Source organism: Myzus persicae, unplaced genomic scaffold, assembly GCF_001856785.1.
Source record: "Myzus persicae strain clone G006 unplaced genomic scaffold, MPER_G0061.0, whole genome shotgun sequence".
Taxonomy (NCBI): domain Eukaryota; kingdom Metazoa; phylum Arthropoda; class Insecta; order Hemiptera; family Aphididae; genus Myzus; species Myzus persicae.
Window position 1 is genome coordinate 1 of NW_019104404.1, and position 61,868 is coordinate 61,868.

General features: G+C 27.7%; 4 protein-coding genes across 5 annotated transcripts; 2 read left to right on the plus strand and 2 right to left on the minus strand.

Moving 5' to 3' along the window:
• Window positions 1-7,635: 7,635 nt before the first annotated feature.
• Window positions 7,636-19,222, plus strand: LOC111041924 (X-ray repair cross-complementing protein 5-like). The gene is made up of 16 exons (XM_022326380.1): window positions 7,636-7,844; window positions 8,002-8,154; window positions 9,519-9,632; window positions 9,727-9,962; window positions 10,934-11,056; window positions 12,183-12,246; window positions 13,821-13,955; window positions 14,065-14,248; window positions 14,331-14,461; window positions 15,496-15,633; window positions 15,758-15,897; window positions 15,962-16,183; window positions 16,261-16,400; window positions 16,621-16,830; window positions 18,019-18,149; window positions 18,580-19,222. The coding sequence occupies exons 2-16, from the start codon at window positions 8,137-8,139 to the stop codon at window positions 18,595-18,597; spliced, it is 2,004 nt and encodes a 667-aa protein (XP_022182072.1). The 5' UTR covers window positions 7,636-7,844; window positions 8,002-8,136; the 3' UTR covers window positions 18,598-19,222.
• A 7,336-nt stretch (window positions 19,223-26,558) lies between these two features.
• LOC111041922 (protein FAM200A-like) lies at window positions 26,559-27,144 on the plus strand. Its single transcript, XM_022326378.1, has 2 exons — window positions 26,559-26,604; window positions 26,825-27,144. Exons 1-2 carry the CDS (start codon window positions 26,559-26,561, stop codon window positions 27,142-27,144), a joined length of 366 nt encoding a protein of 121 aa, XP_022182070.1.
• A 16,361-nt stretch (window positions 27,145-43,505) lies between these two features.
• Window positions 43,506-46,681, minus strand: LOC111041925 (E3 SUMO-protein ligase KIAA1586-like). Of its 2 annotated transcripts, XM_022326381.1 has the most exons (3): window positions 46,239-46,681; window positions 45,970-46,056; window positions 43,506-45,744 (listed from the first exon to the last, which is right to left on the minus strand). In XM_022326381.1, exon 3 carries the CDS (start codon window positions 45,235-45,237, stop codon window positions 43,519-43,521), a length of 1,719 nt encoding a protein of 572 aa, XP_022182073.1. In that variant the 5' UTR covers window positions 45,238-45,744; window positions 45,970-46,056; window positions 46,239-46,681; the 3' UTR covers window positions 43,506-43,518. The 2 variants fall into 2 exon arrangements, with proteins under 2 accessions (XP_022182073.1, XP_022182074.1); XM_022326382.1 differs by lacking the exon at window positions 46,239-46,681 and having other exon boundaries at window positions 45,970-46,231.
• Window positions 46,682-54,909: 8,228 nt separating this feature from the next.
• LOC111041923 (E3 ubiquitin-protein ligase UHRF1-like) lies at window positions 54,910-59,873 on the minus strand (the record flags this gene model as incomplete). The annotated part of the gene is made up of 11 exons (XM_022326379.1): window positions 54,910-55,298; window positions 55,362-55,460; window positions 55,522-55,773; window positions 55,838-55,994; window positions 57,966-58,109; window positions 58,187-58,398; window positions 58,466-58,685; window positions 58,774-58,960; window positions 59,029-59,378; window positions 59,442-59,641; window positions 59,700-59,873. Coding segments are annotated over 11 exons (2,142 nt in total), but the record flags the coding sequence as incomplete, so codon positions are not given.
• Between the last annotated feature and the right edge of the window lie 1,995 nt (window positions 59,874-61,868).

The window sequence follows — 61,868 nt, forward strand, 5'->3', positions numbered from 1 at the left end:
ATACTATTAATTGATTAAAAAATAAACAAAATTGAAAGAAAAAAAATGATTTTTTTATTTATTTGGAAAATTCTATGAAAAAGATTAACAAACTGGTTAAACATTTAAATTTTGTTTTGAAATTACAGGGAGATTGGATGCACTGTAAGGGGAATTTGTTACCTTGTTTTTTTTTCATCTCCCTGTAAAAATGGAGCCAAACTCCCCAAACACATACTACTCTGGACTATTCTTGTTTGAATATTAATTAAGTCTAATGTTATTTTATTTTGTCCTGTGTGAGCTTTTATTTTTTCGTCAATTTCAGTTAAATCATCTTCGTTTATTATCTCAAAGGCCTATTTTTCAAAAGTACCTATTATATTTATTAAACCTCTTTTGGCTATTCTATGTGTTTTAAGAGTATTATAAGTGTTAAATCTTTTATTTAATCGGGCAACTGTATTCTTTATTAGACCGCCAAATTGTTGACAAATTTCCCAGACGTTCCCTATAGATTTTGCTTAAAGAAAACCAATGTTTTGATCAAATTCATTTATTTAATGTGTAAGACGCTGTTTTAAAATTAAAATTGTTTGTATTAATTATTAATGGCTCAGTACAGTAATATTACACGGTACTCTTCATACAAAATATTAGATAGGTAGCTTAAAATATTTAAATTTTAACAAGGAATCGTAGGTAAATTTGTATGATGTAAATTTTAATTTAATGGACACATTTCAAAGAGAAAATCAATTAATTATTAAATTAGATAACATAATAAATAATGAACAACATTCCACTAATACAGAATTAGAAGCATTTTGCTTAATAGGTCACATAACAAAAGCTAACTACCAACTTTCAAGACCTTTTAATATAAATCAATTGGAATTTTTTACAAATAATATAATCAACTACATAAATAATTATTTACAAGACAAAGCCAATAGATCATCTTTATGCACTGAATTAAGCATGGTTTTAGACTACGTACCAGACGTTTTAGAAATATTATATTGCCAAGAATAAAACAATTCACTATTTCATACGAATAACGTAATAATAGGTACAAATTAAATATGTTTTCCAACATTATGAGAATGTTTTTCATTTTTTTAATACTTGTCATAGTAAAAACAGTGACTAATAAATACTCTAACCTTAAAATAGAAAATTCAGAAATGTACTATGAGTACATTTTAATAATTAAGTTAACCACAGTCCACAGGTACATTTAAGTTAGTAACCTTTGTGAATACCACAAATTATAAAATTAAATATAACGATTTAATTGAAACACATAATAAAACAATAACATTATGTTAAACAGTCAAAAATAAAACACTCATGTATTGTAATATAATATAAACATTAATCCTTATCCAATAAATCGATTGATATATTTTTCCAAAGCCAAATAATTTACGTAGGACACATACATATAATATACATTATACATATATACATAAATATATAATAATATTGATAATTATAAACGTATTATTAGATAGTACCTAGGTACCCATTAAACCTGGTTTAAATTGCTAAAATTTCAGAGCCCCAGCTTGTCAAAGTTGTTAGGTAAATGAACTATTCAAAATGCCTAATTTAAAAAACCAATCATTCTGTAAAAGATTAATAGTTTCTACATTTCCTATAAAATTATATACAGTGGACGCCGCTTATAATACTCACATTGGGACCAGCACAAATTAGGTATGTATAAATGTATAATTGTATAGGTATATTTATACGATTGTGTGGCTATGTGGGTATGACATATATGCAGCCATCCAAGTATAACTATGAGTATATACATACCTAATATCAATATATTATATATATATATTTTCCAAAGATAAATTCTGAATGGTTTATTAATCACGATGTTTGTTAAAATCAATTTTGTAGTACCTATGTGAATGTGAGAAACAAAATAGAATTCACTTGAGACCAATAACCTACACAATATGTTTTGTGCATATTATGTTAACAATTTTGGTTTTCAAGGTTTTTAATTTCTTGTTTTATTTTTAAAGTATATTCAAAACGAAAAGTAGTTCTGTGTTTTAATTTTTGTTCATTCAGTTAAGTGTTGAAAAATATTTGTACAGTTCTAATCTGACAATTATTATTATAAGGGTTGTAATTGTATTTCAGCATAGAGAGAAAAACATTGTTTTTACTTATGAGTTATGTTAATATTATATTATTGACACCTAAGATTTAGTTAATCTGATTTATCTCGTCAAAAAAGCGTATACCTACAAATATTTTTAGTAATAAACCACTGATAATCAGGACTTGTTAGTTCATGCTCTAAAAAATGCTTAAATAATCATTCACTTGGGCATTAAAAATAAAAACTATACACTAAAAATACGTGGATTAAAAAAAAAATCATAAACAATTTTTGAAATAGCAAGAAATATCCATCCATTAAAAATGTATTTTTAATAATTTTATGTAGCGAGAATTCCATATATTTTATACTGTTGGCTGTACCAAAATTAATCCTAATAAAATAATATATCAATTTATAATATCCTTTTCTCAATTAGCATAATTTATCTTTAATATTGTTTTTATGACTTTATTATACCTTTTCTCTTGTACATATTAGTTTTCAAAATACTATAGTACAAAAAGTAACAACATAAATATCATAAATTGTGAACATTTAAATATTCTTAATAGTTGATTCAGATAGATACCTAGTAGTTATGAAAATCAACTAATAAAGGAGAAACGTTATATTAAACCTAGGTATTTTCCCCGATAAATTTAAACCTACTATATAGTTCATAATATAAACTCAATAGTAGATTCAAAACACATAGATATAGGTGCTTATAATTTATTTTTGGCTTGCCAACGAAAGCTTTAAATGAAAAAAAAAATGGTTTTAATGCACACCCGTTGAATCTAAATACTACAAACTTAAGATAAAATACAGGGCAACTTATTTTAATATTTACTCATATGGTACTCATCACCAAAAATAAATACAAATTTAATATTTTTTACATGTTGCATTAACATCTTTATAATCTTTGTAAATAGAGATTATTTTTTCATTTAAGGTAGTAAGAATTAGAATTAGTTCTTCAACCAAACTTTTTAGTACACATAGTGAAAGTTGTTGACGTTCATAATACATCTGCATTTGAAAATTAAAATAACGTGTTTAGAAAATTACTTTAAGAACAATAATTACAAGTTAACAAAAATTGATATGTTTAATAATAAAATGTTCATAATATAGCCATATTAGGTGTAACGTATAACATTACGTATTACACATCACTCATTAGTCATTACTCATTAGACCGCTTGAACTAATTTTGTAATTGATTTTAAAAAATTAATTTAATTATTGGTAATACATGAAACATCAGTTTTAATGGCTATGGTATTTCTGCATAAGCTGTACTCTTTGGGCTTCAGTATAAATGGTCTCTATTTCATTATCTTGGACCAGTTCGAGGGGTTTTGCAGGTGTTTTTCAGTGTGGTTGTGGAATGTAGTTGTTTTTGTCAAAAATGAAAATAGCTGTGGCTATTATTGCCCAATTTGTAAGGGGAACATTGCAATTAACCTGTAAATAAGGCAATAGGTTGAAAATTATATAAAATATGAACTACATTGTACTAAACTATTTCTAAGTGAGTCTAGTGATTTATTTAACAATTTTTGATGCTATTTGAACTACAGTTTATAAAATATTGTGTAAGGTTGAGATTATTTATCATGTGTCGACGTATGTTACTTTTTCTATCTTTCGCTATAGTTGATTTTATGAATTCCTAGAATAGCCCCAATACCTCCCCACAAAAAAACAAAGTTTAAATATTATAGTTTTACAATTGATTTGCACTTAGTTAATTTAATTATACATTTTTGGATATATGATGATTTATAGCATTCATTTACAATTTCCTTTTACTTACGTAATAATATAACTAATAAGTTATTACACACGTATGTTAACATATTTTACATAATATAGGTATAGAGTGATTCACCTAGCATGCTAACCCCTTTTTTTCTTCAATCATGCAGTTATTCAAAATCTGATTTTTTAATTTTTTAATATACTTTAAGACCATATTTTCCAAGTCTTGCGATTTGTTGTACTACTTAAAGAGTGTCTTGTAGAGAGACCAACTTCTGTTTTTCAAATGGGAACACCTCCATCAACTATAAACTATTCAGTAGATAATTTTTCTACATTATTTTATGTATCAAAATTAAAATTAGTACGAATAATTTTTGAGTAATTTAACTTTGAGTTTTATGGATAAAAGGTCCATAGTAATGAGTTTATATGATATGGGGGCTATGGTGATTTGAAAATTGTAGTAATTAATATGAATAATTTGTAAAAAGGGCTCTCGTATAATAAATATATTAGATCCAATTTTACATTTATTTTATAATTATGTAAAACCAGTTTTAAAGACTATTAGCCTCAATACAAACATTTTAATGACTAAGAATTACTCATTTTAATTTTAAATGTGGTGCATCACAATTTTATAAAAAATTATGCACTAATTAAACTACAGTTAAATAGTACAAAAAAATTCAAGAATTTGAAAATATGGTTTTCAAGTATTTTTAAAAATTCTAAGAATCAGAATTTATAAAAATTCATTGTTAAAGGGAAAAATGGGGGCTGAATATGTTTGGTGGATCACCATGAATATATATTTTTTAATTTCGGATAATTGAGTATGTAAATAGGATCTTGACATCTTGTGTTAGGTACCTATTTCATTAAAAACTTCTTACATTTTTTCTTGCAATGATGTCTAACTAATAAGTCAATACTTCTAGTTATTTTATTAAAATTTTTAAGCCCAAAAGGTTAGATTATTTTCTCATGATTTTTAAAATATGACAAGTATATCAGTATATTTCTCTCCCTTAAGTCTATAAATATGTACTTCGGTGCTCATTTTTTTTTCATTCTTCAAAAAAATAAAATATAAATTTCAATATAATAAATAATACCAGTCTAGTTTAAACTAGAGATTATCTAAACTTGGTCTTAAAATTAAACTGAGTTTAAAATTTGGTATGTTTTTCAATGGAAGTTTAAACTTCAGATAGTTAAACTAGGTTTATTAGAGTGGTTAGTAGATTCCATGAATGTTGGAACAACTGTACTACATTAATATTATAACTATCAGTGCATTATTGTTTAAAAACAATTGCATAATAACATTAATTCAGAATAATATAAGTCTTTTAAAGTTAAAAATTGTATTTGTTTATTTCATCTTTGCTTTGCCCCTAACGCCCACCATTTTTCTGAACAACAAAATATTATCTTAAACAATTAAATGATTTACAGCAAATAAATAAAATATAAAAAAGTACTACAATTTTAATTTAGCATTGCATTTTAGATTCTAAGCTAAGCAATTAATGTATTATATTTACAATGTGTTATTTTTTTCAATCTGTCATCAACATAGTAGAAATGCCCAGCATCTTTTCTGATAGAAAAGTGAATCAAATAGGTACTTTGGAGAGGTACATTTTAATTTAGTAAGTAGATTTAAAAATCGTCAGAAATTATTCATGTTATATAGGTAGGAATATTTTTTATATGCATTTTAAGTTAAAATGTTGATGAAATTATTTTTCAGTTAGAAATTCATAAAAGTTATTATTTCTATAGTTAGTATAGTTCTACATTAGACAATCAATTGATTTTTGATATTTCGTTATATTTTCAAAATGAAAATATTTTTACACTTGGATTTTTGCAAAATATTAATATTAGCATTTTCCCTACGTTGTAAAATGTTAATTTATAAATTCAAGAAAATCCTCATTCTCTGATATTTCGTTATTCATTTTTAAATAAAAATAAATGATTCTTCGCACAAGAAATTATTTTCCCACAAACTATCAGTATCATAACTGTCATGATTTTACTCATTCTCTAATTTTAAGTATATATTTAACTATAAATTATTATTGTTTTAGGACTTTACACACATCAACGTGTAACACAATGTTAATATTATTATGTTTTAGGACTGACGTCCGTGTATTAAATAAAATAAATAAATAAATAATGTATGGTACTCCCATATTATCTTGAATACCCAAATATTTCCAAGACTACCTAGGTTTTTTTTCGACTACTTCCATACAGGAATCTATTTATAAATCTATATTCCTAAGTTGTAATCTGTGTCATCGTCATATACAGTTTAATTTTGTTTTTAATGCTGACAGAAAAGCAGGAACTCTGCTTACAGCAATCAAAAAAAATGTTCAGGAAGGTACCACAATCTATTCAGATTGTCGGTGTGTCTATAACATTGAATTATTAAAATTTTTTAATAGGATTTTGGATCTTAAAACCTACTTTCCTCCGCAAAAAAAATTTTTTAACCTATTATTAGGTACCTAACTTATTATTTTTTTTATCTAATTATCTAATTATCTAGTTTTACTTGAAATTGTAAATTGTTTTATATAAGTATACATTATGGTCACGATCTACTAATTATTTAAATTTAGCTTAAAATGTTAATTAAATGTTAACTAAATGTTATTTAAACGTCAACAATATAATACAAATATATTGTACTTTTTTTATAAAGTAGTCGAGATAGTACAATTGTACACCTAAGGTAGTCGAGATAACACAGAAGTACCTAATGTATAGATAATGGATCTATGGCAAAAATACTGCTAAACCAAGTCCAAGCCATCAAGATCAGTGGTTTAACTTAACTTGCTTTTAAGCGTTAAACTAGTCTTGTACAACACATGATTTGGTCTTAAAAAAAGTTTGAGAAAAATCTAGTTTAAACTAGACTGGTACAACGGGCCTTTAATAACACTTTAATATGACCTATACCTATACTCAATTCTAGAGAGTCTAAATAATAATATTAAGGCTCTCTACTCAAATCCATTTAATAATTTCATTTTTTAAACTATACTTGTAACAAATTTAAACTAACTATCCAATTTCAATAATGTAGACATGACGACATGTTGATCATGATAGTGTTGCAACATTTATTGGTTTTGGTTCCTATTTAAAGAGTTGTTTATGAAGAATACTGCAGTATTCCTTATTGACAGTGTGCCTCTGACGCTTGCCTTCTTTTGAAAAATTCATTATCAACTACGCCAGTTATTGTAAGCAAACTGACAGAGATCAAGATGTTAGTGGTTTTTTAATTAACATTTGAAGACGACTTCAACAATAAATGTAATGATGGGTTTATTTCAAGTGAAAAACATAAAAGTGAACGAGTCAAATGAATGAGCTCAGGTCTCAACGACTATGGTGCATTTTCAGATTATTCTGTACTTGTGCTCCGATGCAGAATTAAATGCAACCATTTATAATTTGTCACTTGATAAATTGCTATGATCAGATGAATAAGTACCTAACATGTGTTAGGTTATAAATATTAATATAAAATATATAATAATTATACCAAAGCGTAAATAATAATTTTTCGAAATCCAAACATTTTAAGTCTTTACTTGTTTACGACTGATTCTGTAGTTCTATGATAACTGATAAAATATTGACTGCCGGGAATCTTGATAGCGTGGATGAGGTAAGTGCTGATAAATGATAATATTATGCGTTATCTCTATGAACACTTGTGTGATACCGATAAGAGGTGCCGTCCCTAGTCACTCGTGTCTTAACGTTTTCCTACATTTATATTTTTTGTTTAGTCGATTCGCACTTCGTAGTCCATACACTATCAGATTAACTTTTTAAAGTCGGTATTTGCATTTTGCCATCCATATCCAGTTACTAGGCTGTTAGACACTTGAAGTTTAGACGCATTTAGTATCAGTATCACGTTAGTATTGTTTTCTATGATCGCACTACTGTACCGCTGACTTAGTGTCTTCCATTAGCTCAAGGCACTTTATCCAAAATATTCTTATTCCTCTCTGCTATCTCAATCGCTAACTCTGTGTTTAAATTACATTTAATACATTATATATATATTTCAGGAGACCTTGAAAAAGCATCCTAGTAAATTGGTCGTTGACTCAATGACGGCATATGTTTTACTTAACTTGCGCACATCTAAAAGTTTATAAGTAATATCTAGTATATTATAGTCATCGACATCCAATACTTTCCTAATGGCGGCTAATAAAAAGGTAATTTTTCATATTTATTATTATATCTATTCATTACCTACTGATAAATTACTAAGTTTAAGAGGTTTATAATAATATATCGACAACCTGACTTTAGTACATTCCTTCAGTGGCTTTAAATACTTAACATATTTACTTGTTTGACTAAATGCCAGTATGTATATATATACATCAATTCGAATTTAAATCTTTTAAATACCTACCTACTTACCTAGTGATAAACATACTAACACTCACTGCGTCGGTTAAAATCTTGGCACACGGGCGCCAGGCAACTTTTTAGGCTGCGAGACTACCATCCCCCCAATCGGGCGTGGCAGAAATCTACTTAAAAACCCAATTAGAAATTCTGCCTTCGGGCCTACTTCCATACATTAGAAAAAAATAAAACTACCCAAAGTCAAAAATATAAGCAATCAAAACAATATATTATTAAATTAGATAACTTTTTGTTTTTATTCAAACTGTTAAAATAATATTTCTCTCAACAGTTATGTAAAGTATGAATAATTTTTACAAAAATATTGTATATTTGCTCTAAATTATAATACTTGTATGGTTCAACGTGAATGAAAGAATATTACATTTTTGTTGATACCTGTGTTTGTTCATTAAGTTCAATAATAAAATATTATTTATGTAGGTTATACATTAAGTAGTTAATTATTATTAGGTTTTTGAATTATATGCATGTTCATGTTATGTGCATATTCTAAATCTGATTCAATACAAAATTGTTTCGTGACACAATTCAAATACAAAAATTGATGTTACATATTATTTTTGCACATTTTACTAAATTTTAAGCATTTTATTGAGGATTATGTTTAAAAACCAAGAACAAACAAGTTTTCAACTGTCAAAAATTGTAATTTAAATAATTTACAAATAAAGAGCAACTGTTCATCATCACCTTGTTTATATTTTGAATTATACTATAGATACACCGAGTATTAACTAAAAATATTTGTTGTGATTGACCCGGTCTCATTTAACATTTTATCAATAATAAAAGATATTTTGTTTGAAATAAATATTATGACATGGTTTCATATTTGCTATATTTGATACATTTAACCTTTTTTAAATCTCTTTGAGACTGAGAATAATCATTCAAGATCTACAAATAAAAAATATACACAAAAACTTTGTAATGATAAGTACATTTTTTTTAAATAATTATGCTTTTTCCAAGTTTATTCTCTTATAAAAACATATTTAATTTAAATAAAATTCATGTACTGCATATTTGAGCTTTTTTAGTGCATAAACTTTTGAGCCGCGATTATTACGTTTAAATATAATATGTATTTGAGTGTTTCATTGTTATTATTTATTTATAAAAATAATATTTTGTATTATAGGAAGCAATAGTACTTGCGATTGATGTCGGAAAAAATTCTTTACAACTAGGTTCAGATGGAGAAACAAATTTTGAAAAAGCTAAATTTTGTGCTTCTATGATTTTAAAGAGAAAAGTAATTTATAACTTACATTTTTTTTAGGATAAATTATATTAAATGTATTAGGTACATATTTATCATAATGAAAATATTAATTATTATGTTTTAGATATTTGCTGAAAGTAAAGATTATTTGGCATTAATATTGTTCGGGTCATCTCAAACAAATAACCATCTTGCATCACAAGGATATTATTATAATAATATAGAAATTGTTACAAGTTTAGGTGTAGTGACTTGGGATTTAATTAAACATGTTAATAGTTTATCTCCTTCAGATATAACACATTCAGATTGGCTCAACACTCTTGTCGTTGCTGCAGATATGTTGAAAAGGGAAACTGAGTATGTGTATTAAACAGTCAAGTCTCGATAGTTCAAATTGTTTTCTTGCCTCATTGAAGTATTCTTAAGTTCTGTTTGAGGTATATAACTCAAATTTATTTAGTTTTATTCTCCTTGCAATTTGGGTTATCGAACCTCGACTATACAATTCTAAAACAATATAAAATTATAACTTGTGCTTTGATTTGAAATATAAATTAATAACAACTTACTATCAAGTATAATAAATATGAAATTGGGTTTTTGGAATTAATTCCTATTCAACTCTTTTCTCCATCAGTTTTAGATTGTAACATTATTATTTCTTTTAGTTTTAGAACAATTAAAACTTAAGGAATGAATACATTTTATTTGTTTCAACAAACAAAACAAAAATATTCTTATTCGGTCTGCATTTTTTTCAACAACGACTCAGTACGGAGTTAATTCGAAAGTTTAAATTTTTGACTTTTGCTTTAAATTAAATTAAAACATTACTAAATAAGAAATTGCAGGACATTGTTTGCATTATTTTTTTGTTATAGAATCTTTTCCACCTGGATTAATTTGGGGCTCAAGGTTGTCTGAATTAATGAAAGTCTGGATCAAATAATGAAAACACGTGCATTACCTATAATATACAAGATATAATAATAGGTCCTAAATTGTACTATTATATTCCAATAACAAATTAAACACAATTAAATGCATTTATATTTGTGGAACTCTTTTACATATTTATTTTAGTCTGCAGGACAAACTACGTAGTTTACGTGTTATTAAACGGCTGTCCAGATTAATGGGATTTTACTGAACCTAAAAATAAAAACAACTTCTATACTCGTACAATATACCAAATGACACTATGCTTATTTCTTTTTAAATTACAAAGCTAACAATTTGATTAATTTTATCTTTACATTTATTTTTTATCTACTTACTATTCTAACTTATAAAATGTCAATAATGCATAATAATTTTCAATTTTACAGAGACAAAATATTCAAAGACCTCCAGATCGTTTTGTTTTCAAATCTTGCAACTGATATCTCATTTGATAAAATTGATATAATTGCAAGCGGTATAAAAAAGCAATATATTAATTTGACTATAATGTAAGTTGATTATAAACACATAATATCTATATTAAACTGAAAATAATTATGGCTATTTTAACTTAAAATCTATACCTAGCTTTTTTTATTTTGTTGAAGTAATAAAATAATTTTCGTATTAAATCTCAGATATCATCATTATAATTTAAAATTCTATCTTTTTTAATTAATTATTATTTTCAATAGAAAAAAAAGCAGGGTATTTAAATTCTTTTTTATGTGTCTATCAATCCCTATTGAATCTAAAGAATGAATCGATTTTTGTATTCTAACTAGTTTCTAGTTGACAATTAGTTTGTACTTCCGGAAAAAAAATGGGTGTATTTAAGTAATCTTTTTTTTCTTATATAATGTAATTCAGTAAAGAATAATGACAGATATTTTAAATTTACAACAGATATTTATATTTTTATTTCTAGACTTGTTAAAATGTTCTAAATATTTTGATTGATTCTTTTTAAGCTATTTAATTAACTTTTAGAATAATTTTTAGTTTTTATTCTACTTATGTATTGTATGATGACTTTCTTTTACAAATGTGAAAATCTTATAAATGAGTAATATTCCTCTTAAGTATATCTTACAGCAACTTAAATTATTGATAAACCAGTCACACATTTTTAAAAGCATTTAAAAATATTCTTAAAATTACAAACTTGATAAATTATTTTATAGTTCAAATTTTATAACATATTTGATTTTAATGATTTTAATGTAAGTTTATTTCACAGTTATCTAAAAATATCAAAAATACTTGGTCACAAATTTCTTCTATCAATATTTTAAATTTTTAATAAAATTTAAACGAAAAATAACATTTTTTCCTCTTTTTCAATTACAATACAATTTCAGTTATATAGTCGTAATCCCAAAAATTTTAATCGTGAGGACATGAAACATTTTGTTATTATTTTCTATACAAAAAAACTTTTCAAAATACTTTGACTAATTTATAAATATCATTATTGATTATGTTATTATGATTTGTAAATTGGTAAATTGGTTCAAATAATATTTTTCTTGTACTCCAATATAATTTAACGATGCTCTGTTTATATCTCTAATATGAATCAACAGTATTGTGAATATTTTTTTATAACACATTGAATATATTTTATGATTTCAGAGGTAAAGATTGTGAAGATATATTAGTCAATCCTGTGTTAGAAACATTCATCATAAAAACTGAGGTATTACAATAATAATATCTAATGTGCATATTGAATTTAATTTATTTTGTATACATCATATAGTCTTTAAAATTTAAACTCATGTAATATATTGTAACACATTATGTATGTTATTGGCAATTATCGTGATTCAGATAATAACTAAATTTCCTTCGAAAATTTCTAAAACACTGATTTTTTACTTTGTTAGCAAGTAACAATTTAAATTATAATCAATGTAGCATATATTTTAATTATAGAAATCTTAACCTAATATCTTACATTTATCAGGAATTTTCGAAAATGACTAGGAAGTAATATGTATTCCTATTTGAAGTGATTAACGATCAGGCAATTTTATTCTTGTGTTCTCTTGGCAGTGCCTAATTATCATTATTGCCAATAACATAAACAGGGGAACCTCAATAACTCAAATAGCTACAAGACAAAAAAAATTTCTAGATCGAAAAAATGTTATGTACATCAAGCCTGGGAAAGTTAATGATAACTGTTTATTGAGTTAAGTTAATTTGATGGAAAACATTTTAAAAAGCTTTAAGTTACTAGCTAGCCTAATTTTTTTTTAAACTCAGTTAAGTTATTTATTTTGTTTTTTTTAATATATAAGCAGCTAGTAATATGGTTTAAAATATTAAAAAATATATGTTTATGCAGTAAATATCATCAATAATAATTTTATTATATTTATTATTTAATTATTTATAAACAAACAAAATTGGATCTGATTGAAAGTAACTCGTTATTTATTAAGTTTATATCAATAGAAATCAGTCAAGTTAAAAATTAAGTTAATGAAAACTAAATTGTAAAAAGTTAAGTTAAAATTAATTTAACTTAAACTTTTTACTTGTTTAAACCCAGGATTGATGTACATATTGAAATGCTAGGCCCCAGATATTCCTTGAATTATTGAAAAAATTGACTTAGAAACGCTTGAGTTGTCAAAGTTCAACTGTTTATGAGTTATTATTTTATTTATTAATCAAAGGTTGTATAGTAAAGTTATAATTTATAAAAAAAAATGTGAATCGGATGGCTCATAATTTATTTTTAATTAGTGTGTGGATTTTAAGTGACTTGGTCAATGTTAGATTTAGATAGAGGAGTAGATACAAGATACTTGGGGTAGATAATATTGGCTTAAACTTACATTTTATTTTTTTCATAAATCATTTTATTTGCTTGAATTATTTAATGATAACAATGCAATATATATAGGAGATTGGGGTCTTTTATTGATAAAAGAGTAGGAGGGCAGGTCAAATTAATGTCTATTGTCTCATAGATGATATAAGTTAGTGCTGCCACTGATTTATTATATACATAATGTAATATTACCGTATAAATCAAAACAACTAGATGTAAGTATCTGGAATTTTTTAATTTGTATGTTTTAATTTGATTAAATCTGTGAAACATGATGTATGTAAAAATATCTTGGTTTTATCTAAGTCCAGAAAATACCTATACTATTAAAAATGTTTGAAATTTTACTAAGTTATGCATTACAATTTTTATATTCAAATCAGATAAATAAGAAAATGGATCCTAATCAAATTTGTAATTATTCTTAGGCAACTGCAGTTAATTTTGATTCGGTTCTACCTAAAATTAGTCATTACAAACAAAAAGAAGTAACTCCAAGAGCTTGGAATGTCCCTTTAAGTTTTGGAAATGTTTTTAATATAAAAGTTGCCGGTTATAAAAAGGTATTTACTACTTGATTTGTGTATAAATATGTTTAATTTTGTTTATTTATATTATCTTAAAGACAATAAACTTAAATAACATAATTATTTAAATGTTTAAATATGACAGATAGATGAGACCACAAAAAGCTTTAAGTGGTTATTATGTAGGAATTATGATACACCAGATTCAATTTCAGCAATGAATAAACATACTATATATTCTTATATTGATAATGGTGAAGAAATAGAAGTTGATCGTGATGATATAATAGATGGATTTCGCTTTGGTGATACAATTATACCAGTCTCAGGTAAGTGCATAACATAAACTATTTAAATTTAATCACATTTTTAATAGTATATTTAAATATATATATATATTTTTTTATATAGATTTAGATATACAAGCGTATGGTTATAAATCTGGTCCAAGATGTTTACAAGTATTAGGGTTTACAAAAGCTAAAAATATACAAAGATCATTTTTAATGGATGGAGGATCATATATTTTTAAACCTCACAAAGTAATTAAAAATATTTTTTATTACAATTTACTTTTTCTACTTAATTGAATTATAATAATATAATTTTTAACTGAGGATTGTCAAAAGAAAATTACGAACAAAAAAATATTAGTATACATTATGAGCAGTGTTGTTTTTGTAAAAAAAACTTTAGGCATAATATGATCATTGATGAACTAAAGACAATGATGAAAATATGCAATGAATATTGATACTTTATAATAACAAAACTAAAAAGATCTGGCCCTTCCAAAAGGATCTCCCTTCTCCCAACTTTATACATTTTTATTCACCTTATGTATTAACAACTATTTTGACAGGTCAAATTTAACATTTTATAACATATAGCTCGATAAAATTGGCAATCTCTTGGCAATTCTTATTACTCTATGATGTTAGAGTAACTCAAACATTTTATCCAAAAAACTGCAATAATCGCAGTCACGAACAATGATCAACTTTAACCAATACATCATACACTTATAGGTTGAACCAATCTTAATTTTTTGTTTCATGACTTTAACTTATTAATATTAAAATATTATATGATATAAAATAATAATACGGATTGCTTAACAAGGTAGGTATTATGTACACAAGTGTATTTACGTGTATTTGCACTATCTTTACAGGGAACACACTGGTTCACCAAATGGTAAATAGGTATACCCTATATGCTCTGAAAACACCACTGATTATTAGTAAAAAATTGTAGACATAAAAATTTTAATTTAATTTTTCTCAATTCTAAAAATAGCATCTGTATATAAATTGAAAAAAATTTAATTTCTCTGCTTGGTGTAAGTACGTAAATATGCAGCTCTAATATATTTATATTATTAATAAATAATGATGTATTTTTCAAAAGTGGTTGAGGAGGACCATTTTAAATTGATAAAAACATGAACAACTATCATTTTTCTACAACATTTTGATAATTAATTATTGTAATATTAGTTTTTATATTATATAAACAATTTTAGTTTACAAATTTACAATAATAATTTATTTATAGTATTTATTATTCGTTGTAGGAAGATATTATTGCATTTAGTGCTATTTTCAAAGCAATGGTCGAAAGGGAAGAATTGATGATTATTAGAAAAATTTATTTAAATGATTGTTTGCCAACCATAGGTGCAATGTTTCCTCAAAGAGAAGATAATGAAAATGTATGTATATTTAGCAAATGCTATGTTTAGCATTATAAAATATATTTTATTATATTACAATTAATTATTTATTTAGAATCAACATACATTAATTGTTTTTTAATGCATAATCTGCATGTTTTAGTATTTTGTATGTGTTAATCTTCCATATGCTGAAGATGAGCACTTGTTTAAGCTTCCATCATTGGAATCATTCAAACCAAATTATGAAGAAAAGAATGTTGTCTGTAACCTTATAGATGCAATGGACTTAGATGTAGATGGGTAAATTGAATTATTATTAACTATATTATTAACTTGTTAATTTTACTCATTGATATTATTTAAGAAATGAATTGTTCATGCCTGAAAATACACATGACCCTGAATTACAATATGTGTATGATTGTATTGCTCAAAAAGCTATTAATCCAGACAAAATGTTAACAAAAACAATTCCAGAGTACATTCAGAGTTTGCTTAACCCCCCTGAGAAAATTATGGAAAAAGCTAAGCAACCTATTGATGAAATTATAAAACTATTTTCTCTTCAACAAGAAATTCATGAAAAGTATGTATTTAATATAAATTCTTAGAATTGAATAAATAAATAATGAAAATAATGTATTAATTTTGTTTGTTTAATAGATGTCCAATTGAGGAAAATAATGCTTTACAGGTTAGTTGTGATGAAGAAATGGACATATCAAAACAATGTGTGATTACAGCATTCAGCCCAATAGATGATTTTAATAAACTTTTAGAAAATGGATTTAATTCTACAATAGGTATTAATCAATTTAGTTTTAGGTGTAGAAATATATTGTATTTGTTGCATTGTGTGATACTCTGTAATTATGGAGACGAAATTCAGTATTTCAAATGATTTGTCTTTTATAAACACTCCATACTATCCGATGAAAGTTTAAATCATAATGTAGCATTTTTTACAGTCATTATTCAAAATTATTTTACAATTTTTATGAGTATATTAATATTTTTTTTTAGTTTGTGGAAAGATGAAAAGTATAACTCTAGACCTAATAGAATCTAGTACAAGCATGGAAGATTTAGAGAAACCAGCATCAAATTTGAAAGTCTTAAGAGAATTTTATATACATGGTAATGATGTTAAGTCTTATAATGATTTGATGTATCTTGTAAAAGATTCAGTTCTTTTATCTGGTAAAGAAGAAATGTGGTCACAATTCGTTGATAGTAAGTTGTCCATAAGTGTTCATAAATTAAATATTATTATAGATTTATGATGTAGATATAAGTAGTCCAAACCAATTATTGGTTTATTTTGAATATTTCTTCATTTTTCTTTTGAAGTGTTTGATTTAGCTGAGAGGCTTCAATAAATATTTTATTTAGTTCCGGTCGGTGAAAAGGATCTTGTCATATTACAAATATAGATCATTATCAACCATATGAATACCAATATTATATGCTACTTAATATGATCATATTTGCTGAAAACAGTTTCTTTTTTTATTAGTGAAAAAATATGGAATGATTAATAGTTATTACTTTTGTCCATTTTGGTTGCACCAATAATTCAATTAATATTTTAAATATTAATATATTTCTTACGATTATTGTTTTTTAAATCATAAGTTGGGTGGCAAATAATATTTTAGCCCCAGTAAGAATGGTGGCCTTTACTCTTCAATATATATTTCACTTTTTGTAATGATACCAACTTTAAAGATCATAAATATTTTTTATTGCTTTTGTAAAATCATTTTTACTAGACCCAATTGTTAACAATACTTTTGGATAAAATATAAAAAATATGAAGTTAAAATATAAAAACTATTAGTCTCAAAAGATTATTCTTATCATTATTTACATATTTTTATAGTGTAGTAGAAGATTCATTATATGTAAAAATGTTCTTTAATTTTGTTCTATGATTGGAAATTCTTTTGCTTATTAAATTCCAGCATTTTTTCTATGGATATTATAAATATTAAATACCGAGGGTGTAGCCATTTTTCATTATTTTACTGGAAACTATACCCTGTCACAAAAGAGAAAAATTAGATCAGCAAAATCAACAGTTTTCATCAAAAATGTTCATTTCCCACCAACCTGTTGTAAGGGTGATCATATGGTTCTCAAAGCTCCAATCGCATCAATCATGATGTGAAAAAAGTGGTTGTTCTCTTTTGAGACATAGTATAGATATGTATGTCTTTTAGTCTTTTAGATACATAGTTTATGTTAGTAAGAAGCAATATTTCAGTGAAGAAAACATGTATGTTCATATAGTAATTTTATATTTATTTGTACCTCTTATTACTCGTATTAAGTGAATATTATTAAAACCAAATACATATAATCTATGAAATAACTTATAAGTTATTATTTTTAATTGTATAATATCAATATATTTTTAAGGTGGAATAGGACTTATTACTAATCAAGAGGCAGAAATGAGTGATATTTCACAAGAATTATCTGAAAACTTTATGAAACATGAAGTAATAGAAGATGTTGCAGCAGAGTTTATCATTGATGATGATGATCCGGTAACTATTTTAACTAATATACAGTGTTCAAATAAGTTTTCAGTTAAATTTCCATTCAAAGGATTCAAAACAATATTATTAAATAGATTAAATCAATATCCTGAATTCATCCAATCTAATAAATTTAAAATAGTAATTGCTTTATATTTAAATGTACATTGAAGAAAAAAATTAATTTTAAATTTGGTGTTATTTAACTCATTTTTGTGCATAATATTATGTATTATTCAAACACTATGTACATATCCGAGACATATTAGAGAACCGACTCATTCCTCTCTTCCTTTCATTATTCAACTATAGTCAGTAAAATAATATGTTTTTGACACCATTAATAGTGGGAGCGGGTTACAAACATTTACAACCATTGGAATCATACCATGTTGTCTAAATGCATGTTTTAATTAAGTCTGATTTTCTTTTGTTTCAGCTAAAAGAATTTTTATAAATGGAAACAAGTGTTATTATATAAGTGAATAATACAAATCATCTTACCATCTTATTATTAATTAAGTATGATTTATATTATATATTTTTTGCCTTTTAATAATGCAAAAAGAGAAATTTCACTATTTACTAAGGTACAGTTTAATGTAACATACGATAAAAAAATCAAAAGTGTGTTGTAACTTCTAGTAGATATTATGTTTACTACAAAGTATTTATGTATATAAATTTAAAATTGCTTAATTGTAATACACAAAAAGACAGAATGTTGTACATTATTTCAAATAATGGTCCAATATGTGACCTACACATACATTTTCAGTCCAGTGTGGGACCTACATAAAGGTATTGTTCTATACAGCATTTGTAATAGTTATCATAGTTATTAATTCATTTATGAATTGAATTTTTACACATTGCCTACCAAGGTAGCTGAGTTGCACTTATAGCCGTTTATCGACTTGTCCGCTGTAAAAGTTTACTCATGAAGTTCTTTAGAAAAAAAGCGATCTTAGGTAATCAGAAAATTCTAACAACAAATTAACATTATTAATAAATATCACTAATTACTGCAATATAGTACATAAATTATGTTTAGAATGTTTAGATCAATATCAAAAAAAAAACAAAAACATACATGTATTTATACTTTAGGTATGATCAAAATTGACGTTTTCTTGTGAAGTTTCATAGAAGAGAAAAAAAGACTTAAGATTATTATAAAAAAACTTAAGTCAAAATGCTCTCCTAAAGAATTGGTCACAAATAGTTAGCATATTGGGATGTAGATATAAATATTATTAACAAATACTATTAGCCACTATATTATAGTATGTATATGGTAATAGGGTATGTATGACCAGTGGTCCAAGTGGCTCAAAATTAGTGGAAGAATAATTTTCATGATTTTTATAATTTTCATGTATTGTTTAAATAGTTGTACAAAATAAGTGGAGAGATGGAAAATATGAATTATAAAAAGTGAAGGGATGCCATCCCACCGTATTTCCCCGACCCCTGTAAATAACAGACATGAATATTGTGTTTTTATTAAAAAAAACATACATATATTTATATGCAATAATAAAATTGACGTTTCCTTATGAAAGATTCTTAAGTAAAAATAATGTAGTTAGATTACCATAAAAAGACTAACTGCATTTTAGGTACTTAAAGAATACATCCAAAATAGTAAGCATAGTATATGGATGGCAACATTATTAAATACAATTTTTTTCGAATGTAAGATAATAAAGATTTAATGTTATTTTTTACATATAAATGTATACATGTATGTTATATAAGATTATAAAAAATAGATATTAAATAATATAATTAAGTACACTATTCGGTATCAGTAAATAAGAACTGAAAACTTCTTCATTTTATTCCAAATATATTAATGACATCCTGAATTAAATTATCCTTGTTTATCATCATACACAACCCATTTAAACAATTTTCTCCTGTAGTCGAGCGAAGCCATGTTTTTACTCGTCTTAATGTACTGAACGATCTTTCTATTGTGCACGTTGTCGGAGGCAGTGGTATAAAAATATTAAGTATTTGAAAAATAGTAGGATAATATTAGCAATGAGCCAATAAATCAACAAACAAAATTTCATCACACTGGGAGTCAATCAAATTTTTATCAATCCGATACTAATACCAAATATTAGATTCCTCTATCATATTTTCAATTTCATAATGATCAGTGATCACTAATCAGTCAATGTTGTCTGATAAAATATTTGTAGTACCTATATTGTGATCTTTATGGATTTAGCACGAATTATCTGCGATAAATAATTTTACATTTAGGTACCTATACGAACTACAGACTACGACCTATCTATGATGTTAATATACAATAACAATGAGTATATTTTTATACTTATTTCATATCTTAAAATTGATTTCAACAAATAATTTGCCTCGGTAATAAGGTAATATTGTGGTAATATTTATTGAGCTACAAGTTCATAATATTTTTTTCCAGGGGGGGGGGGAAGTGCCCTGTCTTGCCCCCCCCCCCTCCCAATGGGCAGCCATATTAAGAACCATTCACAAATATTAAATATATAAACGTTATTAATAAATATCACTTATATTACTGCAATATAAGAGTAGATAGCTAACAAACATTGGATTGTGTTTAGATCAATAAAAAAGAATAATGAATTTTTATGTACATAATAGATTTGAAGTTTTCTTATGAACGATTCTTAGGTACAAAAAATGTAGTTAGATTAACATTAAAAGACTAACTATGTTTTAAGTACCAAAAGAATATATCATAAATTGTAAACAGTATGGATGTCAATATAAACATTATTAACAAATACTAATAATATTAGTATACTATATGAAATTTATAAAAAGCATTAATATTGTGTTTTGATTAAAATTAAAAAATTCTTATAATTATGTAAAAAAAAAAAAATGAAGTTTTCTTGTGAAATTTCTTAGGAGATAATAAGGACTGTAGATTACCATTAAAACACTAAAGTCCAAATTCACTCCTAAAAAATCTTACATATACTATAAATGTACGTAGGTGCTTTAAAAGAGTTAATAATAACTAAATATAACTCAAATTAAATTGTATTTTTATCTACAAAATGTATATAAGTGAAATATAAAAATTGCATTTTTTTTAAGAAATGCTTGAAGGACACAAATACGATATTTGATTAACGCAAACAGACAAATAACAATAATTTGTTAATGCTTAAGAACTATTCACAAATATTAAATATATAAACGCAAATATAAACGTTATTAATAAATATCACTAATATTACTATAATATAAGCGTAGATAGCTAACAAACATTGGATTGTGTTTAGATCAATAAAAAAGAATAATGAATTTTTATGTACATAATAGATTTGAAGTTTTCTTATGAACGATTCTTAAGTACAAAAAATGTAGTTAGATTAAAATAAAAAGACTAACTACATTTTAGGCACTAAAAGAATCAATCACAAATGGTAAACAGTATGGATGTAGAATGTAGATATAAACATTATTGACAAATACTAATAATATTAGTATACTATATTAAATTTATAAAAAGCATGAACATTGTGTTTTAATCAAAAATAAAAAATACTTATAATTGTGTAATGAAAAAATTGATGTTTTCTTGTGAAATGCTTGAAGGAAGCAATCATGCCATTTTATTAACACAAACAGACAAACAACAGTCATTTGTTAACTCTTGAGAACCATTCACAAAATGTACAAAATAATGTATTTTGATGACGTAATGAAATTGATATTTTTTTTTGAAGTTCTGGAAGTATAGAAAAAACCATAGGTTACCACAAAAAGAATATCTACTGTAGTTATTGTACAACTCAGGAATCTTTCTCTGCTTCAATACATAGATACCCAAATTGTTTTAGAACATTGATATTGTAGATGGAACTCCCTGGGGCCTGGACATGAAATTAATACCTATTTAAGTTATCAAATTATAACACTGTTTATATAAATAGCGTCCACATAAATAGGTATACAGATGCAGATTTATCAAAGTCTAGTATTCTCGAATTTAAGATATCCGGTATGTGTACAATATTCTAAATGGCTCTCATAAATTCAGGGAAGTACTAAACCCTGTGACCATGTATAAAATTCAAAAATAATAATACTATAATGATTTTACCATGCTAATTATAATTTAATTTTTTAATTTTTTTATAATATTAAATTTTATAATTATTCCGAACTATGTAATTATCATCAATTGCTAGTATGTACTAGTCACAACGATATTTTAAAATGCAATGTTACTCTGAGTTACACAAACACCATTACATGTATTATTATTTATTACAATATAGGCATGCAATTGTAGTCACTAGTCAATAATATAGGTGGGTAATTATATTTTAAACTAAATTATTTGTATTACAATAGAAATATGAAAAAATTACGACAATACATCATTTATAAATTATAATTTGTAACTAACCATTCATTTGTAAGTTGTGACCACAAATAAACAATAGTATATTTATAATATAATTGATATTAAGGAGGTTGGAAGCAGCGTACTTATTTTATGTTTTAGACCTAAAAACTCGGAAAAATTACGCCAAAATAACTGGATTTGAATTCTGTAAAAAGATTTGAATTAATTGGCATATGTTCTAGGTTAGGTCTCGATTTCTGATCATATTTCTTTTAAAACTGTTCTTAAATTAAACTTTTAATTAAATATATAATATATTTTTTAACTTTTAGATATACCTACTTCAATGGTTTTCTTTTATAAATAAGTTACACAGTTATTCAAAAATCAACACCCACAATAACCTAGAGGAAGTAGTAAGATATAATAATAATAATAAATATTTTTACAAAATTACAGAATCCGACCATTCGAAGTTGGCTTTTTTTGTCTGGTTCTCAGGTCTAAATTGATTAAAATTTATTTCTGGTTAGAACAAAATATTTTATCAGATCAAATCTATGATTTGTGTATGCTAGTGCGAACAATAAATTATTTCTCTGAAACGTCATGCCGGAACTGCTAAACTAAATCTATGGAATGCGTATTTATGGGCCTATAATTTAGCCAATAGTCCAATCTAAGCAACCAAATCGCCATACCATTAAGAGGAGAACATTTACTGTGCAACAACGTTTTTATTTTTCGATAACACAAATACAAGAAAAGTTATTATTGTTTAAAAGTTCATTATTTCCTACTTGAATTACTTTTTTGTATTTGTGATATTGAAAAAATAAAAACGATGTTACACAGTGAATGTTCCCCAGTGTGAAAAATTGATTACTTAGTTTGGCCTACAGCCTGAGTGGTTCTATCCCTCGCAAGACAAGTTTTGCCATGTGTACGTTGGTAAGACGGTGACAACACACTCAGATGTGGTAATAATTTTCATACGCCGGCTTGCATGGAAAATGTATTAATTTATAGGTACAATAAAATTGAACGGGCCACTAAATCATGTTTAAAGGACCATTAGCTCACTATTGATTCGTTAAATGTTTGATTGTTCGTAGATAGGTAACATGACATCCCTTGACTTGGAATGTATATGGTGACTTCCTATCAATACCTATCATATTTTGATTAATATACGCATTCCATGTATTTAGCTAAGTGGTCGGCACTCCATAAGGATTTAATATGCGGAGAGTAGTGGTGGCGTGGTTGACACTCACATGAATGTTCGTTTACTTCTCACACAACAATTATAGTATACGACTTTCTACGTCAAGAGGACGCTACAAGCACATGGGTTGTCTCCGTCTAAGTGTCTTAGTGTCTATATATCTGTTATATACGTCAACCCTTTGCGTGGCGTATACGACACCCTTAAACAAATAAAATTACCATAAGAAAAGTGTAAGAGCTCGGCCGTCCATCGTTCAGCCATTCTTACCCACGCCGAAGATCAAACGCTGCAGTTATCATCAAACGGTAGTATAAACTCTAGTCACAATATTTCTAAATCCAATGTCACTAAGAGTTATACTATCGGTCGCTGATCACCACTATATATTTTATATTGTTGATAAAGCCCTGCTACTTTAGTCAATAAATAAGATTATACTATTTATTTTTATTACAATAAAAAATATTTGAAAAATTACGATAATGATTATACATTTTTTATAAGTAGGGCTACGGACTTCATGTCTTTTAAAAACCTTAAAATTTGCATTTATTTATGCCCTATAATATTACTAAAAATACCATTTAAATATCACTTAAGTATGCTCTTTTCATATGCCCTAAAAACCGAAACATTTTAGCTACTGTTAGAAAATACTAACTAACTACTATCAGAAAAATATTTTTATTGGTAATATTGTTTATTTATGTTGCAAAAATTATTCATAGATATACGTTGTATAAAAATTAAATTAATTAATTAAACCAACGCAGATTAATATTTTTATCTTCGGACTTGGGTTTTTTTTTAAGTTTGTCCGTTTGTCCCACAAAAAAATGAAAATGATATCTATTAATTTTCTATTCGTTTTTATATAATTAATTTAATAAATACTGTGTGATAAAAGTTGATAAAAGAATACTACAAAAAAGTTAGAACTTCAACTATATAAATGGTCAGGAAAACGAGAAAAACACAACCCACACTATTTTCTTTGAATATTCTTTTAGGTATAGGTACATTTTTTTACCGATTAAAAGAAAAATTAAATTATAATTTAAAAATATATGTAAAATATGTACTTAAAATGAAAATATAAAAAAATATGCACTAACACGTGAAAAAGAGTTTAATATGCAAAAAAATAATTGCTTTTTATTCCTGGTATTATGAAACAGATTTCTACATCACTAAGCTATGTTTTGAAATAATAATAGAAAATACACTACTTCTATTAGTCTCTACTCCATAACCCTATTTATAAGTTATTACTATTAATTTGTAAGTTGTAATGACAATTAATAAGCAACATAACAAGTAATAAGTAGCAAGTAACAATAAGCAGTATATAAATCTATAATATATATCATAAATAATAATTAAAATTACCCTAAGTATGTTGGCAGCAAATTCAAGACATTAAATAAAATATCTCTTCACAAAACCCATGTATTAAAAAACCAGTTTCGAGTTTCTATGTTGTTCAAATGACGACCTGTTACTGACCAGCACAGCGAACGTAGTAAGATCGTGGCCCGCCGTTTAGCCATTCCATTGTGCACCGAAGGTCAATTGTGTGAGGAGGGATGATTATGGCGCCTACCATTCCACCCTTCACACCCTACCGACCTTTGCCACCTGCCATGCTGCCCTTCTCACCCCATCTACCCTAGTCATCTGCCAGCAAGGGTAGGTTTATGCACCTCTTTACACAATGATCGTTTTCAGAGATATTTTACTAAGTTCCTTAAAAACAACCCGAAACGAAATCGTGCGGTTTGTACAAACACGAAAACATATTTTTATTACAATAGAATTATGTTCAATATAGTTCTTAATAATTGTGTGCTATATTATATTATAATATTAAATATATACCACGTCTACAATAATATATAGGTATTACTCATGGTCGTTACACATTATGTTTTAAATGATTTTATTTTATAATAAGATATCAACAAATAGTAAGCATTATTTATGTGGGTATAGATAATTAAAAAATATCAATAATTTACGAGTATTGTTAGACGTTGTTATAAAGTTGAAATAACAAATTTGTATGACATCATAATATAGACACATTTTTCTGAAACTCGAACTCTTTAATTTTATTGTTAATTCAAATTCTTTACCGTAAATAATTTCAAAACCTGACCAAAAATATGATAAATATATAATATTTAAAATTTAAATCTCAAAACATCTTTTCACGTGTATACGGGTGGCTCAATGGGTGTGTGTGTGTGTGTGTGTGTGTGTGTGTGTGTGTGTGTGTTTAAAAGGGAGCATGTGTAATATATTATTTAGGTAGGGTACATAAAATACCTTACAGGAATAGTATTTACACTTGCGGTCAGGTGTTCACCATTCAAACCGGTTCTAAATTTTGTATGGACCATACTTGCAACAGACAGTGCTCCTTATTGGCATACGAATTAAATATTTCAGTTGTATGTACGATGAAAGAATTTTTATCATTTTTATTTGAATAGTTTTTTTCGAAATATTAATTAAGTAACAGAAGTAAACATGATTTGAATAAAAATAAACTTTTCGAAACTATTTGAATTATTTGGAAAACTATTCAACAACTATCGAATATATTGTGACTATTAGAATGTTTTCATTGCGCCACACGTGCCGAGTTACACAACATCTAGACCAGTGGTGCGCAACCTGGGGGTCGCCAGTAATCACCAAATGAAAAAGTTTTATACTATACTATGTATATTGTATATTATTTTATAGTTTTATACAAAGTAAAATTATTTTGTACCGTTGATAGCTGTGTCAATATTATGACATTATGTCATATCTTAATGTTGCGATAACAAGTTTTATTGAACCACGCAGTATATGGGTTATTTTTAAATTGAATTTAATCAGTAATTTTATTTAATCTTACGGTTATTATGAAATAGTCCGATAGTCATGTACGAGCCGTTGAGTTAATCGTATTAATGCTTATAATTTTGTATACAAACTTTAATGCACGGTTTGAAGATTTCCCAGAAGAAAGTCTAGGTTGGATAAGAAATCCATTTCATTTTAATATCAATGAAATAAAATTAGGAAATTTAAAAATAAGCGAAGAACTTATTGACTTGTCATCAGATGAAAATCTACGAATCAGATTTCAACAAAATGCATGTGATACATTTTGGATTTCCATCAAATCTGAATATCCAGAATTATCAAAACAAGCTATATCAATTTTACTTCCTTTTGCATCAACTTATTTATGCGAAACAGCATTTTCAACACTAACGATAATTAAAAACAAATATCGCTCCAGATTAAATGTTGAAGCTGATTTAAGAGTAGCAGTGTCAAATATCAAACCAAACATAGAATCAATCATGTCTACAATGCAAGCTCAGGTCTCTCATTAAAATAATTAAAAAGTAATTTTATAATTTTAAAAATATTAAAATTTTTGATTATCATTATAATGATACATTTTTTAATTTTAGATTTTATAAAACTCTAATTTTGTATTTTTTTTTCATGTTTTTGATTAATTAAATTAAAGAAATATTAAAACTGCTCTAAAATTAACCATTTAATGTATATGAATAAAATGTGTGTATACATTAAGACTATTAAGTAAATTGAAATTACACACTTACATAATGTTGGTAGGAAGGGGGGTCGTATTAAAAAATAAATTATTTTGGGGGGTCGTGGATCAAAAAAGGTTGCGCACCGCTGATCTAGACTGCCTGTGTCTCGACCGTAGCGACTCGGTGACAGGGCAGTGTTTTGGAATGCATGTACACGCTGGTACAAGTACCTTTTATTAGGAAAAAGCAGGTAGAATTGAATCCTTGTACAATCCATCATAAAGAAAAACTAGTAACATGTGACGTCCACAATGCGGTATGTATATATAAACCAAGCAGATACATCGGGAGCGCGACGTGCGATAAGACAACTTCCCTTGGTCTCCGTCGATCAAAGACGCACTGCCTGTGAGACCGTCGCACACACGCTCCCCCCCTTGTACCAGTTGTACCCGTGGTAAAGGTAAAGATATTTTCGCACACAGCCACTACACCTTTATATAATGCCTTCATATAATCATATATATGGATCAGTGTGCATTCATTTAATATTTATTATTTAGCTATAGGTCTAGCTAAGCCAGTGGATATGAATCTTATAGTCTAATTAGCATCATCAATCACCATCAATTGTAATAGGTACTAGTTAGTACTACTAACTTAGTTATTACTTATTTGATATTGTTGGGCCAGTAGAAGAAGGCTTTCGATTAAGATAAACATCTATCGATAATGTCATAAAGATGTTCGTAAAATTGTTAACTTATATAATTTTTTTAAGTTAATTAATTTAGAACGTAACCTAACCGGGGGCCAAACGTCCTATGGGTAGGAAAAAATAAATCTTTATAACTCTCGGGGGTCAAATGTCCTATCTTGATAATAGACGGGGACGAAACGACCATATTGCCTATTTACAACATCCTAGACCACACACCCACACATAATATCGTATAGCCGGACGCACCAAAGTATTCTTTCTGGTCACGATTTATTATTATCCGTACATGGCTTACAATAAGTTTTATTGTACTCGCATTTATACCCATACTGATACAGTACCTTTCTATACACAATATAGGAACAAGTGTTATAATAATACAACAATATACTGTAAATAGTTTTTTTTTGTGACCATTTACCAATATAATATGTTATATTGTTGGTTTTCCTCGAAATACTCAAATCCACAGCCTACCGCTTAAAACCGAATAATATAATGTACATACAAATAAAACGAAACATAATACAATATATAATATAATAATACAGCACTCTCTCCTCTATACATTCGATAACATCTTGTAGCCTATAGCTAGATATACATTATACATATACATTTTCTTTTGCAGCTGTGGCCATTAATTTTACAACAGTCTGACAGGTTATTCAAAGGAATTTAAGAAGTGTTCCGAGTAGGGATTAACATTATATGTACAATGTTTAGATATCGTTCGGAGGAACGAAGTTCGAAAATTTTGTCCTCGAAAAAAAGGTCAAATTCATATACGTAGGTACTAATGTTCTGGACTCAGCATAGGACCTATGCCATAGGTATTTTAAATATTTTAAAAAATACCGCAGCAAAGTGATACACATTACATCGGTTTGCTAAGTCAGGTGGGACCTTTCTACAAGGAAGATAGTATTTTATGCCAATTTTATTACTTGTAATTTGCCACCCAAAAATAGATATATTTAAGTGCGTATGTAATTTGCGCCAAAACATTAAAATACAAAATTTGCACCACATCTAAAAATTAATTTTGGTAATTTGTGACACGACAGAAATGAAATGGAATATATAATCTGCGCTACACTTTCAACTTCAGTTGTTGAAAATATTGCACAAATAGTTGACATTTGAAATGAATATAATAACTGATAATAACAGACATAATCAACCAAGTATAGACAGACAAATGTATTCAAAATTCAAATGGATGTAAAAGAAACGATTTTAGTTATTTATTGTTATAATTCATAAATACTGTCCATGAGTACTTGAGAAATTGAGACTTTAGAGTACATTATTTTATTGATTACAATATATACACGCAATAACATTTTTGAAATTTTTTTTTGGCAACAATTATTTTACCTGCTGTAATAGTGGCGTATTACTAATGCCTAATACATAGTAGAATAAATTACTTTAATCACAATCACGTTATATAATTTACTCAGGTAGTATAGGCTGACAAACCATTTTCGCTCAAAATCGTTTTTCGTGTACAATGATTATTGAATTCAAATACAACACATCCATTACAGTGATTCTCTATAGTCTATAGCCTTTATAGACATATAAGCCCACTTTTTTAATAATTCACACCAATAATTTAAGGCGATTTGTGCCTATGATTGTTTGTATGACACGATACGATTCGAGTCGTTGACAATTTTAACAGTGCTGAAAATGAATACAAAAATATAATGCACAACGCATATAGGAGTCAATGAATATAATAATTTGCGGTAAAATTAAAATAATATTCACAAAAAGCGTTTGTGCGTGTATGTGTTGGTTGAACGGTGGTGAACTTAATTAGATTTAGATACCTCCATTAATGTGTCCCAGTGACTCCAAACTGCCAAAATGATTTAAATATACTCAGACATCATTCATCAAGGGCCACCCACCATCCCCCTTTTCTCAATTTAACAATTAGATGAAAATCAAAGCACCAACATGGTAAAAATCGTTTATTTTAACTTTTTACCTAAATATATTTATGATTTATGATTGTAAACGGATCGATGAATGTATTAATTTTACGATGATGTTTGTGTGTGTGTGTGTGTGTGTGTGTGTGTGTGTGTGTGTGTGTGTGTGGTTGTTAGATAGGTACATGGATAGAAAAAAATAATTAGACTTAAATTTGAGGGTGGTTTCTGATAAATAATTTGTTGTAGATATAAAATACGCTTATTAGAAGTCAAATTTGAAAATTCTCAGAATTTTTAAAAAAAAATCTGTTAAAACAAAAAAAAAATAAGGAAATACACGAATAAAGTTTTTTTTTACAGATATTTTAAGTTTAAATTTGGATAAAATTAGATAAGTGCCTATTTAAACGAAGAAATTATTTTATTGTACATTATTTGAAAATACTGTTCATACAGTAAAAAACAATTACAAAAAAAATTAGGCTACCTATATAGTATAATAAGGTATAATATAGTGTAAAATAACAGCTGTTATTATTTTTTCGCATATCGTATTTATTTATCATTATAATTAAAGTTCTGGATCGAAAGCCGGACTTCTAATTACCCTAAGGTAGCCTCCCCCGTACAAAAAATCTACTATATATTCTACGAACCAATACAATTTTATCGACATTTATAGAATAATATTTTAAAAATGAAAATTGAATATGTCCGTCAACAGCTTATAACATGACAAAATATTTTGAAATTTTTAACAAGTATATGAATTGATAAAATAAACATAGGCGTTAATTTTAAGTGTCTAGGGTAATTTGTTTTTGAATTACATCATAATAAGAAAATCGCTACAAGAGAAGTCGACTGAATATCCAATGTCGTAAAAATTTCAACTTCAAACGCTAATAAAAATTTAATTTGACTTTTCGGTAGAAATTTTTTTGTACGATAAAGATAGACAAGCTGATAAAGAATCTTATATTACATTTTTAAATCTTAGATGTAAAAAGAACATTTTTTATGAATTTCTAACTAAATATAATTTTTCTAATTTTCGTGATTTTTACGAATTTTGTCAAAATTCTAAGTTTAAACGCTCATAAAAAATTATTGTGGATTCGTGTTCATTTTTTTTTTTAATTTGCACTAACACCAACTTACGAGGAACCTTGTATTAAATTTACAAGTTTTTTTGACCGAGCGAAAAATTATTTATCGATAGTAGCTTAAAAAAAAACAAATAATAATCGAAAATTGCATATGCCTATAAATAGTTGAACACGAGTCAAAATATTTTGAACATTTTATGGTGTATAGAAAATTCTAAAAAAAATATTCATTGAAAATTTAATTTATCAACGATCAATTTTTTTAGGGTTTCAATAAAAACCAAAATCGGTATTTCGGAAAACTGGTTTTGAGTAAAAATTCCCGTTTTCCCTTAAATTTTGTTTGTTTTTCCTGTCGCTTTGAAAACTATTGGGAATTTTAAATTTTGATCACCCGAATGCACCAACTAGATTCACTTTCCTACCAGAAAAGTTGCTGTTGAAGAAAATCGAAGCACTTTTACTGCAAGAAACCGCGATGATAGACACAAAAAAAAATATAAAAACACAATTAATCATTGTAAAATCATTACATTCATTGCTCCACTCAGAATCTAAAAAAGGTTTTACAATATTTCATATTTTAGTAGACTAGATATTTTTTGTAGAAATTTAACATAGTATATAAGTATATACCTATATTATATTTAATTTCTAAAGATTTGTATTATTTGTATTAGATTTTTGGAATTTGGAAACCGATATAACACATATTGTGATCCAACACCAAGGAACTATCAAGGGAACTATAGTTGTCGTCGAGAAAGGTTTTCTCGAATCTCTCGAATAGATACAGGAAATGTCGTCTCAGATGAGCCAGCAATGTATTACTGTGAATATTTTAAGTCAATATTAAATGTAGTTCAGCAGTTAAGTGCCAAGGACGTAATATCCATCGAAAAAGTAAAAAAATTAAAATCGGAATAAAACATATTGGAAGCCGATTTAGTATTTATTTATTCAAATTATGGAATACTAAAAACAGCTATTACGAGCTTAGAAAAGCAAAGTCTTCCGTTAGCTGATTCTGTTAAAATTGTTGAAAATATTAAAAATAAATTTAAAGTATCTTATATCAAAGGTGTTAAAATAAACAACCAATTTAAAAATGTCATTGAAAAAAAAGACAGATTTCGGCAGTCATAAAAATATATCCAAAATTATAACTGGAGAAAATACTTCAATTGACAATATACCGGAAGATACATGCAGTGACTTGGTATACTTTAAGTATGCCCCTATATCTTTAACGAATGTAGAACGAAGTTTTTCTCGATTTAAGAATATATTTGTTGAAAACTGACGTACATTTTTACTAGAAAATGTATCCAAGTCTTTAGTAAATAGTAATCAACTGTAACTCTTTAGGTAACTCAAAAATGTTATAAAAATACACTAAATTAATTTTAATTAATTTTCTTTCATGACTTTTTATTTATATGAGTGAATGTTCAAAATGCAACATACATTATACAAAATACAGTTAAATAATTTCAATACATTTAATACATTATTTTGTTACACATTAATTATTTAATTAATTATATACGTTTTAAACTAAATAAATTTAATTAACATGCATTTTTTTGCTTACTTTACATATTTGAATGAAAATCATCAGTGCAATATTTCGTATATTTTTAATACATATAATTCCGAGCAATACTCATATTCTAACTACCATTTAACCAAATCACACGAACTCATCTCTATAGGTGTATCTAATTCAGACGAAATATTTTCAGACCTTTTAGTTTGAACACTGTTTTTCCAAAAAAAATGAAGGTACGTATAAGAGGCCCGTAAAATATTGGAAAATATTTTCTTCGAAACCGTTAGTACTTATTTTGTCGGAATTTTTTTTTTCTGAAAAATATTTTATTGGAACAGTTTAATATATAAATATGATAGGAATTTTTTTTATTGGTACCGAATTTTCTTGAAATCGTATTTTGAAGGAGTTTTATTACTTTTGAATATATATTATCGGAAATGTATTTTATTGGAACCGTGTTTAATCGGAAAGTTTTCTATTGAACCAGTATTTTATAGGAAAATATTTTTTTTAATTGAAAATAAATGCCCCCTCCCCTCTCGGTATTTCAGTTAATATCAATGGTTTTCTCAATTGTAAAATTTTTTTAAAAATATGTGCTTTAATAACAAACATTTTTGACTTTCCCCTAACCCACCGATTTATTTTTTATAGGTGCATTGTTCAAGTGTCCTGAAATTAAAATTCAGGAGAGGTATTAATGTACCATAAAAAAAACCCTTTTTAATTCCTAATCTTAAAACAAACAAATGTTTATAAACGTCATTTTTGTTTTTTATTTTGCAACTCATATAAGCAAAATATCATGTATATAAAATGACAATATAATTATCTAGCGTGGGTGTCGAGGTGTAGTAGGCTTCATTTGAATTACAAACAAAAGGGGGTAAGTGGATGTCACGCTGCTGTACAGAAGGTTACAAGTGGGTCAATGTAATGGATGGTGTTAAATATAAATGTTAAAAAGAACAATTCTGTCAGTCTATTAAATTATTTACCTCTTAATTTAGTATATTTGATGATATTGTTATTGTAATTAAGGTAATTTATTTTACTATTAAGCATTAGTACTATTACTACAGTATATAGGTTAAATTCATTTTTGCCGAAAAATTACATTTGAAAAGTGTAAAAAATAAAATGATATACTCTAAAAGTTTCAAGTAAACAAGAATAATATTTTTAATTACAACAAATAACTTAAATCATTATTCTTGGACATTTTATAAATATTTAACTACAAAATAATTTGTACATTTTCAATTTAATACATGTTGTCAACATTTTAACTTCAAATGCTTATAAAATAAAACCGTGACTATTTATTTTTAATATTTTCAACTGATATTGTAACAATGTATCAGATTTGTAACAACTAATTTTTTAAGCTTTTTGACCAAACAAACAAAATTGTATTGTCATTTATAAAAAAAAAACTAAAATTATTTTAAATGCCCTTAAACAGCTCTAAACAAATCAAAATATTTTGAAAATTGTATCAAGTATATGAATTGATAAAATACATATATGGTGTTAATTTAAAGTATTTAATATTTACACTTTACAGTTATTCGTTTTTGAATTACACCAAATTCCGGAAACAGCTACATGAGAAATCGAATGAATATTCAATGTTGTCAAAATTCAAAATCTCATAAAAAATTATTGTGGATTAACGCTCAATTTGTTTTTCAATTTCCACTAACTTACGAAAATTTGGTGGACATCCATTGACATTTTTCCAAAGTATGCTAAATAACTAAAAGCAAAAAAAAAAGTCTAAAAATTAAAATAGATTTAGGTACTATTTTCAATTATATTTTTTAATATTTAGAGTATTTTGGAGTTGGTATCATAACTTGTTTACCTATTGTAGTTATTGTAGAGGTGGCAAGTTGTTAGTGCCGTAAAAAAAATAAATACACTGATCATACTTTATTAACCCGGGTTTTTTTTTATTAACTGTATAAGTACACGCAGCTTACCACAATATCATTATATCAATAATAGTAAATGTATCTTTTTATATTTAATAATCGTCTATCATTGTCACCCACTAAGTAAGAATTTACAATATAAACTTACAAATAATTATTATTTTACAAAATGTCTAGGTAGGCACCTAACATATTATACGTACAACCCAATTCTGCATATCTTACGGCAGAAAAAAATAAAATACAATACTAATAATGCATTCAAATAATAAAATAATTTAACTCTAATGGGAATATAATGATTGTTATTTTTACAAAACTAAATTAAATAAACATTTATTTCATATTTTTCATATTTTTTCATCTATAGATTATATTAATTTTAATTGTCACATATTTACACTTAAAGGGGCCGTGGTTAGTATGCTAACCACTTTTTTTTACCGTTCCAGTGTGGTGGTTACTATTTTAACCACTTTTAAAATTATTTTTAATATTTTTTTTGGCGGTGGTCAGCATACCAACCACCTTATTATCATCTAATACAAATATCAAACAATATTACTGCCGATGGTCTGATTTCATTTCCCGCGTTTTTAATCATTTATTATTATTATCAATATTTTTATATACGTACTAAATGTTTTGGTAAAGAGATATTGAAAAAAAATCAAAATTAAGAAGTCAAATTTTAATTATTTTGTAAAATATTCAATAAATAGTATTAATAAAAACTATTTACACGATAACGGTAAGTAAATAACTTTAATTAGGTTCATTATTGGGTTGTTGTAAATGTGGTTTCTATAGTTACCACCACGGTATATTATATTATAATATACCGTGGTTACCACCGTACAGGCGCGGATCTAGAACGTATTTACGGGGGGGGGGGCCATCTTAAATAAAATTTCAGCCTATAAGTCTGATAAAAATGCAAGTAATGCAAGTCCATTTAAGCGTGAGTCTACGGGGGGGGGGGCATGGCCCCTTGGCCCCCCCTTGGATCCGCGCCTGCCACCGTACAGTTTTGATTGTAATAGTATAAAAGTTTAAATAAACGTATTGTAATTGTAATAGGTAGTATGTGTTACTGTGTTAGTATAAATTTGTCAACATATTTTGTAGATGAATATTATAAATGATGATGACATTGAAGGTTTCCTGCTTGATATTCCTAGTGATGGTGAAAGTTTCTCTAGTGTTTCTGAACTAGATGATAGTGATAATGATAAAACATATACTCCAAGAAACACTATATTACATGTATCAACTAGTTCAAGTGATTCAAATGATGAGGATCATTATCATAATCACTTACCTACACCCCCAGTTAGTATTTTTATTACAAATATTTGCTAAGTATCTACCTATCATGTGTGTAACATAATTAAGAAATTATAAAAAATTAGACAGTGAAAATTACAATATTGATTCGGTAAGAATTGACCTAAACATTGTAATGAATAAAATAGAATGACTTTCTAATAATATTAAATCTATTGAGAAATCCATTGGTTTTTGCTCTGCTTCGATTGATGATTTTAACGTTAAGCTGTAGCTGTTAAAAAGATTTCTGATATGGAAAATACAACACTAAATTACAAACATAAATGTATTAAATTTGAAAAAGAAGTCACTTTTCTCAAGACAGCAATCAACAATAATGAACTAATAATGCTCTCTAATAATATAGAGATTTCTGGTATTCCTAAAACTGCCAATGAAAATATTACTGAGGTTGTTAAAACATTAGCATTTAGCACAGTCATTAAAGTGTGACGTTCAAGATGGTGATATTATTGACGCTTTTAGAGGTAAAGCATACAAGAATATGGAAGGTAAAATTTATGCGCACTTTATTTCGAAAAGTATCAAAGAATTGTTTGTTAAAAACGTAAAATTACGATACAAAAATAATAATCCATGATTAGCTAATGAAATTTATAGGAATTTCCCGGAAAAAAAAATATTTATTAACGATCAATTAACCAGACATAATAAGAAATTACTATGGATTTCTGAAGAAGTCGCTAAAAACTATAATTACAAGTATACTTGGGCAAGTATGAGCGGAATTTTTACGCGAAAAGGAGGAGAGCAAGTCATCAAAATCCATAACCTTGAAACTTTACAAAAAATGGATCAAAACAAAAAGATATCTGAGTTATGGGATTGTGGCAGTGTTGACTTGAAATAATTTTCCATACAACTTTGACTTATCAATTTTTCATTGTAATATTCGTAGTATTAACTTGCACTATAACGAACTCTTGGTTTATCTAAATTAAATTCTACACACTTTTGATTTTATTATTTTAACGGAGACCTGGTTAAGTGTGGATATAAACTTTAATATTAATGGATATAAAACAGACCATTCTTCAGGTTTTTTAAATAAGTCATGGACCTTCGTACTAATATTAAAAAAGATTGCAATTCTATTGAAATTAATTTTAAATACAATTTACATAATTATAAATTAGTAGGAATTTATAGATCACCAAGTTTAGTTATTAATAATTTCTTAATGAGCTTTGATTCTTATCTGTCCAACATTTCTATTAATGATAAAGTAATTATCTGTGGTGATATGGATATTAATATCCTTGAAATGAAGTATCCTATGGTATTAAGAAAAAAGAACCTCCAATAAACTGTCTGAACAGTTTGGTTTCTAATACTACTTTAACTAAAACATCTGAAATATTAAACGAATTAAATAATTATTATATTAATGTTGGAAAAAATATTTCTGATGAGATTAACACTAGTAAATATAATAAATTAAACTGGAATGAACTAAACCAAAACTGCCATATAAATGATTCTATCTATCTTGATCCAATATACCCCTTTTAAATTTTAAATTTTGTTCGCCAAATTCCAGATAATACATCTTATTTTACAAATGACTTGACAAATTTTATTCTTAAAAAAACAGTGGACTCAATATCAATATACCTTTGTCTATTATTTTTAATTTTTCTATGGTCTCTGGTAAATACCCTTCTACATATAAACAGTGTTGGGAAATATCTAGATAAATTTATCTAGATAAGTTATCTAGATAAAAATTATTTATCTTTTATCTTATCTAGATAAGTTTCTACTCAGTTATCTTTATCTTCATCTAGATAAAATTCTAGTTATCTATGAGTACTTATCTAGATAATTTATTTAAATGCACTAAAAAAAAATTTGAAAATTTAAAATATTTTTTATTTTTACATTTTTATATTTTTCATCCATTACATAGAAAACACGTTTAGTAATATGTATTATAATACCATGATTTTAATATTTATTAATATTCATTGTTAGTCTGGAGTTTTACATCGTAAACAATGAGAAAACCCAAAAATAGAAATATGTAATGGGCATGTAGTAGGTAAGATTGTAAGAACGACTAATAATAGCAAAAGCAAAAACATTTATCCCTGCTACCCGCCGGCCACCACCGAATGATGAGGGTCTCATTAGCTGATACCCGTTTCGTTGAATTGTGTACAAAGTATGAAAAATAATTATTGTTTTAAACTGACAAAAATAAACCAACATTCATGGATATTGGACTCACAAGCATAATAATATAATATCATTATATTAAAATAATTGTAATTTATAACAATTTAATATTTATAAAACCCTATTATAATTCCCGGTATTTCAGTTATCGCTTAACCGATCTGTACGACCTCTGTCCTCTGCTGTAGGCGCAATAAAATAAACAGTATACAGTTATAATTGACAATTATATATTTTGTGACTGTTATTGACTATTTTTCTCACTTCTCCGTGTGTATCGTGTGAGTTGTGACCTGTGTGTCGTCGGTGAGATTTATTGTAGAACTGCATACAGTTACGATTTTTATTTTTATTTTGTTCATTTAATTATTTTAATCATGAAACGGTTTGTCCAAGTTTTAAATGCTGGCCCGTCCAAAATCCTAAAAAAAGATGATTCAAGTACTCAAACAACTGAATCAACCAATCACCTGATAAATACTTCTAAACTGAAATATTTATTTGATGGATTTTATAAAATAATTTCCTTAGAAGGATTTAGTTATTTATTTGATTTAAATAGTCCGGAAAGTAAAAGTTTCATTATTTCTTCCATAAGTCATCCTAAATTTAAACTCAGTTGGGTACCAGTTAGGTTTATGAATATTTGTAAAACACTATTTTTAAATGAGTGTAGTGTTGTAGCTGCCACTTCTGAACAATTTATGAAGTCTGTTGTTGTAGAAATAGATTCTGACAGTAGTGACAATGAGTTTTATGGGAATATCTGTACCGAAAAGAAAATTGATGATTATACAACTGCTTCAGAAGCAAAGCGATTGAATTATGCAAATTTACAGGCTATATCTTACCTAAGTTCAAATAAAAAAGATTTAGACGTTTTAAATGAATACCCTATCATTAAAGAGGTATTCCTAAAATACAATACCACGATTCCATCCTCAGCACCAGTCGAGAGATTGTTTAGTAAGGCAATTCAAGTCCTAACACCTAGGCGTAATAGATTAGGTGATAAAGTGTTTGACATGATATTATGTTGTAGATCAAATATGGTTTAAATAATGTATTGTTTATTTTAACATAATTTATTTTATTTATTTCAAATGTCAGTTTTTTTGTTTTATTCAGTAAGAGAATTACTTGTTACTTTTATAAACTTTTTATATTTTATATTTATTTTTAAAATGTTTGAAATTTGTTAAAAAAAAAAAAAAAATAATTTAATAAAGTACATTCATTTAAAATTTTTTTTAACTATGTATTTTTTTTTACCTGTAGACTGTAGTAGATATGCTGAATATTTAAAAAAATTATCTCATATTTATCTAGATAAAAATTTACAAATTTTTATCTTTATCTAGATAAAATTTAGTATAATTATCTTTATCTGTATCTAGATAAAAATTATAACAGTTATCTTTATCTTTATCTAGATAAATTATTAGTTATCTATTCCCAACACTGCATATAAAGACACTATTATTCTGCCTCTTTTTAAATCAGACGACAAAAGTCTATGTAGTAACTACAGACCTATCGCATTAACTTTAACTATTTCTAAAATTTTTGAAAAATGTATTAAAAAAAGACTTATGTATTTTTTGAATAAACACTCATTTTTTTCACCTAATCAATATGGTTTTTGTCCAAATATGTCAAAAGTGGACCCATTAGTTAAAACTTCCCACTTCATTCATAATAATTTGGATAAAAAATTCAAAGTTTTGGGCATTTTTCTTGACTTTAAAAAAGCGTTTGACAGTGTGAATCATGAGTTATTAACAAAAAACTTGATTTCTGTGGCATAAGAAGTAATGCCCTAAATTTAATTAAATCTTTTATTTCAAATAGACCTCAACAAGTTCGAATTGAAGGAATCCTGAGTGGCTGAGTGATATTAATACCAATTGTTTTTCGGTGCCACAGGGTACTGTTCTTGGCCCAATATTATTTATCATTTATATTAATGGACTTTTAAACTTAAATCTTAATGCTGATATTATGTGTTATGCTGATGATACAGTTGTACTTTTAAAAAATAAAGATTATAATAAATTAATACAAGAATCGAATATATGTCTGGATTTGATTAAGAATTGGTGTGATAATAATAATCTTCAATTGAACTTAACTAAAACTAAATATATTATCTTTAATATTTCTAACTATATGTGACTATATGAACTACATATAGTTCTATTTCTGAATTATATATAGTTCTTTTTTTTTTTTTTTTCATTAAACTAAGGCCATTAGCTGTTGTAGGGGTTATGAACTGTGGTAGGGGTAAAAAGTTGGTACGGTTGGTTTGTTTTTACGATTATTACGGTTGTTACGGTAGGTAGAAAACACGTGTATGTGTGGCAAGGTTTTGAACTACTATGAACTCGAGTGGTCACCCATCCGAGAACTAGTAGCTGTGGCCGTTACTTACTCACAGTCGCATTCCGCAACTGGTAGCAGCCAACGCGCCACGCCAAGCCACAATATATAGTTCTATTTCTGAATTATATATACATTCCTTTAATTGTAAATTTTTAAATTTACCTTGTAATTGTGTTCCTTTAGAGAGAGTTTATAATATTAAATACTTAGGTATTAATTTTGATCACAGACTAAAATTTGTTGACCATATTTATTCTGTTAATAATTCAATTAGAAAATTATTTTATGAATTTAAACTACTCCATAATATATTAGATCTTAAAACCTTAAGGTTAGTTTTTTTAGCTTTAGCACAATCAATTTATTTATATGGCTCTTTGGTCTGGGATTGTCAATACTCCAGTCATATTAATGTATAATGTACAAGTATAAAATCTTTAATAAAAGTTATTTTAAATAAACCAAGATTTTTTTCTTCAAATTTATTATATACAATTCTTAATGTTCAACCCTTTAGGATATCATAAGAACGTCAAACTTTATTATATATGTATAAAATTAGAAGCTTAATTAAAGATTATCAACCATCGCATGATTACCATACAAGATTAAAAAATAATAACAACCTAAATATACCTCATAATAAAACTAATTTTGGTAATCAAAGTACTATTATTAGAGGTGTTTTATTATTAAAAGTATATAATATAAATGTTTTTTCTTTTATTAATTATATTCAATATAAAAATCATGTAATTAGTGTTCTATCTTAGTTTTAATGTATTTGTATTTTCGAATAATTATTTGTAACTTTTTATCTTTTCTTTTGTTTATACCTTAATAAAACTCATCCGCATTCAAGCTTATTTGCTTACAGAATGAGTTGCAACTTTTGTTATTTATATTGTATATCTAACTATGTTAATTGATTCTGTTGCAATAAACTTATTAATATTATTATTTATTATTATTTTTTTTTTTTAACTACATAGGTACATAGTAAGTACATATTGTATACTATAAATGTGAATGATTACATATTATATTATGGTAACATAGTATATATACCATTTAAAAATATATTTTATATTGAATTAGGCTAACCCTGGGACCTCTAGAAAATCTAGAACAATTAGTAAGCCGAATCCAGCAGTACCATCATTTGAACCTCCATATACACCTCTTTTATGGGGAAAATCAGAATTAATGCCTTTAGTTGAATTATTTTCTGATGATTTGTCTTGTGGACCAGCTGAAATTTTAGAAGAGCTTGAAGATAAATCACCATATAATATATTTTATCAAATATTTGATAAAAACTTGATTGATCACATAGTTTTCCAAACTAAGCTGTATGCTACACAGATAGGAAATCCATTTACACCTACTTATGATGGCGAATTTAGAGTTTTTATTGGATTAAATATGTTCATGAATGTTAAACGTCTTCCAAGCTATCGGGACTATTGGTCTAGTGCACCAGATTTACACGATGAGTATATATCAAGTATGATGAGTGTAAAAAGATTTAGTTGGCTTCTATCAAACATCCATTTCAATGATAATCAACTTCTACCAAAACGAGGGGAAGCCAACTATGACAATCTATATAAAATTCGGCCATTGTTGGATTATATTGATCAAAACTTGTTTAATGAATATAGGCCTCACAGGGATGTCACTGTTGATGAAGCTATGTTAAAATTTAAGGGTAGAAGCACACTGAAGCAGTATATGAAAGATAAGCCAGTAAAAAGGGGTATAAGATGTGGATGTTATGTGATAGTTCTGGGTACAATTTAAAATTTGAAGTGTATACAGGTAAAAAATAAGGGATAGTTGAAGCTGGTCTTGGAGGTAGGGTAGTACTTGATTTATGTAAGGAATTAAAAATAAAAATCAATCAACTTTTTTTCAAGTAATATACTTTTTGAAAATCTGTTGACTAAAAAAATATATGCAAGTGGAACTGTTAGAGCTAATCGAAAATTTCTTCCAATACTTGCAAGGAACAACCAGTTACCAAGAGGCGAATATGATTGGGCAACAAGCAATAAGGGATTGGCTTTTTATAAATGGAAAGATCGAAAAGCAGTTCACATATTATCTTCTCTTCACTCACCAGATGACAAAGTATTTGTCAACAGGAAAGAAAAAGATGGAAGTACTTCTAAAGTTTCATGTCCTTTAGCATTGAAGGATTATAATTAAAATATCAACTTTATTGACAACTTTGACCGTCCAAAAAAAGATTATCAGTGTGATAGAAAAAGCCAAAAGTGATACATGAGACTGTTTCTTCATTTTATTGATTGCTGTGTTGTAAATTAATTTATTATTTACAAAGAATTGGATACAGACGGTAAAAAATTAACTAATAACAATTTTTGTAGAGAGGTTTATACAGGTTTATTATTTAGAAAATTAGTTGATGTGTAATCCCCATTCATAGTGAAAAAAGAACTAAATCAAATACTGAAATCAGCAACCATAAGCCACATGTCTCAAAACATTTGAGACTTACTCAGTGGTGTATTGGTAAATATATTTATGGGTATACGCACTAATAAAATATGTATAATCTACCAAAAAAAAATTTTCTCGCTTCGCTCGTAGTCAATAATCATTACAATAATTAGGTGACTTAATCTCTTATATTATATTATTTTTATTTTATTTCTTTATTAAATTTTCAGTATTTTTACTATTCATATTTTTGTAAGAAATTAATAAATAAGTAAACCTCAATCAAAAAACACATAATGGATAACGACAATGCAATTCTGTAAAAATTTTGATAGTAAATACTGTTTATTAGGTACTTAACAAAAAAATGTTATTGCTCACTACAATTTTTCTAAATCTAAACCTTGGGCATGCTTTATAATATTTGGCCCACTTAGAATAAATGTAAAAAAAAAAAAAATATAAAATAAAACAATTAAAACAATACATTAAATAATAATATTAATATACAAATATACAATTTATATTAAATGTTAATAAACAACAATAAAACCTATAGAATATTCCACAAAGATTTTTTGTATTCAATATTGGGTTCATCAGTTTTCAATATCTTTGTTCTAGTATCATCAGCATCTCTATGTTGGCTTATTAGCCATGATTTAACATATTCTTCTGGATTCCATTGATTCAGAGGTGGCCCGTTTATATTTAAAAACATTAAGTTTGCGATATTTGATACTGTTAACTTATTTCTGAGATCAGTGCATATTAGATTTAAAAGACTAAAACCTCTTTCACAATCTGCAGTAGAACAGGGAAATGTTTTGATGCAATTTACCAGTTCCACAATAGTATTTTGAAGACCATTACTATCCAAGTATACCCTAAAACCATTAATTGCATTGTCTTTGTTCAACATGAAACGTTGACATAAACGTTTAATTTCTTTTTCGCCGTACCTTATATCTACATTTGAAGGCCAAGTGGTTTTGTCAATTATTGAAATATCTTGAATTAAATAGAAGTCATCTTCGTTTTCTAATAATCGTTCTTTTAAATTATTGCATATACTAGTAATAAATTGATTTTTATTAATTGGTACTATTTTTGAGAAATGAGATAACTTTATATTTTTGAAAGTCATATCCCTTTTTGCAATGTCAGCTGTTCTCATGTGATCACCACTATTATTTTTAAAAGATTCTATAACTCGTATTGTTCTTTTAATACTACTGTCAGCTTCTAAAAGTGTAATTGTTTGTTTTTGAAGATGTAATGATAAGGTAGATAGTTCAGAAAGTACATCACACATTAATGATAAATCTAGTAAAAATTCTGGACTACATAATTTGTTATATAAACCCAAATATTTTGATCTAGATTTTGAGTCTTTTGTTGTATCAGTTGATGAAGATAAAAAATGTTTGCATAAAGCAGGGAATGTTCTCCACACTGCCTGAACAGCTCTCCAGCTACTAGCAACCCATCTTATGTCAAGAACCCTTCCAATTTTTAGAAAAATAATATCCAACTCACTGCAAATTTCTTTAATTTCATTTTTGTTTTTTGGCGAATTGTTGTACAAAACATATAATGAATCAATAAATGATTTAAAATGGTTTATAGCATTCAAGTCCTTCATAGTGTCATTTACTGCTAATTCAAGTCTGTGGTTCAAACAATGCCAGCTGAAAATCAAAGGATATTTTCTCTTCAGTTGTTTGGCCACTCCTTTTTTTTTACCAACAAGAACACTTGCACCATCGCTAACAAAAGAAATCCAATTATTTTTTAAAAAGTTATCATCAAATCCAGATATATGCAGGCAATCAATGAGCTGATTAACAATATTGTCTGCTGTTTGTAGATTAAGCTCAACAAGGTCCAAAAAAATTGAAATTGGGTCTTCCGATGATATTGATGTTTTAATGTATACTACCATTGTAGATAAAGTGCTTAATGTTGTGGATTCATCAATTAAAACAGATATTTTTGAACCAGATTTAACAATATTACTCACAATTTTTTCCTTCATTTTCATGGATATATGAGCTATAATCTGAGTACATGAAAACCGTGATTGGAGAGTTATTCCAGTGTTGATACCATTTAAATTTTGTAATTCAAGAAGCTTTGAATGATCACTAAAAGGCCTATTGTTTTTAGAAATATAATATGCTGTACGGAAAATTGTAACTGTAGATTTATTTATTTTAAGAAAAATGTTCTCAAATTGTTTTGTTAGATTGTCAGAATTCTTTTCGTGCATAATATTAGTGGCGGATTTATGAGCTAATGAAGTTCTGTGTTTTTTTATTTTATTGCGAAAAACAGTAAGCCTTGTTTTTTTATCACAACTGGTTCCTCCACTTACGCTACACTGAGCCCACTCTGGTGATATTTCAACAAAACTATTCTTAAAATTGTAAATATTACCAATTTCTTGACAAACTGAACATCCAATTTTACCATTGGCACAAATCAACCACGGATAAGCATTATTTTTTGCTTGCCATTGTTCAAAAGTCCATTCTGAAGGCCATGCTGTAACCTAAAATCACATTAAACGTCAATAATATAATTTAAATTTACTAATTGTTACATAGTTAACACTAAATATTAAAATATATAGGTACAGTAATAAGTACTGACAACATATAAATAATTACATATTTAAATGTATTACCAAAGGAGAAGTTTCATAAACTGTATCCAAATTTTGAACTCCTACATAATCTTCATCTCCTTTTTTACTTGATGTATCTGTACAGGTCAACTAAAATAAAATATTGATAATATTTTTATTTTTTGATATTAATTTATATGAACTTATTCATTATAAATTGGTTTAAATTTATTTCCAATTTAAAAAATTTTACAGTTGTAGTGAGTAGGGCATAATTCATTATAACATTTTATGAGAATAATATTATGTTTTGAAAAATTACAACTTAGCTACTGAATTATTGAAAAATGTACACTTAATAGATTTTTATCTTACTGATATATTATTGTATTTTACTGGCACCAAATCATCAGTTCCTGGGTTATCTTCTTCATCAGATCTAGTATTATAGTTAAGACGCACCTATTAAAAAGACAATATATAAGATTTATTGGAAATAATTAATTTTAATAAAAGAAAACTTAACTTCAATGTAATATACTAAGATAATATTATTATAATTTAAGTAAATCAATCATTTAATACCAAAGGCCAAATAGAATTAAACAATTAAACAAAATATTATTCATTTTTTATTATCTCACATTTTTATTTCTTGATGTGTTCGTTGCATCATTTTTCTTGGCTTTCTTCGGTAAAGAGCAAAAAAAATTTGTTATTTTCGGGGCGATATTTGATTCCTTTCGTTTATTGGAATTCATCTTAATTTAATTAATAAAAATTAATAAACAATATAAGTATTTAATATTAATACACTATCAAGCTACATGTGTGTAATTATTGCAAGTTATTGCCAAAGATGATATTACAAAATAACGACCACTCCGTTTTCAAAATGTAAGTTAATTATTAGTAGGTAACTAGGTAATAAGTCAAATTTTTAGAATTTAAAACTAAAACGGACACCAGTAAATAAAATACATCGCGATCGTGCGGATTATTAACCTTACACACTTGTAGTTTCTTAAAAGTTTAATACTAAAATTTTAGAAAAAAATAAAAACTTACATTGTTACAATAAAATTGTAATATAATATATTAACAATATATTAATGAAAAATTATAGAATTATTGAATATAATAATATTAAAATTAACACTGATCATCAATGGAACCGACTAGTATTCATCCTTCTTTGTCAAACGATACTACGATAAGTACAATAAGTCGTAAACTCGAATAGCAAGATTCAAGAAGGAAAATACCCATTATTGCAGTAACAATAATTTATAAATAAATCTATAAATAAACACCATAAACCATTTAATTGGCCATAGCCTGATAAACACTTAATAACATCAGTGGTTACAAAAACATAACATCGCAAGAAACACATTTGCCGCGCGTTATAATTTATAAATGACATAATACAGGTTGAGAACCATGGACTGAGCATTCATACTCCATATTGGTAATATTACATAATATTTTAATAACATCTATTTTTCAAAATGTTATTAATAAATTTAATTTAAAATTCATTATTATATTAAAATAACAATTTTTCCTATGAATAATTGGTTTTCGAGTTATTTTAAGAGCGTATACCCGTAAAATGATATTTTACATTGGGTATACGCAGAAAATCGAAAATCTGCTGACGGGTATACGGCGTATACCCGCGTATCCGTACCAATACACCACTGGACTTACTGAATCTAAACATCAACCAACTCAAGGCAGTAATAGGTGTGTGATGTGTTGAACTAAAAAAATACCACAAAGAACAAAGTGGATTTGTTCTACTTGTAAAGTTCCTTTATGTATCAAGAATGAAAAAACATGCTTTCAAGATTATCATACAAAATAATTTGTATTAAATTCAATTTTTTTTATGTTAGTTAGCTATTTAAAAAGGGTATACATTTATTTTATTTTGAGTTATCTATATTGTTTAAATAATTTTATATAGTCTTTTTATTATTATAATTAAAAAAAGGTTTTGTAATTGTTTTTCAGAAATATCTGGAGTTAGTATAATATTATTTTTTTTTTTTTATTATTTATCAATTTTTAAATGGTATATAATATTTTAGTTCTTTGTTAGTTGGAGGATTCAAATATTTTCTTATATCCTTCTTATGGTACTCATATAATTTTTTATTGAAGTTAATAAGTATAAGTTTGGATTTTATAACATTTTATTCAAAAAAGCCTTATATTTTGGTAGTGGTCACTATAAGGACCCCCTTTTCCCAAGTTTTTCTGGAAAAATTGCTAACTCAAAAAAAATGTAGCCAACAATATTTGAGTTAAATACCAGAATAAAAAAAAAATTTAAATTGACACATATTGCCCAAATGGATTTTTTTTCCAAAGAAAATGTGCGCCTCTCAAAGAGTTAGCTCTGACGCACCCCACGCAAAGTAACCTTGGAGTAATAAAATGCCTTAAAATACCGTATAAAAACAATATATTTGAAATCTTTAAGTAAGTATATTATTCCTGAGTATAAAATATATTGTATGAATTCAATTGTCTAGAAAAATTCATTTTATTTCTATCCTTTGTATAATATTTTATGATAATATTTATGATAATATTTACTATTTAGAGTTAGAAATTAGAATAATTTAAAGAAAAAATAGATGTGGTCCAGTTATTAAAAATACTAGTTGGATGTTCGGAGACAAAATTATTTTACTAAGTGACAATAATTGTGTAGTTTAGACGTTTAGTAGGTACCTGTTAAAATAACCACTGACATTGTTCTCACAACAAGATACTATTTAACTTAATATTACTATAACCTATAAGCAGTATAAACAATGACTACAACAAGTTATTAAGACGAAATATTTCTTAGTTTTTATAATCTTACCTGATCGATGGTGTCGTTCTTGACTATTAGATGGAAAATAAACGCCATTGCCTCGTTTTTAATTTTAAACGAAATAACATCTCACATTTGTACAAAAAATATTAATAAACAATGGCTTTGGTTTTGGTTTGTGTTATATTATACCCGTGTTCTTCTCAGTTCATACGCCATTAAAGATTAAGCTAAGTAAGAGTGCGGCGTTATAAATATTATGTGCTCATCAAATTTGATAAAAAGTCGCTTCTTAGTAAGTAATAAGCGTCTACAGCTGTTACAGTACTACAGAGCAGCAACCTTGCCACCACCTTATGGAGCGCTAGTATGACGTGACTTGTTTTGTATGTATAATGTATATTGCATATATTATATTACTTGATAAGAACATAAACTGGCGCCGTTACATTATTGCTCGTTGTGCAACCATAGTATCCATATCCGTATTTCGTGGTACTAAGTAATAAACTAATAACACTAAATACTAAAAAGTCCAGCGGCGGCTCGTGTATATTATGTGCACAAGTGACAAGTGAACGTGCACTACCTAACCAAACACAAAAAAAAAAACTGAAAAATTTAAAACAGAAATCATAATATCACAACGAAGTAACTAAAGTATTATTAGATTATGTTTCAAAATGTGAAAATATAAATATAGAACTTCAGAATATGAAAAAAATATAATATAGGATTGGGTTATTTCGAAGGCCAAACGGCCTGGTGGTTGTCCACGGTATCAGTATGTATTATTGCAAAAAACGCAATTCGCGTTAAAATGAAATTATTGATGAGCCAATCATAACCAATTAAATTGTTTTTAACAAATTATTTTCGAAGTCGTGGGTCGGCCTTAATTTATAAAATAAATAATTTATTTTATTTATCTATAATTTATTTTTACTCTCACTTGTTCACTATGTATTCCGATTATCAGCTGATAATGTTCGTGTTTCGTAGCCATTGTTTAATACAAACTATAATATGGGGGACGAGGTGACCGAGTGGTCTGACTCTTCCGCTGCGACGCAGCCGGTCGCGGTTCGATCCTCGGCCACCGGGCGGCATTTTTCTCCGGACAAGTCGCGGTGCCCGGAGAGCAAGTGCTGCCATCCCCCACCCCCGGGGCATGGCAGAAACCTACGGGTGCCCCATTCGAAATTCTGCCAAAACAAACACACACGTGTTCCCCCTACCGTTCCAAAAACCTACAAACCATCAATACAAAAACCTACAGTACCTACTAATAGCTAATGGCCACAGTTGCCGGGCTCAGGATCAATTAAAAAAAAAAAAAAAACTATAATATACATATTATGCATAGTATATACACGAGTATATAATATTAGTGAAATTTATTTGGCTGTGCACTACTTCACTAAAAACCCACGAGCCGCCACTTCAGTAATAACATTAATGACACTGATCAGACGTTCTGAACGAACGACGCGGCGCACACCAGTTGTAGGAAGACGTATTACTACGGGACGCAGGCAACGCGTCCCCCTCAAAGAAAAACCTTTCCATATACATTCACATGTATCCACGCTCACACAACACAACTGTATAGAGTAAAAATACAAATTTGATCATTGATCGATTATCAATAGCGGTATTGAACAATATACACCAAAAACTATTTTTCGAATACTGGTAAACGCGAAACGCCTATAAAAGACGAAAGAACACGGACAATGTAAAAAAGAAAACGAAAAGAATAGAATAATAATAATAATAATAATAATAATAGTAATCGAATGAATATAATTATAATGTCTAATATCATTGATTACAAAATTATAAATAATATTATATTACATAATATATTTAAGCTCGTAGAACGACATATTACACATTATGCCATACAACGTGTCTCATGCTTATCGCTAATTTTACAGTTCGTTGCACTTGACGTTCGTTCCACGAAAAATGTTATCTGTTATTTATAAATTTGGATTCTGAATTTAAATATGTATATGAGTTGAACTGTTATATATTTTTTTCACAAATATAATATGATCATATGGAAATAACGGGATAAAAAACGACAATTCCGTTTTAAACAGGGCGTCTGGTCACCCTAGACTCAAGTAGTATAATTGTATAAAGTCTGTCTTTACTGCCTACCTCAACCCAAACCTAAATCACGATCAACCAACATCCGATGACGTGCCGAAATAATCATTTAAGTCTATAAAAAATTCAGTTTAGCAAGAAATAATCCATGTCCGTGGACAGCATCGCGGTTTTAATTTCACATTTGTAATATCAAAATTAAAAATAACAATAATAATCAATAGTGCGATTGAAATGAACACTCAAATCTCCGCATTAAAAATAATAAACTAGGGTAGAATATGAGTAGGTACACAGAAAATAGACGAAATAAGAATAACACGGAGAACATTTTTGGTTCCAAACATTGGACTTGTTGACATTTTTTTGGAATTCAAATTGTTTAATTATAGAATTTCAAACTTTTTTAAAACTGACTTTTAAACACGAACCAAACATCTCAAGTCGATATTTTTCTGAACTTCGAACAGTTCGACCCACCTCTATACTATATAAATATATTATACTACCTAATATCACAACTCTAAGTCAGTAACAATTTAAATTTATATAGATGGGTAACATGATACCTATATTATAATAAAATATATTATCTCGCATTTAATAATACTATAACGCCATAACGGTAACAATGAATACTACCTCATCGTTCTTATATTTAATTTTTATTATATTATTGAGTACCAGCTGCGTCGTATATCATCTAGAATTCACTGCAGTGTGCTAAAAGCAGCACCGTAACAGAATATGCCTTCTTTGGGCATCGGCATGTGGTCGTAAAAGTCGGACGGCCTTTGAGTGACGCTGCGATCCGGGTGTTCGTATCGCACGCGCTCGTACAGCCTGCGTTTCCGGCACTCGATCTGGACCTTTTTGAACAGCCGCTTGTCGATCACGTCCCGGAGCGTCTTGAGCGGACGCGGCGGCGGCATCCTCGTGAACGGTGGCACCAGCTGGCCGGTCTGGAGCAGCAGCATCAGGCACGTGACATACATGGACCGGTCGGAAAGCTCGTCGTCGTCCAGCGTCAACTCGCCGAGCACGTCCAGCCACATGAGCACCTTCTTCCGCTCTTCCGGCGACACGTACTGCGCCAGAGTCTTGACCAGCTGACGGTCGCATGCGTAATGCTGTTCCGTCTTGATACACCCGTTGGGCAAGCATCCTGGTGGCTGCGCGCACTTCGGCTTTGCGTCCACCGCGTGCCTGTCATCGGTGACGGAGCTATAGTATACCGGCGGCCGCTTACCCAAGATGGCTTCGCTACAGGCTTTCGACTTGTCGCTTTTCACGTCCGTTGACATTCCGTCGTTCGGGGTGGACTTGGAATTCGACCGGCTCATCGCGTCGTAAGGTTTTGGTTTGATCGGGTATACCTATATAATATTTTAAGTGTTTTGATGCGTATAGTTTTGGTAAGTTGCACTTTTATGGATGATTTCTGTAATTCTGTTGGTAAATAGATTAGGAAGTGTTAAAAACGTTTAAAAAAATGTAATTTAATATTAATTATTGTCACGATGACTGTGGTTTCCAATTCACGCCATCGAAGTGTATTAATATGTTATTGACTAAACAATGAAATTCGCTAGGTATTTAATATTAGCCAATTAATACAGTAGGTAGATACTTATATAATATTGTGCATTTGTGTGTGTGTACATATAACTAACATGTACCTACGCAGTTGTTGAATGCTAAAAAATGTATTTATCGATAATAAATCATTTCATGTTATGAAAAACGATTATCCGCCCTTGTTTTTAAAGTATATACTTTAATATTATATTTTTTTATTGCTATTCGTCATTTGTTTTTCGATTATTTATAAGGCAGGTTGAACCGATTATTATTAACAACAACAAATCAAATACACAATACATTATTAACTATTATAATAGTAATACATAATATTATACGGTTATTATAAGGCAAAAGTAAGGTCCCACTCGAGATATAGCAGGTTAAAATCACGATCACCTATGGGTCATGACTGATGACTCCGTTTTGTAAAAAATAATTACAACGAATCGAAACAAATTTCCCTACTAGTGACCAGTGTATTCAAACTTAGGACTGACAACTTAAACGTAAATGCTGAGGTTAAAAGTTGTTTATTTTTGTGTTGTATATTAAAATCCAACTAAAAACGTCGTAAAGCTTAAAAATACGCCATCGCGGCCATACTATATTAAACTTATTAGACAATTATAGCGGTTATGACATTAATCAAACATTTGAATCGGTAATAATTCATTATTTTATTTTTAATTTAAAGTCTGCGTCTGCGCCCAGTCTGCGTCTGAGAGATTATAGAATTTGTGGGGTGTCCGTGTTTTTTATAAATCAACAAAAAGAAAAGAAAATATTTTAAAAGCAAAATGTCATTTTCAAAAATTAAAATAATAAGTTAATAATTGTTATACGAAAATATTCATTATAAAAACTGTTTTGAATGCCTATTATTATTATACAATTATTGTAAATTTGTTGATGGTTCATAATTCATACAAATGATCAATGAAGGTTTTCATTAAAATTTGCAGGACATTTTTCCAAAATATGCTAAATAACTAAAAGCGAGGATAAAAATGTCTAAAAATCGAATTAGATTTAGGTATTATTGACTATTATATTTAATATTTAGAGTATTTTGGAGGGGGTATTATAACTTGTTAAGTGTTAACCTATTATGGGGGAGGGGGGGCAAGTTTTTAGTGCCTATAGCCGTAAAAAAATAAATCCTTCCCTGGCTCAGAACTTTATGCAATTGCATATTTCTTAAAAAGCTGCATATTCAAAATCTAATACGATACAAACTCATTTCATGATAACTACAATCGAAATACAAACATTTATATTACATATTTTAAGATTCTCTAAGATATCTTAAGAAGCACATTAAATATTAATGCATATTATGATTTATTTTTATAAATCAACAACAAACCAATTTTAAATAATTTAAAATTATAATTTAAATAATTTAAAAAGTGACAACGCTTTGCTGTACATTAGATGTCTAGAGAGTCGCTGTAATGGATGTGTTCAATATTTAAATTCAACAATATAATATCATCGAATAAGAACAACGATTCTTTACAAAGAAAGTCTGTCAGCCTATATATATATATTACTGCAAAGTAGGCATATTTTATCAATTATTGTGATCAAAGTAATTTATTTTACTATACTATATAATAGTCATTATAGTGCCTACTAATATGGCAGGTTAATATTCATTTTTGACAGAAATATTGCATTTAAAAATGGCATACTGTGTATAAAATATAGTAATATACCTACACTGAAGGTTTCATGTAATCACGAATAATATTTTTAAATTAAATACAACAAAACTAAAATAGTTTAAAATATGTAATTTAGTATAAACATGTGTAGTTTCATTCGCTATGTTATGTTATATTTAAATTTGTATGTAAGTTAAGAGAGTGTAAATTATTACAATTTTCTTAATTGTTCTTAATTGCTTATCAATTACATACAAATTATACTGTAAAAAAGCCAACGTACAATTAGCTAACGATACAGGTAATGTTCTTATCTACAGTTTGATAATAAGTGAATTCACTTTAGTATTAAAAATAACAACATAAGGTGGGTTCTAAATTTAATAGTAAGTAAGGGAGAGAAAACTAATGGTTTAACGACTGAAACCAAACTGACATTCTGTTTTATGATGAACATTGACGCAACTAGAGAGAATTTAAAAAGTCCTTACCTAAATAAAAATAATTGTAATGGCATTGTTGATTAGAGTAATTGAGAGAGTGGACCACTTCATCCTGAACAAATAGTAATTCAAATAAATATAATTTACTTCGCAGATAAATTATGTTAAAATAGTAAACAATATTATTTTCTTCACTCATATGAAAATGTACCTATACTCTGTTCACGACAAGAAAGCAGCTCATTCGCACATCTCCCAACATGAGCCTAGATCTCTAGAGCTGGAATAATGGTGGAAATGAGCAAGAATTACTCTCTAGTTTTGGTCGCCGCCCAATTGCGTTATTATCGTGAACAGAGTATAGGATATAACGTTAGTACAGATCTGAAATTTTTTTTAAATTTGTACACCCTCAAAAATATTGGTCAAGTTGCTCCTATGCCGCTTAAAATATTTGTTTAATTTTGGGTAGTTAGGTAAATGAACAAATCAAAGGTAATTCAATTTTTACTTTATTAATACATTCAACCTCTTTGTTTAAATATTTTAACTTAATCAAGTGATAAAAAAAATTAATTTGTCAAAAAAAAAAATGTTATTACACAAATAAAACTCATTAATACATTTTGAATAAATAAAAAACTAAAATAACTTAATAATCTTTGGGTTACCAAAACTGAAAAATTATGAATACAAAATGTTTTTTTTTTTTTTTAAAGAGTTACTTAATCACCAAGTACAATTCAACATCAATAAATGTATGAATAATTTAAGTTACAAAATACATTTAAATAAATTACTGTTTTATCCGAAGCAATCTTGCTGGAAAAATTAATAAGAATTATATTAAGCAATGTATTCTGCTATTTTTAATAATAAATGTTGTTTGTAAAAGTTAATTGATACCAATTATTAACGACCAGTAATATACCCTGGGAAGAAATACAAAAGAGCATTAGCCAATTTAATATTCATGTTCATACAGTAAGTTTTTCCCAATTCAGCTCTACATGCTGGGCATTGGTACACCTCAGATCTAAATGATCTTTTTAAACATCCCTAAAAAACAACAGAAATATTAATTAGTATAAAAATCAAAATAAATCTTAGTAACAAACTTACTCTACAAATGTTGTGAGCACATTCTAATGTAATTGGCTCAAAGACAATATCTTGACAACATATGCACATAAAAGTTTCTTCAACTCTATCCAAAAATGCCTATAAAGGATGATACACAAAATAAATTTTATAGTACACTTTATTTTAAAAAGTTGCATACTTTTTTGCCTTCTTTTAACAATTCTTTACAATCATCCCAATATTTTTTATTGCTAGAATCAGCATTAATTAATGCATCAGCATCATTTTCCAGTTTATAATGCATTTTGACTTTCTTTTCATCTTTTTTTTTTGGTACATTTTCATTAGACTCATTGTTATCGATATCTTGTAGTGTTTTTTTCCTTTTGAAGCCGGGTAAATCTGATTTTATATTGTCAAGCTCAGTAGGAGGTACATAATTTTCAGGATACTAACAAAACCACATGAAATGATTGAATGAATAATTAAATATTTTTATTGTTATTTTAACTCACAATTATTTCAAGACCTAATTGAGCAATACGCTTTTTGCCTTTTGCCGTCCAAGGAGCTGGTGTAGGATCATCACGTTTCAATACAAAACGCCAAACAATAAATCCAGATATTCCAGTCTCTGGATAATATTTCATAACTTTGTAAAGACCATCATAGCTTAAAAATAATTTTTTTTTCACATTAGTCATTACTAATTAGTTAAATGTATTATAATGCAGATAAACCCTTTGGGAATCACAGAATACAGGATGTCACTGAAGAATTCCGATTCCGTATTACAAGTGAAAAGGTGGAGAACCTAATTCCTAATCATAAAACCAAATTGGCAAATATCAAAAACGTTGTTACCTAGGTTACAAAAAATCTCGAAGAAAAACCCAATCCCAATAAGAAAAAAACACTGGTTCAATAATGGGTGTATGGAAGCAGTCTCGTTGCAAATGATACACAACCCATAACAAGAAAACCACGAGATATAAACATTTTAAGGAGTTAGCAAACAAGACAATTAGAGAAAAAATGACTATATGAAAACAAAGCACTCGAAAAACTTGAGGGAGAGAGGAACAACCCGAATAGTTCTTCAAACACTGCAAACAACTCAAATAAGGTTTTAAACCACAAACACTTTTCTTAACCATGATAATTTATCTAATATTCAAAAAAAGACATTGGTATAGTATCAAACCGCCCTGGAATTCCCTTGTTAGATACAGCTTACGAAATCTCATCGATGGCATTGTTAAGACTAGAAATGTATGCAGAAGACAGCTTAACAGAGTACCAAACTGGTTTCAGACGATAAAAATCTACAACGTATCACATATTCACAATGAGACAAGTAATGGAAAAATTCTATGAATATAATAAAGACCTTCATATTTTTTTTAAGACTTCAAACAAGCATATGACAATATATGACAACTCAGAATAACACTAAGAAATTTCGGTATACCAAGGAAATTGGTGAGACTAGTTGAGATTTGTAACCAATAGACTGCAAGGTAAGTTTTATGGGGGAGCATTTGAATGCAAAACCGGCTTGAGACAGGGAGACGCACTATTTCCGGTACTATTCAATCTTGTCCTGGAACAAGTGACATGGGACATACATGAAAAACGAAAAATGGAATTGGTCGGGATGAATACTCTTCTAGCATATGCAAATGACTAGGTCATTTTACGAGCATCTATAAATTAAATAAAAACTAGTGCTGAAAAATTATTTAAAACAAGTCAAGACATGGGAATAAAAGTTAACGAAGAGAAGACGTAATATACATGGTTATGTCAAGACAAGCAACCCCGAAGAACAATCTCAAGGTACACGGATATTCATTCGAACGAGTAAAAGAGTTTAAATATATCTTGGGGTGAATATCAATGAGAAAAATAACATGCATGATGAGATAAAACTCAGACTGAAGATGGCTAACAAAAGCTATTATGCAATGAGAGAGATGTTCATGTCGAAGTTACTGTCGCGACAAACAAAGGAAAGGTAATACATAACCTATTTACGCCCCATAGTGCCGTAAGCATGTGAGACGTGGGCCAGCATAAAGGATTATGAGGGAAAGCTAGCTTTTTCTTTGAAAGGAATATACTAAGGAGAATTTATGGTTTAATGGTTTAAAAATAAATGTTTAATTAATTATTGATTAATGTAGATAGGAGTTATTGAAAGAAAAAAAAATTAAGATTTACAAAGACTATAATAAACCGAACATTTGCAAATTTCTTAGTAGCAAAAGACTAGAATGGGCTGGGCATGTGTGGCGTGCAGAAGGATGATAGTCTTATAACAAAAGTGCCCGATGGAAATCTGAGTGGAAAAAAAAAAGGGAGACCACTCCAAAGATGGTTCGTACGGTGAAGAGAGACTTAACACGAGTGGACCTTTACTTATAGCATCATATGGCAGTAGATAGAATGCAATGGAGAAAGGAATTGTAGAAGCAGCATTAGACCTTAATGGTCTGTTTCAAGCCTAAGAAGAAGCACATTTCAGTTAAGTCATTATTAACAGTGTAAAGTTTGGATTTAGATTTATATTTTAGATCAATTATGTATTCACAAGTACTCATTTTGATAATAAAAATAAATTTTAAAATAAAATATCCATACCGATTTCCCACTGCGGGTGCATATTCAGAATGCTTACGAAGTTTATAATTCCTCACAACTCTAACTGGTTTGCCTTTTTTCCAATCCATAGCTGTTGCTCCTTCTTTATTATTGATTTCTGCATCACAGTTGAGAGCTAAAGCCCTACAATAAATATTTAAACAAATATAACAATAATAAAGATTAATACATTTTTAATTAACCATAGTACTGTAAATTACCTGTTATAGCGTGTCAATTCTTGGTCACAACTCTGCAGAGCAGTGCGTTTATTTCCAGATAGATCTCTTCCACCTGAACCAGTATACATGAATTCATCACCATTGTCAATGTCATCTTCATAACCACCACTTAATACAATACTAAATGCTCCTTGATTATCACGGCCGTGTATTCCTCCAACTGGTGGACGGTGAATACCACTTTCAGATACCTAAAGAACAATTTAAATAAACATTTATATGCTTGAAGGAAGATTTCTCTGCTACTCTGCTTCTCACTTGAACGCGGAATAACCACGTAGTGCCAACTTCAACACCGGGAATGGGACCAAAGTGGTTTGGTGGAACAATGTTACATTTCTTTGTTCTACCAACACATGCCATTCCCTTGCCCCAATCACGTTTTGACGTTGACGCTAATGTCTTTTTTTTTGAAGCCTTTAATTTTCCACCAGCTTTAACAATTTCGTTATCATCAGTTTTGCATCTCGGGCAATACCTGAAACAAGTGTTGTACACACAAATATACATATAGTAGTACAAACAAATTTACCTTAATACAATTATTATTTATCATTATCACTAACCAATATTCAACATCTGGAACCTCTGCCAAGGGTGGTGTAAGGCAGGCCAAATGAAAACTGTCATCGCATTCATCACACAATAACTGATTATTCTCATCTTCCTTGCCACCACAAACACTACACGCGCAGTATACACATAGTTTATTAATGTTGTCTTTGCATCTAGTGCAACTTAAAGCTGTAGCTCCTTTTCACGAAAAAAAAAACATTTATTTAATATTTTCTTAACAAGTGACATAGCTGTCAATTTCTTACTTTCTGTAGAGGGCTTTGTTTGCATGATAGTATCTTCTTCTGCAGTCCTTTCTGCAACTAACTTGTATGGTTTTATTTTGAAAATATCATCAACAAACTTTAAATGACAATTGTTCAACACGGCTCTATTCGATCCAATAGTAACATTTCCTATTACTTCACGATTTCTTCTATTAACTATTATCTGTTTCACTAGTACATCATACCAATAGCCACGTTCTTTAGGAATTTCGGTGTTAAAATTCATAAGAACTTTATCATTTATTTTTAATTGATCAAATGGCAGATTATCAGTAGAATATGGTCTTATATCTTTCAATTTAGCTTTAGTGGGCGGATTAGTAGGGGATCTATATAAATATAATCAATTAGACTTACAAATATGTTTTAAATAAAAATAATATAAAACCTACCCTGCATCCTCTACAAAATAAATAAGCCCGTCATGTTCATCTTGATTATCAGAGGAAGTTGGTTCAATTTCAAAAGAATCATCTTTTTTTATTTTCACTATTTTACCCATGTACCACACGCTATATTCAAAATCTCGTATATCAACATAATCACCCAGTTTAAAATACTTGCTCTCCTCAGATATATCCTCTAAATTATCCTAGAATAAAAGAAATAATATATGACTTGTGAAGATTTTAATATGATAAAATATTTACTTCTTTTGTTGTAGAATTAGTGTCAGATGCACAACTCAGAATAGATTTATCTTTTAAATTCTCAGGAACCTTCAATGTTGATTTTTGTATTGAGTCAGTTTCAGACATGATTGTCAATTGTATAACATCATTTATATTAATGCTATAATCAAAGAGGCTATACTGGTTTTCAAGCTGAAACATACAAACAACGATCATGTAATTATTATTAAAATAAATACAAGGAGCATAATTTAATTTACATATATTATTTTAAGGGTCCTCGTGAATGAAAATGATTGATCTGTTGATATTATAGTAAATATATGGTTCTAGAAATTGTTGGTACAAACAAGTTTTTTTAAACTTTTCATCTATTATTATTTAACTCCCTAATTAGTAAAAATATTAGCTTGTCAAATAATATTGGCTTCTTACGATTCCAAATAAAATTTCACTCTACTATTTTTAATGTAAACTGCTTCAATAATCCCGTATTAATTGAAGTACCAAATCATGTTTTCATGCCATATTTTATTCACCCTTTTAATGTACTTATTGAGATAAAATTGTATCAGGAAAAGAGATTCTGGCTTCTGCTGCCACTGAAATCAAAGAAAAGTACGCGGTTCACACGAATTTGGAATGACACCAATATAGATAGCACAATAAATATTGTACATTATAACTATGGCCCGGAACTTGGCTGGTGTTTATGGAAATTTGACTTAAGTAAAATCTTTAGTCAAAATCAATAGTACAGATGTCATTATGAATTTGTCCCAGTGTTTCTTGGTCGAAAAAACATTTTCTTTTTTTTTTTTCAATTTTGGTGTATTTTATTTATTTTTCTCCTTTTTATATGGGTTGGTACTTAACGTACTAATTCATACTTAAGTATGTTCGTACTTAAGTTCATTGCTCTATTCAAAATCTAAAAGCAATTTTATTTTTGTATAGTATTAAATAGGGATTAAAATAGTCTCAGAGAATTTTAAAACCACAATGTTTTGTGAAAATAAAAAAATCTAGCCTAACCTAACCTATAATTGAAATAATTTTAAAGTTTCAAAAATCACAAATCAAAACAGACGAAAAAAAAAATTTAATTAAATCAAAACAACATGTAAGTAGTATGTATTTGTATGTTCACAGTTCGTTTTTCTACGGTAACTTTTTTTGCTCGAGGGGGAATGTCCGCCTCAGATGATTCAGAATTACCGTATCACACAATACGGTAATTTCACACTCAGTGTCCACCTATTTACCCCTCATACGAAAATATTTACCGTGTACACTAGGTTAGGTTTTAAAATTTTTTTCAACATTACTAAATTAATATTTCAATTAAAAACACAAATTATGAAATTAATTTTTTTTTTATTGTTATAAATTAAAACAAAATTATATTTACACAAGTTTTCTTACTTTTCTAGTAAAAGGTACGTATATTCTACAATACGATCATGAATTAATAAACAATAAGCAGTTACACCTGTAAAGGATTCCGAAGCTTCAATTTCTAATTGAACATCCACTGCCGAGGCTGTAGCTGAATCATTCTGTTTTGAGGTATCAATAACTATAATTGGAGAGTTCGATAGAGAAGTTGAAGGACTCAATATCGGGTTTCGTATATTTTTTTCTTAGTACGATTCTTGAAAAGATGTATACATATTACATATCATCAAATACTCTATATGACAATACGGGACAGTTAATGATAACAAACGTCGACATAGCCCCCCGAAATCGTAGTGGTTGCCTATCCGGCCCTTGTGTACATAAGTTGCCTATATGAAAACAATTTTAATTCTATTCAAATATCCCGCCTTTATTTGAAATACTGATTGGTTAAAATATTAATAAATCATTTTAATAATTAATTGAATATTTATACGACAAATCTGAGCTAAAAATAAATTAATTATGGAAGGTTTTTTTCTATTAATTATGGTGGGGAGGATGGTATTTGATTGATCTCTCCTTGTGTTTGTTTTTCTCCAAATATTTTGAATTAAGTCTTTTGTTTTTAATACCAACTATTGTAAAATGCCTTCACATAAGAGTTGTTCATTTTGGAATTGTAAGAACAATAGCAGGACAAATCCGGAATTAACATTTCATAAATTTCCCACAAATGATAAATTGTAAGTTAAATTTAAAGTTTAGTTTTAATTGCTCTCTTAA

What these genes read in the sequence shown, in the direction of transcription:
- LOC111041924 (XM_022326380.1), top strand. An exon ending in ATATTTTTAAACCTCACAAA is followed by an intron (nt 14,462 to 15,495) that starts GTAATTAAAAAT and finishes TATTCGTTGTAG; the next exon opens with GAAGATATTATTGCATTTAG. An exon ending in GTGGTCACAATTCGTTGATA is followed by an intron (nt 16,831 to 18,018) that starts GTAAGTTGTCCA and finishes TATATTTTTAAG; the next exon opens with GTGGAATAGGACTTATTACT.
- LOC111041922 (XM_022326378.1), top strand. Translation starts at nt 26,559, where the DNA reads ATGTCATATCTTAATGTTGCGATAACAAGTTTTATTGAACCACGCA. An exon ending in AAGTTTTATTGAACCACGCA is followed by an intron (nt 26,605 to 26,824) that starts GTATATGGGTTA and finishes AAATAAAATTAG; the next exon opens with GAAATTTAAAAATAAGCGAA.
- LOC111041925 (XM_022326381.1), bottom strand. Translation starts at nt 45,237, where the DNA reads ATGCACGAAAAGAATTCTGACAATCTAACAAAACAATTTGAGAACATT.